This window comes from Mauremys mutica, chromosome 1, assembly GCF_020497125.1.
Source record: "Mauremys mutica isolate MM-2020 ecotype Southern chromosome 1, ASM2049712v1, whole genome shotgun sequence".
Classification (NCBI taxonomy): domain Eukaryota; kingdom Metazoa; phylum Chordata; order Testudines; family Geoemydidae; genus Mauremys; species Mauremys mutica.
Window position 1 is genome coordinate 246,833,402 of NC_059072.1, and position 72,089 is coordinate 246,905,490.

The 72,089-nt window shown below is 43.7% G+C and overlaps 2 protein-coding genes across 4 annotated transcripts in view; one reads left to right on the plus strand and one right to left on the minus strand.

Annotated features, from left to right (window-relative positions):
* Nucleotides 1-603: 603 nt before the first annotated feature.
* CHST10 (carbohydrate sulfotransferase 10) lies at nucleotides 604-35,150 on the minus strand. 3 transcript variants are annotated; one of them, XM_045005916.1, is made up of 6 exons: nucleotides 34,881-35,150; nucleotides 17,009-17,149; nucleotides 12,253-12,350; nucleotides 7,585-7,819; nucleotides 4,247-4,352; nucleotides 604-3,211 (listed from the first exon to the last, which is right to left on the minus strand). In XM_045005916.1, the coding sequence occupies exons 2-6, from the start codon at nucleotides 17,106-17,108 to the stop codon at nucleotides 2,674-2,676; spliced, it is 1,077 nt and encodes a 358-aa protein (XP_044861851.1). In that variant the 5' UTR covers nucleotides 17,109-17,149; nucleotides 34,881-35,150; the 3' UTR covers nucleotides 604-2,673. The 3 variants fall into 3 exon arrangements, with proteins under 3 accessions (XP_044861851.1, XP_044861833.1, XP_044861841.1); XM_045005898.1 differs by having other exon boundaries at nucleotides 17,009-17,146; nucleotides 34,881-34,988; XM_045005906.1 differs by lacking the exons at nucleotides 17,009-17,149; nucleotides 34,881-35,150 and adding an exon at nucleotides 15,150-15,347.
* Nucleotides 35,151-68,482: 33,332 nt separating this feature from the next.
* The window catches only part of NMS (neuromedin S), a 7,424-nt gene continuing 3,817 nt past the window's right edge, over nucleotides 68,483-72,089 (plus strand). Inside the window, exons 1-6 of the mRNA XM_045026330.1 lie at nucleotides 68,483-68,602; nucleotides 69,816-69,871; nucleotides 70,524-70,571; nucleotides 71,039-71,098; nucleotides 71,190-71,216; nucleotides 71,308-71,361. Coding sequence (XP_044882265.1) covers nucleotides 68,530-68,602; nucleotides 69,816-69,871; nucleotides 70,524-70,571; nucleotides 71,039-71,098; nucleotides 71,190-71,216; nucleotides 71,308-71,361 — 318 coding nt within the window. The 5' untranslated portion in view covers nucleotides 68,483-68,529. The remainder of the gene's footprint in view (nucleotides 68,603-69,815; nucleotides 69,872-70,523; nucleotides 70,572-71,038; nucleotides 71,099-71,189; nucleotides 71,217-71,307; nucleotides 71,362-72,089) is intronic.

A 72,089-nucleotide genomic window follows, 5' to 3' on the forward strand; every position in this document is an offset into this window, starting at 1 on the left:
AATGACAGGGGATGGATCACTTGGTGATTACCTGTTCTCTTCGTCCCCTCTGAAGTACCTGGCATAGGCCACTGTCAGAAGACAGGATACTGGGCTAGATGGACCATTGGTCTGACCCAGTATGGCGGTTCTTATGACAAGTCTCAAAGGAGCTGGAGTGGAAGGCCCCCATCTTGCCGCATGGTGCACTCTATGTGGGCCACTGCTCCCCATGTTGCAGCCTTTCTTGCTCCACTCTCCCATTCGTCTGCCTCTCCTCTCTTCCTCCTGCATGGATTTCACCATTTTAGCCTAGCCCTCCTTCTTAAGCCTGGTCCTCTCATTTTAGCATGGTCCTCCTCCTCTCTTATGGCAATGAATTCTCCTAAGAGATCTCAGTGAAACTTTCATTATACTCTCTGAGGTGACTTTACGTCAACATACCTTGTGTTGACCTAACTTCCTAGCATAGACATGACCTGAGTGTTAAGTAGTTTCTATAATATTCATCCACAATTATTCCTGAAATGCTATTAACCACAAAAGAATGAAGATTTCCACATGGAAAAAGTAGCACAGAGGGATATTGTTTTAGTATATTTCACTTACAAATTGAGAAAAAGATAATGAGCATTCCAATCCCAGACTGTAAAGTGTAGGAGCCCAGAGCTAGTAGTATGGAACCATTAGAAAAAGTCACAAAATAGTAATTTAATTGAATTTACTAGGTCACTGCATTAGAACTCTAGTACCAAAACACTATGCTAAGAAGAATAAAACCAGACACAGTTATGTGATCAGTATCTTTTGCTTGAGAGAGAAAAAGTCTACTTCACCTTTATTAGGACTAAACTTTAAGGCCTTAATTCACTATACATTATTCACATTGTTACATTTTAATACAGTAGAGAGGTAATCAGCTCATTAGCTCTGAAATGCATTTAACAATATACTTTTCTATGGACTTTATATAAAAATAACTGAGCTGTTACATCCTTTAATTACCAGTTAAGAAGTAACAAATCTAAGACACTGTAACTGCTGCTTTTTCAAGAAAAACAAGAGCACTTCAAGCTTTGCCACCTTAGACTGCTCTTTTGTGAACAATGCCCAGTAACAATTCTCCCTTATACCAATCAGTCTGTCAATATGCTTCTGGAATCACATTCAGCTACTAAAGGATTTCCTTTTTGCGGACAGCAGCTCATGTCCAATTTGGCACTGGTTTTCCTTTTTTAAGTTCACAGGGGGAAGATACTTCCTTTGTCCCGCCACAGAAGGCTATCCAGACAAATACTGTGGCTGGATTTAGAACGAGAGATTCCATAACTTTATCGCCATTGTTAAGGATTATAGCCATGGAAGTTGAGAAACTATTATATTCAAAATTCATCCTTTAGGAGAGAGATGCCAAAAATGCAGCTTGGCAGCCAAATATGACTCTGTGAATCCTAAAGTGCAGCTGTGGTCTTCCCTCTGCCACTTACTGCAGGGTGGGGGCAAAGCTGATCAACCACAGGTTTTTATTGCTGGTGAACTAAAAAACAAAAAGACTTCTCATAATCAAACAGGAACAGTGCACGCACAGGCAAATACTATGGTTGTGTTAATTTAATTTTGCTTTTAAAATTTATACAAAAGTGTAGCTCTAACTCCTGGCAAGTTGCCAAAGCTGGTGGCATAAAGTTTGGGAACCTTTGATTTAGGGCATTATGCCAACTGATCACCGGGAAGAATCAAGACAGAATCTACCCATTGAGCATTGGGAAGGTACATTTTGGGAGGGTATTTGTTTTTCTCTGAAGCATCAGGTACTGATCACTGCTGGAAGCAAGATACTGGAGTGGCTGGACCATTGGTCCAAATAATTATGGCAACTTTTATGTTCATATGTTTTCTTGTTTTCATGGCTTATTTAATATTTGTAACAGCCTGAAACATTAGAAAATAAACAATGTTAAAATGCACAGTATTTAGAAAGCGGGTCTTGGCTTCTATATTTGCTCTTGCAAATACAATTCATCTTTACTTTTTAATTAGTTTTCCTCAAAGTCTCCCCAACAGTCCTTCCGAGTTTCTTGTTGGGATCTATGATCCACCTCAAGTTTTCAGACAACATACAAACTTGGAAGTTAACAATTAAAAAATGAACAACTATGTGGCCTGATGGACCAGTAGTAAGTACAGATAACGCCATGACACAAAATAAAAACAAACGGCCTCTGGAATCCGCCCTTTTTGGATAGGACTGAAGCTTCTGTCAAGTTAGACTCATTTTATGTGTATCGCAAAAAACAGCATTAGCTCAGCACAATGATTATAGCAGCCACACAGCAGACTCTGGACATCTTTTGCTTGTCTAGCACATCATCAGTTTTTGGTCCTATGTCAGCCTCTAGTTTTCATAGCCCATGAGATACTCCACATTTCTTTATATAAGCATCAGGTCCCCTTACATTGGATGAGACAGATTTAATTCACAATAGAAGATTGCAATGTCATATGTTGAAAACATGGTCAGTGGCTAACAGTTAGGAACCCCTAATTGTTCATGTGACAAATATTCCACTGAAAAATAGAGCAACATTAGAAAACAATGGTACAGTATTGTCAATCTCAGTTCTGTCAGTGCTGCAGCTGGTATTCATATGCTTTAGTTCAATCTGATAGACACGTCTTCACAGTTTCTAGGCATCAGTTTAGCAAGAAATCTGGTTCCCGATATCCAAAGAGTTTAAAGTCTCCTTCAAAGCGGGCATATAGGCGTCTTATATCTCTCTTGCTAATTCCTGAGAAATAACGCTCTACCTTTGTTTTGTTGTATACCGTTATTCCTGGTGGAATTGTGGGATATGATACCAGATGGTCTATTCCTGCTTCTTTCAAGATATATGGAGCATCATCCTCCAGGGTTTCATGGTGTCCAATCACACTATAAGTTATTTCACATGGGGCACAAAGTTCCACGTATGTTACCCAATGAATTATGTGATCACCAAACTGAACATCTAGCCATCGGTGGTTAGGGTCCCCCAAATAGCGCACAAAGTCCTCAAACTGCAGCCCCCTGGTCTCTGTGCGATTCTTCCTGTATTTCCGAATAATGCCAGGAGCAATTTCATGCCTGTACCAAGGTTCAAATCGAGGATTGTGGACAAACTTATCCTTAAATGCAGAAATAAGTCTTTCAAATGGATCTCTTACAATAAAAAACTTGAAGTATAAATTCAGTCTAAAGGAAAACAGAAATGGAAGGGATTAAACAGATAGAAAAAGTGAACTATGTATCGAAGAGCTACAAAACTGAGATAAAATACAACCTCTGAAATACCAAGAATATGACTTGTAAGAAGTAACCCACTTTTCATCTATCTCTGAATACCACTACCAATAACACTTGAAATAAAATGTTTTACTCGTTTTAATACAAAACAGGATGTACAAATGGTCACCTACTAAGCAGGGTTACTCATAGGAGACAAAATAGCTAGGGCATGTGGTGAAGTATCTAGGAGAAATCTTATCCAGGATTACTCTTAGAGATACGCATTTCCAGGGACCTGATTCAAAAGCCATTAAAAGCAATGGGAATCATTCCACTGACTTCGGACCTGAGCTCAAATGAGCTTTGGGCTTTAGACTTGGCCTCAAAGGAGATGCCACCTTTCGTTATGGAACTATCCCCTCTCGAAACCAATTCTTCAAGGTGGCTTATAAAAACCCTTAGTCTTATACCCAACAAAAAACTACATTTTCATAACCATCCACGTATAAGTCTCCTAAGTGACCACAATCATTTTGTTCCTATCCTCCCTCTTTCTCAACCTTGGGGCCCGATTGATTTCAGTAGCATTACTTATGAAGCAAGGCACTTGTTGATGTGAATAGGGGTGGCACAATCTGGCCCTTAGATTGTAAGTTTTTCTGAGAAAGGAATCTTTGTCTATCTTTTATTTAAAACACCCATAACACGTATGCTGTTATATAAGTAACAAATGAACCAGAGAAAACCTAAGCACATCTAAGCACAGCCTGGGTTTGATTCTCCACTCCATTTCACCAGTAACGTTGGTTTTACTCCTCTGAAGTGAACATGGGATGGTAACACCAACATCAACAGAATCAGCAGAGTTACACCAGTGGTAACACCAGCGTAACAGAAACGGAGATCTCCTTGGTTCAATCTGTATTTTAATGTGTGATCCTCCAGTTTTCCTCTCTTGTTCAGAAACCTAACTAACTATCTCCCTGGGAAATCACCTCTTACCGTTTTTGAATTTCAGAGTCACTGAAGGAGGATAAGCGTGGAAGTCCGTTCTTCTCATGGTCATGTACTATGTTCTCTGGGATCTCTTCTATGGAAGAAAATGCTCCTAGATAAAGAAGATAGACAGAAAAGGTTACCTTTAAAAGAGGTGGGGAAGGGTGTCTCATAGTGGTGTTTTTATTTGGTTTCTCTCTCTTCTGTGGCATTAGTAGCTATGGTTACTAGGTACAAAAGCTGCTAAATAAGGGAAGATTCAGACTGCAACACTAACGGCTGTTCAACACTCAAAAGAATACAGATTTGGAGATTTGTAACATGACAACTCCTGTCTAAACCAAAGTAGTGTTCAAGTCTCTCAATAATGCATGTTAAACAAGCCTTATCTGTCAACCCTTCCCGCCCTTCCCACAACTTTCCTCCCACATAACCCAGTTGGAAAGACTCTGAAGCTTAGCTTTGTGGGAGGGATTGGCTTTTTTTGGTTTAGTTTTCAGCAAACAGGAAACACTGTAAAGTGTCTACCTGAACCATGTTAACTTAAAACACTTCACTGTCAGGCTCCTGGCAAACTTTCTTTGCTTGGGTCCTTTTTTAATTAAACGTAACACTATGCTGAAAACTACAAAACTTCAGATCCTTCCATGGTGCATAAGAGAATAAAATACATAACACATTCAGAATGGCAAGCATCCGGGTGTTAGTTTATCAGTCGCTCTGTAGGCACGTGAAGTGCAGGAGAGAGTAACAGTTAGTTTAAGACCCCAATCCTGCAGTGACATGCCAATATAGAGCACCATGGAACTCAGTGGAATTCCATGTGGGCGGGAGTACAAGTGCAGTGTCATCAAACTAGCAAGTCTCCATGAAAGCCACCATGCCCATCTATACACAAGTGCTCTCACCACTAGAGTCGCACTGGTGCCAGGAAACATGTTTCAGAAAAAAGCCTAGTGTTGATAAGGCTGCAGTGACTAATTCACACAGCTTGGAATCTTAATGTCCTCAGTCTTGCCTGTTTTATAATTAATGCTTTTTGTCCTCCCTTTTTCCTGCGTGAATTTAATGCTGACAAATGCCAGACTTGACAGCCTAGGACACTGAAGTCCTCTATTCATTCAGAGCGAAGTTACAGCATAAGCAATGGCAGCGTCGATTACTCCATACTGCCATAGGAGTGTACATCAACTCTGATCTGCAAAGATCACCTCTAGGGCACCCACTCTATTATTAGGCCGGTCTGCTGAGGCTGCTCAATAAGGATGTGATTAGTGCCAACTGGGGTGGTAGTGCTTGTTAGCAGGCACCTGCCTGCTGGGAACTGGAACAAGACCACCAAATGCATCTTACATAGGCCACCGATAATCAAATGGTAATAACTTTCTGTCACTATCAAGCTGGGCTGGATTTGAACCAGTAAGGTGGAGGTAAGATGCTCTCTATAGCTAACGATCAATCCTGTTGTTCATACTCAGTAAAGCTTTGCAATAAGCACATCTGGATCTGAATCCTTCCTGCGCTATCAGATATTGCTTAAGGCCCAGACAAAGCTCCACCATCTACGTCTATCCTGAGCCACTCTTTGCATGGCCTGTAAGTCCCATATGTTTTCCCTCTCTTAGTACTGTTCAGTGGAGGCAATCTTTCCACCAGCCCCTTTTACGTGTTCCTCTAGCTGCCCAGTGGCAGATGCTCTGGCTTCATTCTTAACTCATGTCCCAGACATTTTCATCATCTTTTCTGGACAACTCTAGAGATAAAGAGTAATTGAAGTTTCTGATGAATCTGAGATTCATTATAATTCATTTAATTCAATATCTAGTATTTTCATGAGGCATTTGCTTCCAAAATCATTTAGTCATCTGTCTCTACCTTTGGTGGATTTCCAGCTTTCACATCCATATGTTAAGGTAGAAATAACACTTGTGTTCAAGCGTTGTAGTTTGGTCTTTAAGTGGTAGGTTCCTGTATGACCAAATCTTGTTTAAGATGGTGAATGCAGCTGCTGTCTTGCAAATTCATAACATTATGTAGGGGGTTCGACTAGATGACCTTCTGAGGTCCCTTCCAACTCTAATATTCTATGATATTCTATGATTATTTATTTTCGGACATCCCCACAGGCTTACACAGTACTGCCAAGATATGTGAATGGACTCATCTTTTGTATCCCTTTGTCTTCTACTATAATGCTTGAGTTGGGAGTTACTGGGGTTATCATTAGATTTGTTTCTTCATAATTAGTTACTAACCCTGTGTTTTTTGCAATGCTGGACTTTTGGTCTTTACTTACGTGTTGGTTGAGCAGTCACTCAGAAGACCTATGTTGTCAACGCTATCTAGATTTAATATTGTACTTTTGTCGAGCCATGTGATGCCTGTGTTCTATGCATCTACATTTTTTTCCAGAATGAACTTGGTGGCAATACCAAACAGGAGAGATGAGAGAATGCATCCTTGTTTGACATCAGTGATTACATTAAACCAGTCATCCAACTTTGCATTTACTTTAACTGTGCAAGCTGCACCTTGAGATATAGCCTTGATGAGGTTAATTATTTTTGTTCACATACCATAGCACTTCAAAGATTATATAGACAGAGAGAGAGAGAGAGAGAGAACATGCACTTATCAGAATGTTATTTTAACATAAATCACAACATTGTTCCTTTTCTCTTGTTTTAAGTCATTCTGCAATTTATTTTCACTGACCAGGCTACAATTCTACATCCTTAAGTGTATGATTGATTCTTCATAACTCATGCCATGGCCAATTAATAATGTATATACAAAATCCCAATGTTACAGAGCTGCAGCAGCTGCCAAACTGAAAACTGAGAATTGCTGTCAAAACAGAAATTCCAGCTTCATGCCACAGAAATCTTACAGTACTGCTGAAAAATGCAACTTTTTTTTATGGCTAGACACTTGAAATAACAATTGTTCCTTTTGTTGCTGGGTTCAAGTCACAGGATTTAAATTACCCTGGTTCAGGGGATTGTGATCCTTTACGATTCACTTGTTTAAAAATTCTATTCACATGGTGCCCGGCCTGCAGTGAGAATATATCCACCAAATAAATCCTCAATGGCTCAGATAAATTACTTCTGAGGTAAGCTACAGTGATATTTATTCTAGCAGAAAGAAGGTAATTTTTAATTTTTCAAAAAGGAGACATTTAAAAAGGACTAAAAGGAACTGCAAGGAATGAATGAGTGGAATTAAGTATCTGTTTGTAAAAAAGAATGTTAAGAAATTAGTTTTAATGCTTCCCTCATTCTAGTGATTCTGCCCTTTCCCCCTCAAACAAAAACCTTACGCGCATTAGCGCAAGTAGGTACCATTTAAAACAATCAAGACTTTTTTCCATTGAGTGTTGCCCACTTTCGGAGTCTGACAGAACAGGATCTTGTGCTTGTCACAAACAAATATTCGGTCCAAGACAAACTTGGAAACGGTCGTATGAGAGAGATTCCTCAACGCTGCATCTCTGCACACATTCCTGAGAAGCTCAATCCTTTTCACATGGACCAGGGGTTGGTGCATCAGTTCTTCAGAAAAAGCTTTTCCAGTCGGCTTATTAAAACAAAACAAAAACAAGCAAAAGTTTAACTTCTAGATCAAATTTTAGAGAGTAAGGGACCAAGCAGTCAAATTCAGTATCCTAGTAAAGTATATATGATGTTCCCCCCTCTTCTGTATAAAAAATATTGCAAAATTTACATCATCCCAGTTGGTTTCTTTTGGCTTCCTCAGTGTTGCTACTACAGAGGCTGGTGATTTTCAATCATTATCTAGGAGGGTAAGAACCTTTCTACACAGCAATTTTTATCCAGTTTGGTCTAGTCTGTATAGAAAGGAACAAACCATGCTTTTTACCAGAACTTAAAATCCCTTATCTAAGTGCAGTGGCAAGTAGGACATTGTCAGGTGGTGGGAAGGCAGAGCTAAACCATTAGTTTCAGCAGAAATTAAGTTTTCATTTGAAACATAAAAGATTTTTAGCCCTTATGGATGGGAAGATAACCTTCCGGATGCAAACTGATGCTGTGCTGACTTCCTGTATCTGCACACACAGACAGCCCCAATGCATCCGTTTCTCCAAGCTGCAGCAAAGTAAGGTTGACCAAATTCTGCTCAGTTTCACGAAAGCTCTTCAGAACCCCCAACGGGCAGCAATGAAGCAAACATTAATGTCCTTTCACTCTGCAGCTGCTTGGGAAAGTTTTGCACAGCAGCAGAAGCAGGCCGTAGCACTATTCTGGGTGGGGAGGAGGAACTACTTAATCAAATAGCAACTCATCAATCAGGAAGACAAGCAGAGATCATAGATTTCAGAGTAGCAGCAGTAATATTTTAAGAACACATCAGGGTAAACAGCTCAAGCTCTGTTTTATGGAAATGGTCATATCTACAATTATTTCATTCAGTGTTAGTTGTTGGCTTTCCAGAAAGCATACAGAGCATTCTGATTCTGCTAAAGTGAGACAGTGGAATGCTTAAGGAAATTCCCCCCCAAAAGACCCACAGATTAACAGTTTAAAGTAAAGCAGCTTGGGTTTATGAGGCTGAAAGCTGCTACAGCCTTACAGATCTTGCAGGGTAATGAAGCTTATGGCCTTTCTGCATTAGCCTCAGAACAAGGGTTACTAGGTATAGAGAGTTAAGGTCAAGCATGTGACAGGCAAGCTAAACGTAAGTGATTTGATCCTCTGAAGAAGGGCATCTACAACAAGCACCTTAAATCTTTCAGAGTGGATGGCGCCTTGGTGAACAACCTACTGCTTACAGGGAAGGGGCCAGAGAAACATAAGGCTTGAAGCACATTCTGGCCTCTTCTTCAATGCTTCTTATGTTCTCCTTTTGCACTTCTGTTCTGCTACCCAACCTCCAGTTTGGGTGATGCAACCTCCTCATTGTGCTAGCACTCTCCATGACCCACTTCCCCACTGCACCTCCAAGCTCTCCTTACCCCATCCATCTCCACTGGGCCTCTTAAGATCCACAGGAAGTGAGCACCTTAGGAGGTCTACAGAAGGGAGTACTGGGGTTAGCAGGGACTTGGCAGAGGCAGAAGGAAGAGCATCAACAGCAGAAGGTGGCAACATTCACCCTTCCCTTTGAATAGATGAATTAGGATCCTTCCATTTTAATTGCCTCCCACTTTCTGGTCTCAAGCAACCAAAAAAAAAAAAAAGGAGGGAGCTCTTTCTTTATAAATAGCTTGCCTGATTAACCTCAATTTTGTGTGGGAAAAAATCTGTATTTTCTACTAACAAGCTTCCCTAGTGACTGGTTTACACTGTGAGGCTTGATTCTTTAAGGAAAAGGGCTAGAAACTTTCATTTAAAAATAGGAATAGGGGGTTAAAAGAAAACAAATGAAAGAAAAAGTGTCCTTACATCGCCAGCAGTTATTTTAAGTGAGCCTAAGCCAATGAGCTACCTTGATACTGCTATCTAAAATAACTTTTTAAGTTACTGTTTGATCAAGTAATATGTGGTCCTGTGCAATAGATCTCAACTAGATGAGTCCAGCGAACTACATTTTATATAGGGTGGTTGGACACTGAGGAAAACCACACATTTTCACTCAAATTTTCCTCTCGTTTTTTCTCCCTTTTCATATTGTCTCTTGGTGCAAAATAGTAAAAAGTTGGAAAGCTCTGTCGACTCTGCTGAACACCTCCATCTCTAGGCTATCAGGCACCATTAACTTCATATGCAGGAGAAAAATTTACCTTTGCCCCAGGCCTGACTACCAGCTTTTGGATTTTAGAAGAGGGATCGGCCAAAATCTGATTTATAAGGAAAATTCATTTACAACCTTAACTATGATGTGGCTACCGACAGCCCTTAATCCCCCATGTTATTGGTTCCAGCTGCATTCTATCCATACTATCCTTATAGATTTCTTAGTGTCACTGCTGACCTCAGCACAAATGTTAGAAACATATTGTGAAAGAAGAGACCCTCCTCATCTTATTTTCTTGAATAAGTCCATTATTCACTTTGAGCTCACTGCTACACAGGTAAAATTCAGAAGGATTTGATTAAGGGAGCTTGGAAACCCAAGCACTGTCATCCATGTTAGCATTCAAAGTGTCAAAAGCTTCAAGCAAAGTGACTGTGCACATACGTAAGGAGGCTAATTAAAAGCCTTTTTGTTTTCCACCCCAATTCTCCATGGGAAAACAGGATCTTGCTTTCTGCTGCTACTCCTCTCCAATCTCTCTTGGCCATAATAAAATCTGAAAAACCTAGCAGATTGCTTGTCTGACTGTAAACATCCCCTTTGCGTGTATTCTGGATTAACAGCACTGCTCAGCACTTCAAGCTGTCATAAAGTCATGGGGGAGATAGTATTGGACCCAGACACTTCATTATTCTTTCCCAGATATGCAAGGCAGATTTTATACACTTACAATATTGCCAGCCTTACATCAAAGTACTATCCAAAACCCAGGGCTTTCTTGGTTTGAGCATTCTGGTAACGACTTCAATTTCAACCTCTACATGCAAAAAATCGGCCATAAAATGACTTGAGACAGTGGGAAAAAGATGCTTCCCTCAGAACATCACCAGAACAGCCTCCCTCATCAATTCTTTATTCCATGACATGGGGTTACTGGCATGTCTCTGTAAATTAGAGAGTAGCAGACTTGTTTTGCCTAATTTCCAATCACTCAAAATTGCATGCTAGAAAGTTCATGTAATGAAGTCCATTGGGTTCATGTTCTGCTTAGGTGAAACCTTGAGATGTGGAGCAGAGAGTACACAATACAAGCAGAAGGGGAGTGCGGGGGAAAAGTGGAATGGAGCAGGCAGAGCAAAAGACAAAAACAGAGAGACTGCACAGAGGACTAAAGAAACCAAAAGTGGAAGGGCGAGCGGTGGGGAGAGACAGTCTAATTACAAAATTAAATACAGTGGGCCAAATTTTGCTGTCAAGAACTGTGCAACCCAACTGACTGCAATAGAAGCTGCCCAGAATTTAGGGTGGTACATCTCTGTCACAGATAGGGCAACCACTTTTGCTAGCTTTGTGAGCAGCACGGATGCTATTCTCTCCTGAAAACACAGCACACATTTCCCTTTAGACAGAAAGGCAGTTTTTCAGTTGACTCACTATTAGAAAATAAGGGACTTACACTATTTGGGGGAAGAGGTTTATAGCCACAAACCAGTTTTGTGATCCTTGCGATGGGGTGTCTATCCCACAAGAGGCCCGAATACATAGAATAGGCCAATTAACCTTACAGGCTGCATCTGGAGGAAAGCCAGGCACTGATAAGGCTAATGGCTGATGATGCCCAACTGGGTGAGGAGCTGGATAGGCTTATAAAAAGAGGAAGCTGGTGGTAAGAGGGGGCTGTTTAGAGAGAAGCACTGCAGTCACTGTCTAGAGGGGTAGGAAAGAGCCTACAGAAACAGGGTCAGAGCTTGAGCAGAGCATGGTTGCTGGGCACAGGGTCCCTGGGCTGGAACCTGGAGTAGTGGTTGGGCCTGGGTTGCCCTACTGGCTACTGGGAAAGTGACACAGACTTGGCAGTGAATCAGAAGACTGCCTGAAACAGCTTGTCCAGTGGGATTTTGATACTGCGGAAGGGGAGAACTAAATAGTGACTGGCCGGAGGGCTGAGACATGAAGAGAGAGCATCCTGACTCCAGAGAGAGACCATAGGCCAAGTCACAAAGAGGGAGTAACTTGAGTGGAGAGAGAGAAAGAGAGAGAAATCAGGGGCAAGCAACCAAAGAAGGGTATGTCAGACCAGTTCAAAGCTAATCCCCAGGTGCAGCCACAAGGAGGCGCCCCAGCAGTGAGCGAACCCCATGATAACTCCAAAAAGAACTGTATGAAGTTCACCTAACTTTATTCAAAATAAAAGGGCCAGGTACATATTTCTTGTCCAGCAATTCCTGATGCCCTAAAACAAGAGCTTTCTTTCATTAACTCCGTATTTTCACACATTTTTCAGCAAACTTAACAATTATCTTAAAAGCAGGCACCTGAATTTCTTCAGGCAAACATTTCTCCTCTGGCACTTGTATCTTTTCAACTTTTGTCATAGCCGTCAGCATTAATGGCTCTTGCTTGACACCATATACTAGATAAGAATGAGAGAGAAGAGAATTATAGAAAAATGGACAATTATTTCTGCATTACAGCCAACTACTGGTATCAATTCTTGAATCAACACACACATTTTAGGGCTTGCTTTAAAATGGGAGGTTATTGAAACAAACATGGCACAATATGGCTCACTAATATTTTAGAGGATGTCCTCTTCTGGGATTTTGGTTGCTAAGGGCCAAATTCACCCTTAGTATAATTTCAGTAGAATTACACCAGGGATTAATATTGCCCTATGTCTTTATTAGGCTTTTATTAACATTGCATAAGGAAGAGCAGAGAAACACATGAATTCATAAATCCAACGCTGTAAAAAAGATTCATCTAGTCATTTCACATATTGTTCGAGACACTAATGTATGATATTTAAATTATATTCAGTGGACAAATGAGCATAGCTATATGGGTTTGACAGCAGGAGATTTTTACTTTCAGTAAACTCAGCTAAGTGTAGCCAAAAAGAAAATTAATCCATCAGTGTTTGCGCATCTTAGTATGCAGGTTTGTCGTGTTGTAAATGTGACCGTTCAGGGCAACCGCGCCTGTATTCCTCTTTGTGGTTCATAAAAGCACCCACTCCAAACTCCCATCTCCTCAGCCGTCACCTCTCTTGGGCCGACATACACTTATCTCTCTCTCCTGACCCCGGTTTTTCCAGGCTGCACAATTCCCTGCCTACACCATGATATTCCCAGCAAGCTAGACTGTTCAAAAGGCCAGTATCTGCACTTTGCTTTCTCTCCAAAGGCTAGAACCCATGTATTATCTGTAGTTATAAGTTAACACCACAACTCTTTTTAAGCAAGCACATATTATTTTTAGGTGAAAGCATTACAAAGAAAAATATTAAAAACAATAAAAAAAAACACACACTAAAAATCTTATCAGAGGTCACCCTAATTTCAACAAGGGATCTGGTAGGTGTCAATCCTTCAGAACTCAGAACTGTTTTTTCCCCATAGCAACAAGTTCATGACAGTCTCAGATTCAGACTCAGAACCACCATGAATATTTCAGTCTTTCCTTTATACAGCTTGAGACTTTGATCTTGGCCTTATGTAAAAGGTGATCAGCTCACAATGGCCCACTCCTCAGGGTGTGCCTTCAAAAAGCTTTTGCATAACAAAGGGTGATGAATTTGCATTTACCTTCCCCTAGACCCTGTGCACTCACCTTCTCCTAGACCCTGTGCACTCAGAGGAATATTTGGTCCAGGGCAGAAGGAAAAAAATGCCATACTCATAAAATATGGAAAACAAATAATTGATTCAAAGAACAATTGCTAAACAAAATAAATTAAAATAAACAAGCCCCTTGTCAACTGAGTAAAATATTTTTGAGGATAATCCTCACTATGAGTATTAATTGTAAGGGGTTGGGTCATACTAGTTTCCCCCCAGTTTAGCACTCTATATTTTTTTTCTTCTGTGAAGACAATCACTTGTCTCCATTTGTCCTAGTACAAAGATAGGCACCCTCCAGCACTTGGTGCTCCATTCACGTGCCTGTAGTGCAAAGTGAAATTTACAAGATCTTTTCACTTTAACTTTACAGTTTGCACAGGGAGCAAAGCAGCAATCTGAAATTGAAGTAAAGAGGAAGTAATCAGATTTTGCCATTTCCCTTCATGGCAGCAGCAAAATGAAATTTAGGGAAACCCTTCAATTTCCTGTCAATTCAACTCTGTTCGTACATAGAACAAAGTAGCACAGTAGGGAGAGAGAAGGGGAAGTGAGCAGGAAGATAAATGGGAAAAAAAGGAAGACTGTTCCCTTGTGTTCCTCATCTGTTGGCTATCTTCACCTTGTCTCTTATCTTATACTGCAGTAACCTCTGCTCCAAAGAGCTTACAGCAGAGGTGGCCAAACTACGGCCCACAGGACCCTCCTGCCTGGCACTTGAGCTCCTGGCCTAGGAGGCTAGCCCCTGGCCCCTTCCTCCTATCCCCCCCCCCAGTCCTGGTGGGGGGGGACCGTCAGGGAGGGGGTGAGAAGCAGGAGGGTTGGATAGGGGGCGGGGCCGGGCCACGCCTGGCTGTTTGGGGAGGCACAGCCTCCCCAAACCGGCCCTCCATACAATTTTGGAAACCGGATGCAGCCCTCAGGCCAAAAAGTTTTCCCGTCCCTGGCTTACAGCCTTTTTGTTCTATTTTTGTAGTGCTATCGTGTCCTGGTCCATGACTGGAGCTCCTAGACACGACCCACAGTACAAATGATAAATAAATAACAGTTGCAAAGATATTGTGGGACACATACCCACACCCACACATGCAAACCCTTCCCTCAAAAATAATATTCTATTGTAACTTTCAAACAAACAAAGATTCCCAACCCTCTGCCCTACGGCTGAAGACAGTGTTTCTCAAACTGGGGTTGCCGCTTGTGTAGGGAAAGCCCCTGGCAGGCCAGGACGGTTTGTTTACCTGCCCCGTCTGCAGGTCTGGTCGATCGCAGCTCCCACTGGCCGCAGTTTGCTGCTCCGGGCCAATGGGAGCTGCTGGAAGCGGCATGGGCCGAGGGACTTACTGGCTGCCGCTTCCAGCAGTGGTGACCCCAGTTTGAAAAATACTGGCTTAGGATGTCTCCTACAAAAATAATTCATCAAGACAGTATATGGCACTTCATTACGTTACTCTCACATTTTTATAGATGTATAAAAATACTTGAAAGAGCAAGTCACCTGCAAATTAAGGACAATTATGAATCTCAGTGAGAATTTATTATTGCTGAAACTAGAACAGAAGTGTCTCAACTTGCAAGCTAAGCCATCTTACCTGTCAAGCAGGTTCATCCTTCTTCAAATTAGTTCTGGAGTCGTAATAGGAAAATTAAGTAGTGGTAGTGAAAAAAAGTGATGTAACTTAAGCAGACTGAGGTGGAGGAGGATAAACCAATGCTTGCTAAAAGCTTGTATATCACAACAGGAGGAGATTAAACAAAATGAAAACTACCACTTCTATAAAGACAAGGGGAAGGAAGTCAGTTATTTATTTCTGAGGATACACGCAGATAAGATAGAAAAATCAAACAGAAGGCAAAGCAAATCATGTCTCACTGGAGACCAGAGTAGACCCCAAAGAATCAGTTCAGCTCTAAGGCACCAATCCTGCAATGAGCTCCTGTAGGCAGACTTCTGAGCCAAACTGCACCGCTGAAGCAGTCTGCTCAAGCACAGGCCATTGCAGGACCCGGGCCCAAGTTCCAAACACATTAAAAATAAGCCAGAGAGTTGCCTACTGAATCACAGAAGCAAATAAAGACCTACAAAGCTATCCATCGAAAGCAACTCGGACAAAACATACACCTTATGAAAACTGGTTGAGTTAACTCAAATAAATAGTATTTTCTACCTTTAAATTGTCTAGCAAGGGTTGACAGCTTGTCACTTAGGAGGGTCAGAATATTTTTTATAAGTAATCAGTAATTAGATAGTTTTTCTATCACTATTAAATATTTCCTGACCAAAACAGGCCAGGGCCAAAATTACTCTCCCTCTTTCCCCCGCCATCATTTTGGTAAGTCATACACAAAACTAATGTTCATGATCCGTTTCCAGAAATCTTTAGCTAACAAACACTGTTCTTACAGCTGTCTGCATTCTACACAATATCACTGGATGGCAGTTACTTAGCACAATAAATAAGGCTCTGATTCTGCACAGTTATGTACGTATTCTATGTGAATACTCCCAATAAAATCAATAAGGCTATTCGCAGTGTGTAAAGTTAACTATGTGCTTCAGGCTTTGCAGGATTGGAGCCTAAGGAATTGCATTGTCTTCTGTTCCAATAGCAATTCTTTAAGTGTCTTACAAAGATACAAGAATAGAGTATCTTCTAACATCACACACACACACTCAAAAACACTATCTGCATGTCATGTCAGTGCTTTCATCATACACTCCCTGCAGGTCTGCTTGTTAACAGCAACACATCAGTATACAGAGAATGAGGCATGCTGTGTGTAGTGTCATCAAGTACCTTTAAACTCCTTATCAGTCTAATACCATCTGGGCTACTTAGGCTAAGCAAAAGCCTATAAGCTATTTGTCAATCAAACAGCAGAGGATAAAACTGAAAGTAAGGAGCAAGGCAGGAGAGGTTAGGGTACGTGCACTGCTAATCAAACTTTACACCATGTCTCTTGAATGCTGTAAGATGGCAAATATTTAAAATGGTGCAGAAAATAAAGACTATATAGTTACTATTTAGTTACTGTGAAATTTCCCTTCTCTCTAATAAGGAACAAAACAATTCAGGGGATTGTTCTTCATTGCTTCAAACACACACCATTTGTTTACTGACTAAGATGTTGAAATTGAATGGGTTCAAGAACCTGTTTATTAAAAGGCAGACTCTCAAAATGTAATCCCCTCTGTTCCTAAATGTAGGAATCTGGTAGCAATGTTATTTTTCAGGTTTTTATAAACAAGAATGTAAACTGTAGAAGCATTAGAATTGTCACTTGCTAGCAATGTATAAATGCATTGCTCCAATCTCTAATCCTCTAAAATAAACAAAGAGATAATAATGTGTTGGGATCTGCATTGGGCACAATGATTACACTGCCACTTTTGGACAGAACATTGTTCAATATTCTGTATTATATCAAATTTAATTAAAGGTGAACTTACCATCTGGGTCTTTAAAAGTCAGTGTGATGAACTTGCTAGCAACCATGAACATGAATATCACCCAAAAGCATGCAGCTAACAGCAGCCACTGATGGTGCATGTTGTCAGACGTGAGCCATATAAAACTTTTGTCTTTTCCTGCTTAAAAAATAAAAATAAAAAAATTACCACATACGAAATATATTTGTTTCTATTTTATAAAACCAGTACTTTGTATAGCAGACATTAAAATATACATATTATATTTCTGCCTGAAGTCAAATACACCTAGCGGATTAAACTTTATAACAATATAGCCTTTAATATACACCTCTACCCCGATATAATGCTGTCCTTGGGAGCCAAAAAATCTTATTGTGTTATAGGTGAAACCGCATTATATCGAACTCACTTTGATCTGCCGAAGCGTGCAGCTCCGCCTCCCCGGAGTGCTGCTTTACCGCGTTATATCTGAATTTGTGTTATATTGGGTCGCGTTATATCGGGGTACAGGTGTACTTAATATTTCTACAGTTATGATATAATTTTATTACTAGTGTCATAGTAGCTGCTAGAGGCTCTAGCCTGGCCAAGGCTGCCATCATGCTAGGGTCCTGTATGAAAGGGTAGTAAAAGAATATCCCTTCCCCAAAGACATTACTATTTTGGGCCCCCATCCTGCAATCGGATCCACATGGCAAGCCCTTTTTCTCTTACAGAGTCCTTCAAAGTCAACAGGGCTCCAGGAAGGTGCAAAGTTTCACCTGGAGAGATTGTGGGATCAAGTTCTTGGTTTAAAGGCAAAGTACAACAGGCGGTGAACCAAACAGGGATGGGAGAGAGGATGGAGTAACAGTAGTAGGCTACCAATGCATGCAGTTTGCAGATCTGCTGGGGTAGGAAGGTTGCATGTTGGTTTTGTTTAGTTTTGATCAGCAGCTGACATCTTAGCAAAAAAATTCTCTGAAAGGTAGAATACAATGCTTTTAAAAATAAAAACAAAAAATGATTTAGGATCCCATACATTAACTGAATACACATTTTCAAAATGTATGCTTTTGTAGAGTGGGATTTTCAAATGGACTCAGCACTGGCCTAACTCTGGTTGGTAAAACTCCCATTGACTTCCATGGGAGCAGCTAGGCCAATGCTGAGTGCTTTTGCAAATCCCACCCATAAAGGTTAAGTCTATACAACTTTTTAAAATTCTAGTTCAATCTCCATTTACCTGCCAAGACCTGAGACGCCTCAAGTGTTGATGTTTCATTGCAAGAAAGAAGCAGAAGCTGTATTTCTAACCCTGCTTTCAATATCAGTACTGCCTCAACTGATGCTGGATAAACACAAGACACCCAAGGGCCTGAACTCAGGTATTTGCACTTCACCTCTAAGAGAACTCTTCTCCATGAAGATAAATGACAATGAAACTTTGATAGCTCTTAACAAAACGAGGCTCTAACATACAAATGTCAAAACGATGTGGTGAGGCTTAGCTAAATTATTAGCTCCCCCACCCCTTCAATCACCGGGGAAACCAAGACCCGACCAAATTCCATCAGAAGGTAATCACATGTAACTTCCATTCACTGGAATGGGAATTTCAAATTCTTATCCTTGGGATTTTGTACCCTGTTAAGCGAGTTGCCAAAGATGTCGTGGCGAGTGACAGAGTTGAAGATAGACTAGTTATCCTGATTCCCTGGTCTTTGCTTAGATCGTAAGACCAAATTATTTATATACTTTAAACAGAATTAAAAAAAAAGCATGTCCTATTGAACAGTTCATTTATCAAGTATACAGTAGAAACAAAGCATCTTTAAAGTATTTTTTCTGGGATTCCATTTGCAAGATTGATAATCAATTACCAATCGATGCCCCTCTCAACCCCTACTTTTCTCATTCCCGCAAAGCTTAAATGACAAAAGTAAATGTATTTCATATTATTCAGCTGTGTCCCTTTCCTTCCACCTGCTGACCTGCACCATCCCTAACATCCCCAGTGTTGACTGCTTTTCTAGCCAATGTTTGCCTGATTGGTTCAAGCAAGGCCCATCCAAGAAGGCTTTGGTCCTGTCAGTCATAGTGACAACGACATTGAGTGCCATTCTTTGGAACACGTGCAAGTAGAAGAATATACATTTGGGAATTCTGGAACATAAGTAGGTGAAATGGATGTGGGGAAAAGGAAGAAATATTGTATTTCCAATTACAAATAAAAATCCAACAATCTTTTAACTTTTGGAACCGGTGTTCAGAGCTGCTTTTGGAGGATGCATAAGGAAATCTAATCTACCATTAGAAAGATTAATGTGCATTTAGCACGATGAATTTGATATATTAAAAAGACAGTTTCTCTGTTGTTTTAAATATTCACTAGGAACAGACACATTCATAACCATAGTGGATATTGAAACATTAATACTATTTTTTGCAGTAATGAAAGAGATCAAATTAAAAACTATCCTACACAACATAAAGTTCTCTTTAAAAAAAATTGGGCAATGTCATTTTTGTTGGTTAGCTGAGTTAGGGCCCAACCTTGCAGTATGATGATCTGTGTGTGGACACCAGGATCTGCTTGTGTGGAATTTAGGGTATGTGGATTCCAGAGCCCTGGCACAAACTGCTCAATGACAATCTTACAGAAGTTTTCAGTTCTCAAATGTATCATTTTTAGTTTGGCTGTTGAAAGAGAGAGTTTCCTTTATTATCATACTTTAAGAGTTTTCTTCTTAAAAACCATGCTCAGTCACATTCAAGTCAACTATCCTTTGGATTTTTATAGACTCTGTAGAAGATTCATCTCTGCTACCCTCACAGGAGAACAAATATCTTGTATCCCATTTCTAGGTCAATTTCCATCTTCTAAGCACAAAATTTCTGAATCAGGCTTTACTCCATTATCGAAAACTGGAGGCCAGAAAGGGCAAGTACTATGATCGGAATTTGAGAGCAAGTTCCCACTGATTTCTTTCCAGACTCAAATCAGCAATAGTTCAAAAATAGGTTTCATCCTAGCACAACATTGTTACAGCCCTTTCCCTAAGATTCGTGCTAGAGTCTCAAGTCTCAGAGGTGACCTTTTCCAGTTTATCACAACACCCATGACATCATCATCTTCTAGCAATTGAGTCAAAACTTTTACTCTTGTTTACAGACATCCTAGCACTTCCACCAGCACTTGAAAAGTTTATTAGACTCTTACTGATCAGATAGAGATACAAAATATGAGCCAGGAGGCCCTTCACCATGTTTAATGGTACCTCATTCCTTGAGTAGCTCTGCAGAAAATAACAGGATTACTCCGACTAAGGTCTACTGAACACAAATGAGGGAGGTAGAATTCGTCCTTTAATATTCATAATATATCTGCTAGGAAGACAAGTTTTGTTCTTATGATGAATATGTGGGTGATCAGTAAGGATTATTAACCTCTATCCCCAAATGTGATTTATGTATTGAATTTCTAAGATGGTGTGTTAGGCTATCAGAGAGGAGCAGACAGTTTCAGTGTACTCAGATCTGCAGGATAGTAGCAGTTGGTATATACAGGAAACCATAGCCAGATCCTGGTCTAAGGGTGGAAGAATGATTCCACCCCAAGATAGGAAAACACAAAGAACATAAGAACATAAGAACGGCCGTACCGGGTCAGACCAAAGGTCCATCTAGCCCAGTATCTGTCTACCGACAGTGGCCAATGCCAGGTGCCCCAGAGGGAGTGAACCTAACAGGCAATGATCAAGTGATCTCTCTCCTGCCATCCATCTCCATCCTCTGACAAACAGAGGCTAGGGACACCATTCCTTACCCATCCTGGCTAACAGCCATTTATGGACTTAACCACCATGAATTTATCCAGTTCTCTTTTAAACGCTGTTATAGTCCTAGCCTTCACAACCTCCTCAGGTAAGGAGTTCCACAAGTTGACTGTGCACTGCGTGAAGAACTTCCTTTTATTTGTTTTAAACCTGCTGACTATTAATTTCATTTGGTGACCCCTAGTTCTTGTATTATGGGAATAAGTAAATAACTTTTCCTTATCCACTTTCTCCACATCACTCATGATTTTATATACCTCTATCATATCCCCCCTTAGTCTCCTCTTTTCCAAGCTGAAGAGTCCTAGCCTCTTTAATCTTTCCTCATATGGGACCCTTTCCAAACCCCTAATCATTTTAGTTGTCCTTTTCTGAACCTTTTCTAGTGCCAGTATATCTTTTTTGAGGTGAGGAGACCACATCTGTACACAGTATTCGAGATGTGGGCGTACCATGGATTTATATAAGGGCAATAATATATTCTCAGTCTTATTCTCTATCCCCTTTTTAATGATTCCTAACATCCTGTTTGCTTTTTTGACCGCCGCTGCACACTGCGTGGACATCTTCAGAGAACTGTCCACGATGACTCCAAGATCTTTTTCCTGACTTGTTGTAGCTAAATTAGCCCCCATCATATTGTATGTATAGTTGGGGTTATTTTTTCCAATGTGCATTACTTTACATTTATCCACATTATATTTCATTTGCCATTTTGTTGCCCAATCACTTAGTTTTGTGAGATCTTTTTGAAGTTCTTCACAGTCTGCTTTGGTATGAACTATCTTGAGCAGTTTAGTATCATCTGCAAATTTTGCCACCTCACTGTTTACCCCTTTCTCCAGATCATTTATGAATAAATTGAATAGGATTGGTCCTAGGACTGACCCTTGGGGAACACCACTAGTTACCCCTCTCCATTCTGAGAATTTACCATTAATTCCTACCCTTTGTTCCCTGTCTTTTAACCAGTTCTCAATCCATGAAAGGACCTTCCATTTTATCCCATGAGGGCTATCACCTGAGGGGGTGCGCTCAGAGACTAGAAAGGGGACAGAGGTACAGCCAGCCCCATAGCCTTGACTATTATCATTTTCACTTTACACAAGGAGAAGCTGTGGCAGAGAAGTTAAGCGGTTTTTATCTAATCTGTTGGTAGATACATTGTCTACTTTCTGCAGCCATAGATGTATATTGATCATATATCTTTCACACAGGATTCATCATAACTGATATATAAACAGTGGGCCCTGGAGTTTGCTCCCAGCCAGCTAGCCAAGCTGCCTCTATATTAACCAGCTCTTTAACTATCTCAGGAACCAGACTACTCAGGAGTCTAAATAAAGGTAACTGATTTCAATAGTAAACCCTGTTTAGAGATTATGCTAATTCAAAATAATGCCCTTTTAAGAATTTACAAAAAGCAAAACCTTACATTTTCCCTCTCTCTAAATCCTTCTATGCAGATGCTTCTATCATGTTCCAAACCAGGGTACCTGAATATCAAGATATTTCCAATCTCTCCTCTTCATCTTTGTTTTTTATCATTCTGCTAGTTCATTCATATATTTACCTGCTTCCTCTGTCTCCTTAATTTTGTTTGTTTCTGAAGTGCTTCTTTTATTTAGAGGTGTTTTTCCTTTTTAAACTCTTCTGCTTCCTTCTGCATTTAGTTTTAATCCCTTTATTTTTTCTTATCTGTAGTTTTAAGTTTCTTCTGGGTCTTCTCTTTCTGGAGCACATAGGGACTTTTCAGCCTCTTCCTTGTCTCTCGTCTCTCACTTCAATACCACCAATTTGATTGTAGGATGGTGAGATCAGAAAAGCTTCCTCACCATCTCTTTGTTTGCCTTCCGTTCGCTGTGCTCAACTATCTGCCCTAATTTCCACAAAACCCTAAATCCAGGCAGCCTAGTGACAGATGATGTGGAAAAAGCTGAACTACTCAATGCTTTTGTTGCCTCAGTCTTCACAGGCAAGGTCAGCTCCCAGACTGCTGCACTGGGAAGCACAGAATGGGGAGGAGGTGAGCAGCCCTCAGTGGTGAAAGAACAGGTTAAGGACTATTTAGAAAAGCTGGACATGCACAAGTCCATGGGGCTGGGTCTAATGCATCCGAGGGCGCTGAGGGAGTTGGCGGATGTGATTGCAGAACTATTGGCCATTATCTTTGAAAACTCGTGGCGATCGGGGGAGGTCCCAGACGATTGGAAAAAGGCAAATATAGTGCCCATCTTTAAAAAAAGGGAAGAAGAAGAATCCAGGGAAATACAGACCAGGCAGCCTCACCTCAGTCCCTGGAAAAATCATGGAGCAGATCCTCAGGGAATCCATTTTGAAGCACTTGGAGGAGAGGCAGGTGATCAGGAACAGTTAACACTGATTCACCAAGGGCAAGTCATGCCTGACCAACCTGATTGCCCTCTATGATGAGATAACTGGCTCTGTGGATATGGGGAAAGTGGTGAACGTGATATATCTTGAGTTTAGCAAAGCTTTTGATACGGTCTCCCACAGTATTCTTGCCAGCAAGTTAAAAAAGTATGGATTGGATGAATGGACTATAAGGTGGAGAGAAAGCTGGCTAGATTGTCGGGCTCAACGGGGAGTGATCAACAGCTCGATGTCTAGTTGGCAGTTGGTATCAAGCAGAGTGCCTCAGGGGTTGGTCCTGGGGCCAGTTTTGTTCAACATCTTCATTAATGATGATAAGATGGATTGCACCCTCAGCAAGTTCGCAGATGACACTAAGCTGGGGGAAGAGGTTGATATGCTGGAGGGTAGGGATAGGGTCCAGAGTGACCAAGACAAATTGGAGGATTGGGCTAAAAGAAATCTGATGAGGTTCAACAAGGACAAGTGCAGAGTCCTGCATTCAAGATGGAAGAATCCCATACACTGCTACAGGCCGGGGAGCGACTAGCTAAGCGGCAGTTCTGCAGAAAAGGACCTGAGGATTACAGTGGACAAGAAGCTGGATATGTGTCAACAGTGTGCCCTTGTTGCCAAGAAGGCTAACGGCATATTGGGCTGCATTAGTAGGAGCACTGCCAGCAGATCAAGGGAAATGATTATTCCCCTCTATTCAGTACTGGTGAGGCACACCTGGAGTATTGTGTTCAGTTTTGGGCCCCCCACTACAGAAAGGAAGTGGACAAATTGGAGCGAGTCCAGCAGAGGGTAACGAATATGATTAGGGGGCTGGGGCACATGACTTATGAGGAGAGGCTGAGGGAACTGGGCTTGTTTAGTCTGCAGAAGAGAAGAGTGAGGGGGAATCTGATAGCAGACTTCAACTACCTGAACGGTTCCAAAGAGGCTGGAACTAGGCTGTTCTCAGTGGTAGCAGATGACAGAACAAGCAGTAATGGTCTCAAGTTGCAGTGGGGGAGGTCTAGGTTGGATTTTAGGAAAAACTATTTCACAAGAGGGTGGTGAAGCACTGGAATGGGTTACCGAGGGAGGTGGTGGAATCTCCATCCATAGAGGATTTTTAGGCTCTGCCTGACAAAGCCCTGAGCTGGGATGATTTAGTTGGTGTTGGTCCTGCTTTGAGCAGGGGGTTGGACTAGATGACATCCTGAGGTCTCTTCCAACCCTAATCTTCTATTATTCTATATTCATAAACCAATAGGCCACAAAAAGAGGCAGGATGGAGTATGGCATGTGCACCCATTCTCTGGAAAAAAGGCAAGTACTTTTGGGAAGACAGTTACTCTTCACACTGGGTAACTGAACAGCCCAGAGCAAAATACTCCAGTGGAATAAAAACACCACCATAGGCCTCAATTCTACAATTTACTCTGCCTGAATGGAGCCCCATTGACATTCAGAGGGTGCTTCATGGGTGCAGCAATATGCCAAAGCTCAGTATATTAAAGGTTTGAGGCCACAGTGAGCAACTACCATGTGCCTCCTGCACACCATTAAAATGTAAAATACACCATTAAAGTGAAAAGAAGCTCAGATGCTATAGAGATGGAAGTCATGCAGGTATCTAGACAGATATAAACTCTTATGACTACTAGGCAGGAAAGTATTTTATTCCTTTACTTTATTCCATTGTGTCACGCTGTTTGGAGTGGCTCTACTCAGCACTGGTGAGGCCTCATTTGGAGTACTGTGTCCAGTTTTGGGCCCCACACTACAAGAAGGATGTGGATAAATTGGAGAGAGTCCAGCGGAGGGCAACAAAAATGATTAGGGGGCTGGAGCACATGACTTATGAGGAGAGGCTGAGGGAACTGGGATTGTTTAGTCTGCAGAAGAGAAGAATGAGGGGGGATTTGATAGCTGCTTTCAACTACCTGAAAGGGGGTTCCAAAGAGGATGGATCTAGACTGTTCTCAGTGGTAGAAGATGACAGAACAAGGAGTAATGGTCTCAAGTTGCAGAGGGGGAGGTTTAGGTTGGATATTAGGAAAAACTTTTTCACTAGTAGGGTGGTGAAGAACTGGAATGGGTTACCTAGGGAGGTGGTGGAATCTCCTTCCTTAGAGGTTTTTAAGGTCAGGCTTGACAAAGCCCTGGCTGGGATGACTTAGTTGGGTTTGGTCCTGCTTTGAGCAGGGGGTTGGACTAGATGACCTCCTGAGGTCCCTTCCAACCCTGAGATTCTATGATTCTATGACTGTGAGTGCCTACGTCAGGGCAGATTGGCAAAAATAGGACAGACACCCCAAAGTGGTGGTATGTTCTATAATTAGATGTCACAATCCTAGTAACAAAGGTGAACTCCTGAATCACTATAACAGTCTTACCACGGAGTCACAGACAGTCCCCTTGGGCTCTCCAGCCTATCTTGCCACCCAGGCAAGCTGTACTTGGTGTTAAAAGGTCACTTGCACCAAACAGTCACAAAATATTCAGGTTGCTTCCAGTCCCAAGAGACCAGTCACTTACCCCAGATCATTTTGTATCTTAGATCTTACACCAAAGACAACACCTGTAGCCAATCCTGTAATTAATTAAAGGTTTATTAACTAGGAAAAAGAAATAAGAGAGTTACTTATAGGTTAAAGAAAGCCAACCTATAACACAAATGAGTTGCAATCTAAATCCTAAAAGACAGAGTTGTAGCGATATTCTTGTGACCCTGTTTTATCTTTTACATTTAGTCTTCCAGTCTGTGAAATGAGCTCCCTTGCATGTAGCATTTCCAAGGTGTGATAGGGCCATTCACCAATACTCTGGGTCCCAATATTCATTAATGGCTCGTTTAATCTTGATAGGCCTCTGAATGGGCACGAGGGTAGGGGACACAATTTCTGAGCCTGGGTTCACAAGCTCAGAGCAAACATTTTCCTCTTACGTATTTCCTTATATCATGGATACAGGTCCTCTCATCAGGGTGTGGGTTATGGGTCAGTTTGGATGATAATGCTTAGCTTCCTATAGTCTGCACAAAACTTCATGGTTTGTCTTTTTAGGTACTATCACAATAAGAGATGTCCAGAGGCTTTTTGACTCAGTAGATAGCATGCTGGTGATGGGGGTATCTACCTCTTCCTGGATCCGTTTCTGCATTTCCTTTTTAGCATGACATGCCTTTCTAGGAACAGGGAGGGCCCTGAAGTTTCAATAGAATGTACAATCCTGTCAGTTAACCCTGGTCAGTTGGAAAATACAGGTCTGTCGTGGTTCAAAAGGGCCAGCACTTCCTGCTTTTGGGATGCATCCAAACTCTTCCCGAACTCAGTGCTTTCCAGGGGACTTTCTTCCTTGCTCTCTCTGACCAAATCAATCAAAGGAGCATTAAACATTTCTTCATCAGCACAACAAATCATATTCACTGCCATTTCCCTTTCATGGTAAATTTTTAATCTATGTTTGCACAGATCCCCTGCCATACTCTATCATAAGTGACCTCAATTATTCTCTCTATCACCTCCAAAGGTCCTAAGCAACAGCCCTACATTCTGTTTTTCCACCCTGGAATCAGCACTAGCACCAAATCACCAATGCAAACGATCTTTCCTCAGCATGCCTATCGTACCATCCCTTCGGTGTCTCCTGACTTTTTTCAAGGTTCTGTTGCACTAAATCCCTCAGAGCCTGTACATTCTCCTTAAAACAAGCGACAAACTCTCCTACAGGCTGTCCTGTTTCCTCTGTTCTGCACTCCCAAGAGCCTTGAATCAAAGCTAGGGATCCCCTCACTGCCTCCCATACAGCATATCAAAGGGGACAAATCCAGTAGATTCTTGGGGAATATTTCTGTACCTTGGGGAATATTTGCTGTATAGCAAATACGAGAGTAACACATCCCAGTCATTCTCGCACCTGCTGACATACATTTTTAGCATAGCTTTTAAAGTTCCATTAAATCTTCCCACTAAACCATTGATTTCTGTATGATAGGAATCTAACAGCTGCTCCCTCACTCCACATAATTCCCATAACTGTTTAAAGACTACAGACATGAAGTTTGCACCACAGCCTGTCAAGATCTCTCCAGGAAAACCTACTCTGCTAAAAATAGTGAATAAAGCTGTAATCACTGTTTCAGCTTCTGTATTAGATAGTACTGTGGCTTCAGGGTACCTGGTGGTGGAATCCACCACCACGAGTATATGGCCATGTAGTGGGGCGGACTGCCCCACTCCCTGTGAGAGTGGGCTGCGGCCGGCCAGGGCACCTGCGCAGACAGGGAGCCAATCAAAGAAGGGCTTATTGTGAGCCAATCAGGGCCCAGTTAGGAGACAGCCAATCAGGGCCAGGCTCAGACATATATAAAGGCTGCTCAGGAAGGGAGCAGTCAGTCTGTCCCAGGCCTCCGAGAGGGGAAGGTCAGTCTCCAAGGGTGGAGACTAGTACCATGGACAGCGCAGTGCTGGCCAGGGAGGCTAGAGAGCTTGAGCCCATAGCTGCCAGGCTGCAGGCCCTGAAGGGAAGGGCCTAGCGGGTGCAAGGGGCCGTAGGGGAAGCGGGCCAGGGAAACAGACAGAGGAGGGGAGAGAAGGAGGACAGCGAGGCTGATGCCAGAGGGTCCCTGGGCCGGGACCTAGAGTAGAGGGTGGGCCTGGGTCCCCCCCTTCCTCCTTGCAGTACACCCAGCCAATGGCCATAGGGAGCGGCCATTATACTACGCCAGATCCCTGACAAGAGGGATTGGACTCAGAGGGCGGTTGGACATAGTGGCTGGGGCGTAGGACTGCTGATCACTGACCCCCCCCCCCCCGCCGGAAGGGGGTGCAGATGGACTAAGGGGCACTGCCGGAGGGCAGTGGCCTCGAAGAGGACACCGCCGAGCAGGCAGCAATGCGGGTCCAGAGACAGCAACAGAGGGCAGAACGACGGACGGGACACCACCAGGAGGGGGCGCTCCACTGGACAGAGCTAATTCCTGGAGTCACCAGCAGGAGGCGCCAGGTGGTGAGTCCCATCCCGTTACAGGCCATGTCTACACTACAAACTTATGTTAACCTAAGTTATGTTGGCATACAGCGGCTGCAGTTATTACATCACTTGTACATGTACATACTTGATTCCTTCCGTTAGTGGTACACATCCTCACCAGGAGCACCTGTATCCATGCTGAGTGCATTGCACCATGGGTAGGTATCCCACTGTGCAACTCATCACCATCCAGTGCAGTCTTTAGGGAAGTTTTCGCAAGGACTGATGGCGGCTGAAATGAGTCACCCAGGGGTGACTGCAAGCAGGGGGTCCACTTCCCATAATGCAGTAGTCTCCATCCCATAGTTTAATCAGCAACCATAATTTTTACTCCTTCTTTTCAAAGTCCCACAAACCCATGCATCCTTTCTCACTGTCCACCGCCTCTGACAGAAGCATGGAGCCTGCACAGCTCTCACAATTGTGATGAGCGTCGCGAGCGCAACACACCTAATACTGCAGTATTTGCATAGCTGCAAGAGGAGCTGCAGAGAAAATGACAGTTCCTTGGAGGCTAGATTGCTGTGGACATAGAAAGAAACAATTCAAGATTGTCGGTGGCATTCGCAGAGCAGCTGCAGATGGTAGAGTGCCCGTTCTGTTGCCTGAGAAACAAGCACTGACTGGCGGGATGGCATCATCATGCAGGTTTGGGATGACAAGCAGTGGCTGCAGAACTTACAGATATACAAGGCCACATTCCTGGATTTGTGTGCTGAACTTGGCCGAGCCCTTCGGTGCAGGGACATTAAAATGAGAGCTGTATTTAAAGCAGAAAAGCAAGTGGTGATTGCACTGTGGGAAACTGCAATGCCAGATTGCTATCGGTCAGTCAGTATTCTGACTCAATTTGGAGTCGGGAAATCCACTGCAGGGTCCACTGTCATGCAACTGTGCAAGGCCATTAATCATCTCCTGCTGTGCAAGACTGTGACTCTTGGCAATGCATTGGACATAATGGATGACTTTTCAGCAATGGGGTTCCCAAACTGTGGAGGGGAAATAGATGGCACACATATTCTGATTTTGGCACCAGACCACCTTACCACAGAGTACATCAACAGAAAGGGTTACTTTTCTACAGTTATGCAAGCACTGGTGGATCATCAGAATGTTTTACCAATATCAATGTGGGCTGGTCAGGGGAGGTGCATGACACACGCATCTTTAAGAACACAGGACTGTTCAGAAAGCTGCAAGCAGGGACTTTCTTCCTGACTGGCAGATTACCATTGGGAATGTTGAAATGCTATTAATGATCCTGGGTGACCCAGCCTACCCTTTCTCCCATGGCTCATTAAGCCATACACCAGCCACCTCAATAGCACCAAGGAGAGCTTCAACTGTAGACTCAGCAGGTGCCGGCTGACAGTTGAATGTGCTTTTGGTTGTCTGAAGGGTCGCTGGCATTTGTCTACTTACAAGATTGGACTTTAGTGAGAAAAATATCCCAATGGTTTATAGCTGCTTGTTGTGTCCCGCATAATATCTGACAAGCAAAATGGGAAACGTTTCTGCTAGGATGGAGGTGGAGTGGTTGTCAGCTGAATTTGAACAGCTAGATAAAGGGTTATTAGAAGAGCTCAATGCAGAGCTAGATGGCTCAGGAAGGCTTTGAAAGACCATTTTAATAGTGAGCCAGAGTAGTGTGTGTTGTTGTAGTGTGCTGTACCTGGCCTTGCTCTTTTGCAGCCTGGTATGAATTTTGTGGTGATTGCTGTGTATGTAGGAATATCAGTGTCAATGCACCTATTAATGTTTGTGAATGATGTTATGAGTTGACATACTGTTGACATGAGTTGATGTTCTGATGTTATGAGTGACACTGCAGTAACAGGTAACTGACCGCTGCCAGACCTGCTCAGCACCAGTCAGCCAGCATATGCTGTGAACTAATAAAGATGAATTTTGTTTAAAAAAATAATTGTATTCTGTAACATGAAGTAGGCAATAAACATTCAAAACTTAAAATTTAAAAAGTGATTGGACTACCGTGGAGTCAAAAAGAGGTCCTGCCTCGCTGCATGGCTGGATCCCCCAGTCACCTGTACCTCATACTCCTCCTATACTTCCTTGTCCACCTTCTCCTCCTCACTGTTCATGGCAGGGCCTCTGACTTGGAGTCCTTGGAAGTATCCACAGTGCTTGGGGCGGGGGGCGGGAGCAGGTGTGTCTGCCAAATAAGGCTTGTAAAAGTGACAGGTCTGCAGCTTGGCTCTGAATGGATTTCTGGCCTCCCTGGCGTTCTTGGTATGCCTGCCACAGCTCCTTGAATTTCATGCGGCACTGCTGCTGGCACCTGTCATAGCCCTTCTCCTGCATCCTCTGAGCAATCTGCTCATAGAAATTCACATTTCTATGGCTGGTCCGTAAGCTGGTCAAAAGGACTGGCAACCACTTATCCTCTGGAATCTTGTGAATCCCAGTCTGTCAAAGGTGGACAGTCAGTCTCTTGAGTGGGCTTTCTCCCACTCCCCAGTGCTTTGGGTGGGGTACTCACTGGCTGAGGCTGCTGCTTTTGCTGCTCCAGTACTTTGAGCTGCGAAGTGTGAGCTTCCATCTGTTTCTGGTGTGCTCTCTCCTTAGCTTGCAGTTGTTCCATGCATCTGCGGTAAGTTTTGCATCTTTCATAGACTCTCTCCTCCACCTCCCCATTTTCTTCCTTTCCCTTGATCTGGAGTTCCACCATCAGTACCTGGTGCTCACATTCTTCCTGGGCTGCCTGGTGCTCCAGCTGAATCAGTTCCACTGCAGCGGTCTCTGTGGCAACTGGAATAGGGGGTGCTCAGACCATACTCAGTCAAAAAGACTATGAGTGCAGCTCTCAGTTCCTCATCTGAAGCTTTCTTTTTGGGATATTCCCCCTATTTTTTGCATAATTTTTCAATGTTGTTTGTTTCAAGACCCTCATCTTACTGCGATTCACTCATTGTGACTAATCTTAAATACTTAAAAACTCTCAATATAAAATTTAAACTTTTAATAGCACTGGGGTTATAAGCTATAAACCCAATTAACCTGTGGCATGTGAATTCTGCCAAGACTACGCCAATTGTCACGCTGTCTGGAATGACTCACGACCGTGAGTGTCAACCTCAGGACGGACTGTCAAAAACAAGGCAGACATCTCAAACTGGTGGTGTGTTCTATACTTAGACTTCACCAACCCAGTAACAAATGTGAATGCCTGGATCACTACAACAGCTTTACCATGGAGTATAACATAGTCCTATTAGGCTCTCCAGTCTATCTTACCACCCAGGCAAGCTGGTAAATGGTCACTTACACCAAAAATCACAAAATATTCAGGTTGCTTCCAGTCCCAAAAGACCAGTCACTTACCGCAGATCAATTGGTACCCTAGATCTTACACAAAGACAACACCTGTAGCCAATTCTGTAATAAACTAACTAAAGGTTTATTAACTAGGAAAAAGAAATAAGAGTGATTTACAGGTTAAAGCAAGCCAACATACACACAAATAAGTTGCAATCTAAATCCTAAGAGAGACAGAGTGATAGTGATCTGTCAATTCAAGATATCTCTTTCAGAGCAAACCAAGGGATAAACCTGGGGGATCTCCTGCCTCATTTTAGAGTCTCTGGCCCTGTGAGACTTCAAACAGCAAAGAGATGAAAAAATTTCTTGTGACTCCCCGTTTTATCTTTTACATTTAGTCTTCTGGTCTATGAGATGAGCTGCCTTACACTTAGCATTTCCAAGGTGTGATAGGGACATGCACCAATCCTTTGCGTCACAATGTTTGTTAATAGCTCGTTTAATCTTTATAGGCCTCCTGAATGGAGGGAACAATTCCCATTCCTGGCTTCACAAGTTCAGAGCAAACATTTTCCAAATTATAAAGCAAAACTTACATATTTCCTTATAGCATGGAATACAGCATTACAAGTGAGATTATTGCATGCAGCAACTTACAAGCATTTCACAGAGACTAAACACATTCTTATAAGACTAATACCTATTTTGAACAAAACTAACATACAGTGAGCTGATTTGGTTCCAGCTATGAATTTGTCAGTTCTTAGTTAATCTCTATGGCCTTGGCACTTGGTTTAACATCATCACACTCTGATTTCAAGATTTATGTCTACCAACCCTTTTAGAGCTCTCTCACCTATTCTTGTAAAGGGAAGAAAACTCACAAAGCTCAGCAGATTTCCTTCATTTTGCTTGATAGACGAGTCTCTACGGAGTATACCTCTCATTTCTGACAGTGACCCTTGACTGTCAGCAAGAAAACTGAATGTACTCACATTTCTTTTAACCTCCCAGCATTCTTTATAGAACTAGTACGCATGGAAAAACTCTCCCACCATGCATTTTAATTTCAATTACTCACTCATGAGAAGTTACAGATATTCAGGATATTTTTGCTTTGGGTCCCTTCTTTGGAGAGTGAGCCTCTCACCAAAATGTTATAAGGGAACCAACCCACAGGAAAAAGGAGACATAAATTTAAAATAAGGAACTTGAAAAAGAGCTCTGTGTGGCTAGAGTGACCAGACAGCAAATGTGAAAAATCGGGACGGCGGGTGGAGGGTAACAGGAGCCTATATAAGAAAAAGATCCAAAAATCGGGACTGTCCCTATAAAATCGGAACTTCTGGTCACCCTATGTGTGGTTCAAAAGCTTGTCTCTCTCACCAACAGAAGTTGGTCCAATAAAAGATATTACGTCACCCACCTTGTTTCTCAAATAAGGGGTATAAGTGATCTCCTGGATTCTACCCTTTTTTAGGAATCCTCATTCTCCCCGACTGTCCTATGCATTGCATGTGTCTAAGGGTAGGTCTACACTAAGGCTACATCTACACTACAGCCAGATTGACGCTCCGGCGATCGATGCGCCGGGGGTCAATTTAGTGGGTCTAATGAAGACCCACTGTATCAACCGCAAATAGCTCTCCAGTCGATCCCAGTACTTCACCCCGAATGAGAAGAGTAAGGTAAGCTGACAGGAGAGTGCCTCCCATCAGCCCAGCATGGGTAGACACCACAGTAAGTCGACCTAAGCTATGTCGTTATTCACGTAGCTGGAGTAGTGTAACTTAGTTCGACTTACTGCGGTAGCATAGACATGGCCTAAAAATGCTACATCGCTACAGGCCACTGGATCACTTCAATGAAAATGCTCCTACACCAGGCGTGGGCAAACTTTTTGGCCCAAGGGCCACATTTGGGTGGGGAAATTGCATGCAGGGCCATGAATGTATGGCTGGGGACAGGGGTTGGGGTGTGGGAGGGAGTGCGGGGTGTGGGAGGGGGTGCGGTGTGCAGGAAGGGGATCAGGGCAAGGGTTTGGGGTGCAGCAGGGGGCTCAGGGCAGGGGGTTGGGGTGCAGAGTGCAGGAGGAGTTTGGGGTGTGGGTTCCGGCCCGGCAGCGGCGCTCAGCAGGACTAAGGCAGGCTCCCTGCCTGCCCTGGCCCTGCGCCGCTCCTGGAAGAGGCCAGCATGTCCGGCAGTGGCTCCTGGGGGTGGGGTGGGGCAGGCAGCTCCGCTGACCACTGCCCTCACCTGTGGGTACCACCCCCAAAGCTTCCATTGGCTGTGGATCACCGTTCCCGGCCAATGGGAGCTGCGGGGTGTGGTGCCTGCAGGCGAGGGCAGTGCATGGAGCCCTCTGTCCCCACCCACCCACCCCAGGTGCCACAGGGACATGGTGCCGGCTGCTTCTGGTAGCGGGGCTGGGGACAGGACAGGCAAGGAGCCTGCTTTAGCCCTGCTGCGCCATGGGGCTGACAATCCCACGGGCCGGATTGAAAGCCCTGACAGCCGGATCCAGCCTGCGGGTCGTAGTTTGCCCTCCCCTGTCCTACACCCACAGGAGAGAGATCTCCTACCAGTGCAGTAAATCCATCTTCCCACAAGTCAGTAGCTCTTCCGCCATCATAACACTGTCTACACAGGGAGTGGGTTGGTATAACTACATCACTCGGGTGCAGATTTTTCACACCCCGAGCCAGATAGTTATACTGACATAGCTCTGTAGTGCAGACCTGGCCTGAGTTAGGCTATTTCTACACTATGGACCTTACAACGGCACAGTATAGCGCTGTAAGAGAGACGCTCTCCCACTGACATAGCGCTGTCCACACTGGCGCTTTTGTCGGTGAAATGTATGTCTGTTGGGAAGTGGGGGGAGGGGTCACAACCCTGACTGACAAAAGTTTTACCGGCAAAAGTGCTAGTGTGGACATAGCACTACAGCGGCCTGCGGGCTGCAGTGGTTTTAGTGTAGACCTACCCTTGCGCCCTGGACTTTGCTGGGTTTCAAGAGCCCCATGCATGGCTCTGGACGCTGGGCTGAGAAGTGCCAGGGGGCTATTGGTCTGTAGTACCTCGGAGTTTTGCATTACTCCAGGGGTGGGCTGTGGGGTTTGGTTTTTTTGTGTTTTTTTTTGGCAATGTCTCATCATCCAACGCCCCGGGAGGCTGGAGGGGCCAAGCGGGAAGCGCATCCACAGTTCCGGCCCTAGCGGGAGACGGACGATCTGCCCTGGCTGCGGCATCCGAGCCGCCGGCCCCTGCCCCGCACAGGGACGAGTCTCCGGCGGAGAAGCCAGGAGCGGCGCAGCATCCCGCCCTGCCCCCGACCCCGCAGCCAGGCCTCCCCCTGCCCCGGGCGGGCTCGGCAGCGCCCCGTCTCCACCTACCGGGCCCTGCAGCGCCGCTCACCGCAGCCTCGGTCTCCCCCGGCGGGGCGGCAGCTCCGGGGCCTCCCTCACTCGGCGGCGCAGGCGGCCGGGGGAAGCGGCTCTGGCGGCTGCATCGCTCCCCGCCCCCCCCCCGTCTCCTCCTCCCGCTTCCCGGCGGCGGCTCCGCCTCACCCCGGCTCAGCGGCTGCCCGGCCCGGCTGCCTCCTCCACATCCCGCCGGGCCCCGCGGAGGAGAGGCGGGCCCGGCCCGGCCCCGCAGGCGGCCCCCGCCGCGCTGGAGCAGCCCCTCTCCCGGCCGGGGCGGGGGCGGAGGCAGCGGGGCGCAGGCGAGACCCCACCTCCAAGGCGCAGCAGCGCCCTCCCCAGGCGGCATCTCAGGCCGGCTCCCTCCCCGGGCCTGGCTCTGTCCGCAAGGGGGGGAGGCGACACCAGCACAGCCCCCACCCCAGGGCCGGTTCTGGGTTTTTTGCTGCCCCAAGCAAAAAAAAATTTGGCTGACTCACCCCTCCCCCCCCCTTTTTTTTTGGGCTTTTACACATGTTTGCACTTTGCACTGTTATTTTATTTTACTGATTACTTTTTTTTTAAATAAATGAAAACAGAGAATTTGTAGTTAGTGAAATAAAACAATTCCCACCCCCTCCCCAGCTTCTTATTGAAGGTGGACTTTCTAACAAGAGTCTGAGTACTGCTGGGTCTGGCTATGTGTTGGCTTGTGGAAATAACGCAGTTAGTATTGGGGGGGGGATATCCCCGTTTAGGGCCCCCAATGAGCTAGCCCCGCCTGTGCCCAGTGCTGCCCCGCCACCCAGCTGCTCCCCAGGCTAGGCGCAGGGGGAGGGTGGCAACCCGGGTGATGCGCTTCGCCCTGCTCACCCGCATCTTAGAAGGCGTCCAGCACCGCCGTCTCCCCGAAGTCCAGCTCCCCGAAGTTAACCGTGGTGAACTGGACTCCCTGTGCCTCGCAGGCTTGCACCAGGCACTGCAGCGCCCCGACTTCTGGGCTCCGCGCCCCAGCCCTGACTTTCAGGCTGTCGTTCAGCACATACACTGCCCGCAGGGAGCACTGTCGCGGGGCTGGGATGCTGCCTTCCCCTCCTGGCCCCGCTGCCACCGCCTCGGCCCCGGGCTGCTGCTCTGCTTCCTTGCTGAGGAAATGCTGCTGCTCCGCTGCAGCGCTCCTTCTGCCCTCCATGGCGCCCGCCCGCCGCCCTGCGCTCAGGACCATCTCTAGGGTTTTTTCCGAAAAAAAAAAAAGAATGGCCAGAATGCCGCCCCTGGAAATGTGCCGCTCCAAGCACATGCTTGCTTTGCTGATACCTAGAGCCAGTCCTGCCCCACCCCAGAGCCGCTGCCTGCCTCCCTCCCTGGGGACCACACTCCTTGGGCACTCATGGGGAGGCATCCTAAGCCCAGGCTTCAAGACCCACTGGGGTTTGAGGGTAGCTGAGGATGTGGCCGGGGATCTTGTTTCAGTGAGACCTAATTGCAGTCCTTTTCGTTTAAATCCCCACGTTCAAATGGTCCCAGGCTGTTCAACCTGCTTAGTATTTATCTAATAATAAAATCATAACCAATGTCTTATAAAGCCCCAGTCCTGCACCCTGCCCTGTGCCCCTGGACACCCATTTCCATAGGATTATGGACCAGTTCAGGAATCTGCCCATGGATCACATTGAAGAATCCAGGCCTGAGTTCAGGGCTGCTAATTCTCACCAGTTTATTGTGAGTCTGACAATATTTGTTAGAACCCAGCTGCTGGAGTCACCCTCTGATTATGTGACACTCTCAGCGTTCTTTCTTAGTATGGTACTAGCCCTCCCACTTGCAGAGAAAAGCTTGGAACTGTGATCTTGTGTCCCAAAGACTCAAACACTCAAAAGTCATGTAAAACAACCCCACATTTATTACATTTTAAGATCTCATGATTTAAAAAAAAAATTTGACACTTGGGATTGGCAATAAATTTAGTAAAACATGGTTCCCAAACTGCACTCCACAGTTTCATCATATGGATTAAACCAGTTTAGGGAGGTTGAGTCTGAAAGATTCACTCACAGTCACTAACTTGTAATGTGTATCATCTCTTATTTGAAGCCCCAGGAAGTAGTACTTAGTATACTAAATTAAATGGCTTCTTCCCTCACTAGTTAGCCAGAAGGCAACACCCCTGTCTGTTAGATTAGGATTTAGTCACTATAATCCATGCCTTTTCAGGCTTGACTATTGTAGTGTAATGCGCTATATTGGAGGCTGACCAAAAAGGCCACATGGAAACTGTAGCTGGTGCACATGCTGTACTCAGCTTACTAAGCAGATCAGGCCAATGAAAGTACATCACATCAGTGCTTCATATGCCACCTCGATTATAGTTAACTATACAGTGGAAAATTCATTTAAAGAAGCTAGTCCTCATCAGTGTGACCTAGTGGCTAGAGTAGTGAACCAGGATTCAGGAGACCTGCGTTCTATTCTAGGCTCTTCAATTTAGCTGCTGGATGATGACTTCAGGCAAGTCACTCTTTGCACCTCCATTTCCCCTTCTAGAAAATAGCGATGATGATGCTCCTTTGCAAATTGCTTTGAGATCTACTGATGGAAATCACCATATCTAGGTATTACTATTTTTTATTATCTACAAAGCCTTGAATGAACTAGGACCCAACTACCTTGGAAGTTACTTTTCTCTTCAGGCAATGAGAATGGTAACTGCAACTACATGGACACTAAACTTAACAGTCATGGGCCACAGGCAACTTTCCTGATAAACAGCCTGTGGCTGTGGAACCTGTTTCTGCCGGTTATCAGGTTGGAACCAAGTACTTTGAGCTTCTGAATATACTGCTATAGGCATATGTATAATAACTGAATCCAATACAAAACCAGCATATTCAAACTGAGCAGGTGAGAGGCTATGTATTCTCTGTGTCGTCATGAAAGGATCTGAGGAAATTGAATAAATGGTTGTCAGCAGATTCAAATTTGGATTAAACAATTGCTGGTCCAAGCCAACACAAACCTCGGCTACCCTCTTCTTAGTGCATGTGTAACCCACACACCTTCTGGGTGTGGTGTTCGGCCCGTTTTCCCTGCCAGCTTGGGACTCCAGAACCCTGCCTTGTTGACCCAGACATGCTAGCCTGCTGCAACACAGACCCAGGTCTGGTCCACGTCCCCAGAGCTGCAGACTTTAACCAAAAAACTGCTCAGCAGGTCACCTATCTCCTGCACCCAGACACTCAATTCCCAATGGGATCCAAACGCCAAATAAATCCATTTTACTCTGTATAAAGCTTCTACATATAGGGTAAACTCATAAATTGTCCTCCCTCTATAACACTGATAGAGAGATATGCACAGCTGTTTGCTCCCCCAGGAATTAATCACTTACTCTGGGTTTACTAATAAATAAAAGTGATTTTATTAAGTATAAGAAGGAGGTTTTAAGTGGTTCTAAGTAATAACAGACAGAACAAAGTAAGTCACCAAGCAAAATAAAGCAAAAACACGCAAGGCTGTGCCTAATACGTTAAGAAACTGTTTACAGGTAAAAATCTCACCCTCAGAGGTTTTCCAAAAAGCTTCTTTCACAGACTAGAATCCTTCCTAGTCTGGGCCCAATCCTTTCCCCAGTACAGTCCTTGTTGATCCCAGCAGACAGCTTAAGTGGAAAGCAGGGGTGTTCTCATGACTGGCAGCCCCCTTTGGTTTGTTCCATCCTGTTTTCTAGCTTTGGCACAAGGCGGGAATCTTATGTGTCTTTGGGTCCCCACCCCTCCTTCTAAATGGAAAAGTACCAGATTTAAGATGGATTCCAGTATCATGTGACATGGTCACATGTCACTGTAAGACCTCATTCTTCATTACGCAGGAGCTGGCCCACACATACACAGGAAAGCTTGCAGGTAAATAAACCATTTACAACCAATTGTCCTAGTCAATGGGAGCCATCAAGCTTCTAAACCACCATTAATGGCCCACACTTTGCATAATTACAATAGGACCTCAGAGTTATAATTCTTATTTCTAGCTTCAGATACAAGAATGATACAAAATAAAAGGAATATATTCAGTAGGTTATAACCTTTGATACCTTACAAGAGACCTTTTGCATAAAGCATATTCCAGTTACAACATATTCACACTCATAAGCATATTTCCATAAAACATATGGAGTGCAACGTCACACAAATTACCTAGGAAGGTTGTGGAATCTCCAGTATTGGAGGTTTTTAAGAACAGGTTAGACAAACACCTGTCAGGGATGATCTAGGTAATAATTAATCCTGCCTTTGTGCAGGGGACTGGACTAGATGACCTATTGATATTCCTTCCTAAATTTCTGTAATTCTATATCTGTTCAGTGCCAAGTACCCACCACACGGTGATATAAATATTATTTATATCAACAAGAACTCATACTTGTCCAAGTGCAATTTCTGCTGATGGAGGCAAGACATTTCATTGTTTGGGAGGTCGCTGATTTAAGGGCAGCTCTACTGAAAAGTGACTGACCATGGAAGGAGAGTAGTGCTAGACAGCTGGCTTGCTTTTTACCAGCCCCATCTTATGCCACTAATCTTTGACATTTGACTGATTCCCCATTGACCTGTAACATTTTTGCCATTACTAGACTCTTTCTAGAGTAGAAAGTGGCCTCTATTTCCATTTGGAGCTTGGGAAAGAAGCTTTAGACTCTTAAGGGCTAAAAGAAGCTTGTAATAGCTAAAAACTGGCAAAAGACACATATGACGCACGGACCACTGGTTGAATAAAAATAGAACATAAGCTTCTCAATTTATTAAGTTTATAATATGGAACAATGTTGGACAAAGAATCAGAATGAGGGATATAAGAAAGTTATTCATGAAGGAAGCTAAAAATGATGTGGGATTCAGTTTTGTAGCATGAATAATATTAATGTAATAATTCTGTATTTCTTATATTATTTACAAAAATAAACATGAGAGACAAGGAGTGACCTGTAGTTAAATGTTAGTCTAAAATGAATGTAATGAAGGACAGTGGAGAAGTATGATAGTAAGACCCAGGAAGTAGTTACTATGGGGCTTGACCATACTACTGAAGTCCACAGAAGTTTAAAGACCCCATTAAACCTGCAGCTTTTACACTATCTGTCCATCGCAACTGCAAGCAACATGGTTTCAAAGAATTGAAAGGGTGGGATAAACAGGAGACAATTCTGAGGAAGCTGCTCCAGTCTCACCCAGTGAAGTAACAGCTATAGGGTTCTAGATGACACTATAATAAATGAACTGGACATTAATTTCACAGCCTTCTCAACCAGCACAAACAAAATTAGAGCTGCAGAAAGCATTCATGAAGAATCCTAAACAGGCCTGGAGTGCAAAGGTCCATTTGTTTGGCAAACCTTAGCCCAGATTTGCAAAATGTTCTTGAACCTGAGATGAGGTTCAGGTTTGTGACCAACTGGTCTCACTTCTCCGCTACCTCAGCAGTGACCCCTTTAGCCCCAGGCCCCTTCCCTCCCACAGGATCCCAGCTCTGGGATTCTAACCTATGGTAGGGGTGAGAGATAGACATTTCTGCCTGATAAGCTGAAGGGTTGTGCTTGTGTAAGAGAACACTCTGCACCTAAGAGCCCAGCACTCGAGCAAGGGAGAGAGGATACCCCTGCTTGGTGAGCCCAATCCCCTGATCAGAGGAAAGTTGAACCTTCCAGCAGAGGAGCCCACCTCTTCAGCCTTATGCCATTAGGTGGAATTTCCTCCAAGCTTTGGGAAACCCCAGCAAATATAGACACCGTTTCCCTTCTCCCTACCAGGGGCTGTGTTCTCCAGGCTGGTGTCTCCTCCTATATTGTCTGCCCACAGGTTGAACTTCTCAAACGAGACTCTCCTCTTCCTTCTTCAGTTCTAGAAATGGGCTCCCCAGTCCTCTTCATTTCCAGAATGGAAGGCTTTTTTTTCTGGCGTTCTCCTTCCCATCATGGGTTTGTTTATGGGGCACAGCACACACTAGAAAAAAAAGACCTATTGCTGATGATGGTTGCCAGCCATGGGTTCAGCTGTCATGCCTCCATTTATGAAATGGTGGAAGATTTGCAGCTAAGCCACGTTCAGCACCAATTCAGCTGCACCTTATCCTGATACTTAACAACAGATCATTTTTCTAGCATAGAACAGACCACTATGTTTGTGCTTGGGTTCTTCCGGAGGTCTGAGTTAGGTCTTTGAGCAGGGAGTTGGACTAGATGATCTCCTGAGGTCTCTTTCAACCCTAATCTTCTATGATTCTATATTCCAAGTCTCCATGTAGCCCTCCAGAGATTGGTTCATAGCCACCTCTGATGAGTACCTCAGGAAAGTTCTATTTGCATACCCCCACCAAACAATCCTCTCAGGTTTGCACCAGTCTAAGCAAAATGTTTTTCTACTATACATCCATCTGTATTTTTTAAAACTAAAATTCTTGTGGTTTCAAGGGATAAAAAAAAGCCATAGGGTTTTTGTTTGTTTTTGTTTTTTTTAGTTTGGGCTAATTTAATGAAAATAAGGAAGGATTTTGAAACATCTTTTTCTACATGGCAGAATGTATTTGAGGTCAACAAAAATCTTGTCTGATGTTTGAAATTCCATCATTTTCATACTATTACAGGACTTGCTGAGTGATGGCGCATTAAGATAATTGTTTATTCTTGCTGTCAGACAAACATAACAAGAGAGTCTGTAAAAAGAACAGGAGTACTTGTGGCACCTTAAAGACTAACAAATTTATTTTAGCATGAGCTTTTGTGAGCTGCAGCTCACTTCTTCGGAGAAGTGAGCTGCAGCTCACGAAAGCTCATGCTAAAATAAATTTGTTAGTCTTTAAGGTGCCACAAGTACTCCTGTTCTTTTTGCGGATACAGACTAACACGGCTGCTACTCTGAAAAGAGAGTCTGTATTATTCTGTACAAGTGCAGCTGTAACATTCACAGATTACATGATATCCTAGCATCGTGGACCTTTCCAGACCACATTGCATTTATGTCTGTGAACCTGCCACAGTGGTCAGGAGCAATATTCCTTTCTGCTGATTAACTCTCAGCCCTGGTACAGGGGACAAACAATAAACACACGGGTCCCATCAATTGCCCCAAAACAGTTGGGGAACTGTCATGGATGCAGAACTGTCAATAATCTCCTGATCATTACCAAACTTTGTAAGCTGGTGCAACCATACCTTATTCATGGCATCATACACCTGCATGACAATGGCCCCACCAGTCTATTGCCTTACACCAAATTGGTTGGCTGTGGACCAGCAATATTTGGTGGTTGCCAGCTCCCAGGTGGCAATGGTGACTTGCTTCTCAATAGGTATGAGGCACCATGTGTTGGTAAGCTGCCATTATAGCTCTGAGGCCAGTTCAGCACAGATCTCAAAAAAGGCTGCCTTTGCTATCCTGAAATTCTCTTGCCACTGCTGGTCATCCCAGGTCTGCCGAATGATCCTTTCCCACAAATTGACACTGGTTTTCCAAGCTCAGAAACGGAACTGCATTGTGTGAAGTTGCTGCAGGGACAGCTTCTGTACAAGAAGTTCCTTGGTATCATCCTTGTCATCCTTGTCCTCGTCCTTGTCCCCCATCTTCCACTGCTGCTGCTGGAGGAGCCGCTGCTGCAGCCACATCATCTCCTTGGTGATGTGGCAGACAAAGTCCAATACCAAAGCCACCCAGCTCCGAGAACTCAAATAAAGCCCAGAAAGCCTCTGTGTATTTGAAGTTGCCGATGTAGCTGCATGGAGCATTGTTGGGACCAAAATGGCTGACAGTAATTTGAAAATGGTGCTAGCCCACCCAAAAAGAGAGGAAGCATGGGACATCCTAAAACTCCAAGGTCCAATAACTACTGGGAACCTTAGAAATGCTTCATAACCTTCCCAGGCCCATGGCCACTATATATGCTCTGTTTGTGAAGAGGAACTCCATTAGTCTGGAGTTCTTTGTGAAATAACAGGAAGAGGATTTATCACAGCCCTAAAAAAATCCCAGTGGCCCACCATAATACATTATGTTAAGAATGCCTCTGCGGATCTTAAGTTATGCTCGATACAACAAAAGGTTTTGTTCAAAAATGTATTGGACGTCAAATAGGCTGCACAAGATAAAAGTCTTATCCTCTGATGTTTGTTGGTACTGCAATAAGGAAAAAGGGCCTGTAGTGGCTCGGAGCTGGGGCCACTGCTCAGGCTGGGCAGGAAACAAATTGGCCCCAGCCCTGGATCAAGGTGGGGCAACACAGAGTCTGAGGCTCAGGCTTCTGGCGTGGGGAAGGGGAGACTGCCACCCCTGGGTTGGGGTGGCAGAGGGGACGCAGACCCACCCACTCCACTGCGTCTCGGCCCAGGGCCCTAGCAATGACAAAGTGCTTTGTCATTGGGTCAGCGGGGATCCATGCCACAACACACTGACTCACCCTCTGTCAGTGTTGCGGCCAGACAGGGGTCTGCTACCCTGGGCCACTTCCACACTCCCCTTCTTGGTGTACCTGTTGTCATGAGGAGGGGTTGAGATTGATGGTGGCTTCTGGGACCGCGAGCAAGGAGTGGGGTTGAAGCCCTGAGCCACAGCAGGAGCCTCCCATGGGGCTGAATCCCCGAGCTCCAGCAGGTGTGCCCCGGCTCTCGAACTTTTGAAGATTGTTGTATGTGGCTCAGAGGGTCAGTAAGTTTGGCCGCCCCTGTCCTCAGATATGTACCTGCTAAACTGAGTTTAAGACTTTGGTTCTAGAGGGCTGCAATGATCACCAAGTGCATGATTTTACAAAAATGGAAGAGTGGGCTTATGCTAAGTATAGAGCAGTGGTAGTCAGAAAGAAATAATATCTTATCACTATAGAGATTAATTATATGATTTCAAAGAACTATGGGACCTGTTTTTAGATACATTTGGATGAAAAATGTTGACGTCTCACAGAATGCAAGATCGCCATTTTACCTAATCTCTTCTCCTTTTTCCTGCCTTTTCTTGTCCCTTCCTTCCCTCCTTTTCCTATTTATGTATGTCTTCTCCTCTTTTATTACTGTAATCCCCCACTGTACCGAGCTCTGTCCATGTAATACCGTTCAATTTTGTATTGTCTGATCTTGCAGCTTTGAAAAGTTGTAAAACTGCAAAATTCTATCAGAGATCCCGTGAAGTGTGCAGTATTTGGAAGCACATCTTTTTGTATTTTTTTACTGTCTGCTTTTTCATATAAAAATCAATGCAAAATTTAGAAAGAAAGAAAGAAAGAAAGAAAGGTCAAGCAGCTAGTACTATTCAATATTTTCATTAAGAACTTGGATGATGGAATAGAGAGTACGTTAATAAAATTTGCAGATGACACCAACCTGAGAGGGGTTGCTAACACTTTGGAGGACAGGATTAGACTTGAAAATGATCTTGACAAATTGGAGAATTGATCTGAAATCAATAAGATGAAAGGCAATAAAGACAAGTGTAAGGTACTACACTTGGGAAGGAAAAAAAATCAAATGCACCGATACAAAATGGGAAATACTGGCTAGTAACAGATCCGGGCTTTGTAGTGGATCACATATTGGATATGAGTCAAGAGTGTGATGCTGTTGTGAAAAAGGCAAATACCATTCTGGGCTGTATTAACAGGAGTGTTGTTTGTAAGACATGGTGCATAATTGTTCGATTCTACTCTCCACTGATGAGGCCTCAGCTGGAATACTGTGTCCAGTTTGGGGCACCACTCTTTAAGAAAGATGTAAGGAAACTGGAGAGAGTCCAGAGGAAAGCTATAAAAATGATAAGCAGTTTAGAAAACATGACCTCTGAGGAAAGATTGAAAGAATTGGGCATGTTTAGTCTTGAGAAGAGAAGACCAAGAGGGGACATAAGTCTACAAATATGTAAAAGGTTGTTATAAAGAGGACGGTGATCAATTGTTCTCTATGTTGACCAAGGGTAGGACAAGAAGTAATTGGCTTTCTTTGCAGCAAGGGAGATTTAAGAAAGATATTAGGAAAAACTTTTTAACTATAAGGATAGTTAAGCACTGGAACAGATTACCTAGCGAGCCTGTGGAATCCCTATCATTGGAGGTTTTTAAGAACAGGTTAGACAAACATCTATTAGGGATCGTCTAGGTTTGCTTACTTCTGTCTGAGCACTGGGGGCTGGACTAGATGACCTCTTGAGATCCCTTCTAGCTCTATATTTCTAGGATTCCTATTATCTTTATCTCAAGAAAACAAACTTGTTAAGATATTTGATTTAGAAAGAGACCTGGTTGTGTAAAAGAACGTAAGGCTATCTTTTATTCAGGATATTCCAAAGAGGAGCAAAGCTCAGGATGTGTTATCAGAGCTATAAATTAAGGCCTGAGGTGTACTACAAAGTTAGGTCAACATAAGTTGCTTTGTGTCATCATCCTATTTGTGCATGTGCCTACACTCAAATTTGTCTCCAGCTGACATAAGTGCCCTGTTACGATGACACAGTAAAACCACCTCCTGGAACAGCATGGAGCCATGGTTGACCTAATGAGGTCAATGCAGTCTGATTGTAGACACTGTTGACCCTAACAGTCCTCCAACAGCTGTCCCACTCCGTGCGACAGTTTTCCTCTGGTCACAATTGTAAACTTCACTGCCTAGGGTCACAGAAACCAGAAGCCATCTCTACAGCCTTTAGAGTCCCCAGCATGTTTTTGAAATGCCTTTTCCTGACTGCACACCTAGGAGTTAACCCTTGTTGTGTGCAACTGCCCAACCGACCATGCTGGCTCCATGCACCAAATGTTCTCCTGCCTGAAGTAGGCTGGAGGTATTGGATCTCCTGGGCCGGTGAAGAGAAGAGGCTGTTCAAGCACAGCTAAGGACCAGCTCTAGAAATATAGACCTCTAGGAACAGATTGTGTGGGGGATGCAGGCAAAGGGGCATGACAGGGATCAGAAGCAATGCCATGTGAAAACAAAGTCACTTTGCTAGGCAAGCCACAAGACCAGGGAGGCCAATGATAGACCTGTAGCTGAGCAGCAGACCTGGTGCTTTTACAATGAGCTGCATGCCATACTTGGCAGAGACCCCACCAGCAGACCACTGTGGATACCTTGGAGGAGCCCAGGAGAGAGACCCCTGCCATGAACACTATGGAAAAGGAGGGGTGGAGAGGGGAAAGACACAGCCAGGAGCTCCAGCCATGCCACACACCTGGACTTATTTGAGACTCTACCACTGTCTAGCCAGTCTCACCAGGTGAGTGTGGATGAGCCTGATGAAAAGGAAGGAACCTTTGGTAAGTGTCTGCATGCATTTTTCCTTACAATGTTTAAATTTAAAGATGTCACCTGGCCCATCCCCAAGTTAACAATAAAAAGGTATCGACTTCTCATTCTTTTACTCACAGGAGAGGAGTTAGAGGTACAACAAACAGGTAGAGTTGTTATCTGCTTTTCATTCTCCTTTGGAGTTAGCCAAGGGAAGGGTGGGGTGTTATGGGATTGGGAACAGTTTGTTTATGTACATAGGGATGTCCCTGTATCTTCCTGAGAGATCTTGATGAAACTTTCATAGAGATAATCTCCAATCCTCTCCCAAAGGTTTCTAGGTATGGCTGCCTTATTTCTTCCTCCATGATAGGACACTTTCCCCCACCACTCTGTGATGAGTTTGGCTGGCACCAGTCCAGTAAACAGGCTAGCAGCAGAGGGGCCCAGGTGGCTTTGGGACACCAGTTACATGTGTGTTCTCTGTGTCTTTCTCACTCTCAGGAATGAGATCAGCTAAAACCACTACCGCCTGTGGAAAATAGTGTCAATATTCAGTGAGGTTGCACTATACTTATACCCATGGAATAGGGACCCAACTGTTACTGTTTCATGCAACCAAAAATTCTTCCCCCACCCCCTCACCACAGGTAGGCCATACTCACCATGGTTGGGGCTGGAGAGTGATGCTGAGCAGAAGTGTTCCAGAGCTGAATTGTCAATAAGCATGTCTTATTAAAAGTGTTTGTGGGAATGAGGGAAGGGAGTTTTGAAATGTTTCTTTCACTTTCCCTTGTGACTGTAAATCCAGAGATCCATCTGTATGGTTTTATCTGCAACTTCTGCCATTGTGGCCTTGAAGGGTGCCCCCTCCACACCCACTGAATGCCTGATCCTGAGGAGGGCTTGGAGGGCCAACATGACAGACAGCAGGGAGAGGGAAAGAGGGGGCAGGAGGAAGTCCCAGGAGTCCCATAAAGGAAAGGAGAAAGAAATGTACCAGGACATAATGGAGGTTCTCAGGTAGCAAACCCAAATGCTGCAGACCCTGGTTGACCTGCAGGTCCAGAAATCTTGGACTTCTTGCTCTTTGCAGTCCTTGGAGAATTCCATGGTAACAGCTACCTACAGCCCCCCACCAACATACCACCTGCATCACGGGCCACATCCTCATCCCTATCTCTCCATGCCAGGGGATAGTGAGGAAAACACAGCTTCATATGCACTGACCTGTGAGAACTAAGGCTGCTGTATATGTAGATTCCAGGGATTACATTTGAGCACTGAAATGGACAAAAATGTTTGCTGCCTTTCCAATTTTAAAGTCCCATTCCATTAATGTATGTTAAAAGGTTGTATTGCATTGCCTGTTGTTTTGTGCATGTCATTTTTCTGCACTGGTGTTGCCACTCCATGCATTTCTCTTGTTGGAGAGAAAAATTATCTTTATTAGTTCTCAACACATTTCCGAATGCATAGTGGTACTGAAAACACACAGTCCTTGTAAATGTACAGCAAGCACCATATATTTCATAGCTTCAGGAAAACATGCAGTCCTATTTCTAAGTGTACAACAAGCACTACCCAATTCCCAGCAGCACCCAAAGCTCCAGGGCCAGGGAACAGTGCAGCACAGAATGCTACTCTGTTGCTGGCCATAGTACTCTTTCAAAGCCTCCCTCAACCTCATGACTCCATATTGAACTCTTCTAATGGTCCTTGGGTCTGTCTCTTCAAACTCAGCAGACAGCCTGATCCACCTGTACCCTTCACCCTAGCTGCAAATTTTCCCCCTTTTGCCCTCACAGATATTATACAGGCCCCAACAGGCAACTACAACCATTGGAACATTTTTCTCACTGAGCTCCAATCTAGTGAGTAAACAACACCAGCATCCCTTCAATCTATCAATAGCACATTCAACAATCGTCTGCACCTGCTGAGCAGGTAGTTGAATCTTCCCTTGGGGCTGATGAGGTGGTCAGTGTAGAGCTTCATGAGGAAGGGGTAGGCTGGGTCCCTCAGAATCACTGTTGGCATTTCAATGTTGCCAGTAGTAATCCACTGATTGGGAAAGAATGTCCCTGCTTGCAGCTTTCTGAACAGTCCTTTCTTAAGCCTGCCAGCGTTATGCACTTTCCCTGACCAGACCACATTGATATTGGTGAAGCATCCCCGGTGATCTACCAGCACTTGCATAACCATAGAAAAAAATAGCCCTTTCTACTGATGCACTCTGTGGCAAGGTGAGCAGGTGTCAAAATAGGAATATGCATGCTGTCTATCACCCCACAACAGTTTGGAAACCTGATTGCTGCAAATCTATCCACTATGCCACGCACGTTGCCCAGAGTCACAGGAGATGATTAATGGCTCTACACACTTTCATGGTAATGATCCCACTGTGGATTTACAACTCCAAAATGATTTCCTACTGATTGGTAGCAATCTAATGTCAATGCAGCTCTCATTCTAATGTCTCTGTGTTGGAGGAGTGGGGCGAACTCAGCACATAGATCCAGGAACATGGCCTTTGCATCCAAAAGTTCTGCAGCCACTGCTTGTCATTCCAAACCTGCTTTACAATGCAATTCCACCTGTCAGTGCTCGTTTCTTGGGCCAAGAAATTGTGCTCCACCATCTGCAGCTGGTCTTCGAACACCACCGCTTGAATTGTTGCAGTACTTCCTGTGGGTCTGCAAATACAGGAGAATTGTGTGTCCTGTATTTGCAATGTTCATAAAAATAGTGCAGAGGTCTGCAGGCTTCATGCTTCTGTCAGAGATGGCAGACACTGAAAAGTGTCACAGAAGTTTAAAAAAAAAATCCCACAAAGTGCAAAAATTATGGGGTATGGATGCCATTATGGGATGGAGAAAATTGCATGCTGAGAATTTGACTCTTAGCTCCCAGAGATCCCTGAGTGAGTCATTTCTACCCAACATATTGTGAAAAGTTCGCAAAAGGCATTGTGCCAGATGACAGTGTGTGGCACACTGGGATACCTACCTGGAGCGCACCTCACTTTGCATCAACACAAGCACTTCCACTGAGTACATGGAGTGCCAATGAAAGCAGCCAAATATGCATGAGCATAAGTGATATACACAGTTTGGCAGCTGTACACTGGCCTAACTTGTGTCAACCAAAATATGTAGTGTACACATCACCTGTCATAAAAGTGGGCCTCTTTAAGCCGCCTCTCTGCAAAAGAAAGACCTTTAGTTTTAAACCCACACAAAGAATTCTAGAAACATCCTTACTGAAACTAATTTTTATTAACTCTCTAAAGTATTCATTCTTCACATTTTAAGGAGAACATTTATGGCTGGTATGACAGAGGGCGATATGTCTGTATCAAACTGTGAATGCCATTTTGTATTGTGTGCAGAACATATATCTAACTTAGCCCAAGGCAAATCCACTGAAATGCAGTCCAGATAGCTGCCCTGCTTGACACCTCATTGAAGGCTTATCATGGAGAAACTATCAAGACTACAATCTGTGGCTATGAGCTTTGAATGACTCTCATGAGAACATAAAAACGGCCATACTGGGTCAACAGTCCATCTAGCTCAGTATTCTGTCTTCTGACAGTCGCCAACGCCAGATGATTCAGAGGAAATGAACAGAACAGATGCAATTACTGAGTGATCCATCCCCTGTCATCTACTCCCAGCTTCTGGCAGTTAGAAACTAGGGACACCCAGAGCATGGGGTTGCATCCCTGACCTTCTTGGCTAATAGCCATTGATGGATCTTTTTTCCCCATGAACGTATTTGGTTCTTTTTTTATCTTTACAACATCCCCTGACAACATTTAGTTTTGAGCTTCACAACACCCCCTAGCAATGAGTTCCACAGGTTGGCTGTGCATTGTGTGAAGACGTATTTCCTTTTGTTTATTTTAACCCTGCTGCCTATTAATTTCATTGGGTGACCATAAATAACACTTCCTTGTTCACTTTCTCCACACCAGTCACGATTTTATAGAACTCTATCATATCCCCCCTTGTTTGCTAACCTGAAGAATCTCAGTCTTTTTAATCTCTCCTCATTCGGAAGCTGTTCCAGACACAATCATTTTTGTGGCCCTTCTCTGTACCTTTTCCAATTCTAATATATCTTTGAGATGGGGTGACCAGAACTGCACACAGTATTCGAAGTGTAGGCATGCCATGGATGTATATAGAGGCAATATGATATTTTCTGTCTTATTATCTATCCCTTTCCTAATGATTCCCAACATTCTGTTAGCTTTTTTGACTGCTGCTGCACATTGAGTGGATGTTTTCAGAGAACGATCCACAATGACTCCAAGATCTCTTTTTTGAGTGGTAACAGTTAAATTAGACCCCATCATTTTGCGTGGGGGATTATGTTTTCCAATGTGGATTACTTTGCATTTATCAACATTGAATTTCATCTGCCATTTTGTTGGCCAGTCACCCAGTTTTATTACATCCCTTTGTAACTCTTCACAGTCTCCTTTGGGCTGAACATCTTCAATAATTATGTATCATCTGCAAATGTTGCCACCTCATTGTTTACCCCCTTTTCCAGATCATTTATAGATATGTTGAACAGCACTGGTTCCAATAAAGATCCCTGGGGGATACCACTATTTACGTCTCTCCATTCTGAAAATTGACCATTTATTCCTACCCTTTGTTTCCTATCTTTTAGCCAGTTACTAAACCAGAGGTCGGCAACCTTTCAGAAGTGGTGTGCTGAGTCTTCATTTATTCACTCTGATTTAAGGTTTCGCGTGCCAGTAATACATTTTAACATTTTTAGAAGGTCTCTTTCTATAAGTCTATAATATATAACTTAACTATTGTTGTATGTAAAGCAAATAAGGTTTTTTAAATGTTTAAGAAGCTTCATTTAAAATTAAATTAAAATGCAGAGCCCCCTGGACTGGTGGCCAGGACCCGGGCAGTGTGAGTGCCACTGAAAATCAGCTCGTGTGCCACCTACCATAGGTTGCCTACCCCTGTACTAAACCATGAGAGGATCTTCCCTCTTATCCCAGGACTGCTTAGTTTGCTTAAGGGAGCCAGGAACCACTATGGCTGGTGGGTACTGAGCACCCCCTATTTTTTTCCCCATGGGTGCTTGAGCCCCAGAGCATCCATGGAGTTGGTGCCTATGGACAGAATAATATATACGAAAGGGCCAGATTTAACAAGAGGTGCCAGGAACAAAGGGAAACAACTGAGACTTATTACTGCCGTTCATAGTCTTGCTGAAAATTGCAAATATGGATGTTAAAAGAAGAACTAATAAAAGACAGGATAGTTGGCATAAGAGACACCAATTTATTAGCACGGCTTCAGTTAGACTCAGATCTCATGTTAGAAAAAGTTGTAGCATGAGTGAGAATGCAAGAAATCATAAAGAAACAGTAATGTGACTTGCATGTTGGCAGCATAGGGGAGGCAGCATCAGACAATACCGACACAATAAAGAGAAAAGACACAAATGCAAAAGGGGCAGTCAGACCAAATTTACAATATAAGAAACAGCGCCTCACTAGAGAGAGGGGGGACCAAAAAACCTCAATTGGCGGGAAGCTTGGAAAAGCTGTGGAAGATGTGGCAAGACGTCAACACATAGGTGGCAACTATGTCCAGCAAAAGAGGCAGAATGTAGGAGATGCCACAAAATGGGACATTTTGCAGCAGAATGAAGGTCACCAAGAGTAGTGGAAACAATCCAAGAGAGAACGTTATCATCAGATGACAAGGAGTCCATACTTCTAGGACTATATTCTCAATAGAAAAGACATATTGGCATACAAGCATGAATCTAAACAGTTTAAACTTTAAATTTAAAACTGGTACTGGGGAAGCAGTCACTGCAGTTCCAGAAGATTCTCTCTCTCTGTATATATAAGTTGTTTAGAGAGAGAGAGAGAGAGAGAGAGAGAAAATTGATCCTGGGGTGGAAATTTCCAAAGACCAAATGAGTTTCTACGTGGGGCTAGTAACAATACATTACATGTTTATGGCCAGTTCCCTGGGAAACTGGAGAAAGGATAGAAAGTTTTTTGACAAATAATATATGTAATATAAGGAGTTACATCTCCCCTACTACGGTTGCCAGTAACACAAGGAGTACGCCTATCAGAGAAACTGGAATGCATTAATTGCCAAAAAGCAAACTATTTATGTATCCACACATCTTCACAGGGCTAAGAAAGCTGTCAGGGGAGTACAAAACAAAACCAATGCCATCAGTGACTCCCTTTGTTCTCACAGCCCCACGGCAGAGCTCTATATTCTTGCTGGGGAAAGCCAAAGAAGAATGAAAGAGAATGGCAGATATTTCCCAAATAGAAGAACTCGCTGACTGGTGTGTGTGGATGGTTGTAGTTCTGAAGCCCAATGGCAACATTTACATATGTGTGGACCTTACATAACTTAATAAAAGCATGTGCGGAGAAAGAGACATGCATCCCACAGTTGAAGAGGCATGAACTCAGTTATCAGAGGCCAAAGTGTTCTCAAAGTTAGATGCTACAGCAGGCTTCTGGCAAATTTCCCTTGCTGCAACATCTATATTATTAACTACATTCATCACCTCATTTTGAAGATTCTGTTTCAATTGGCTTCCATTCCTCATATCTTCAGCACCAAATATTTCCAGAAAAGAATTTCTCAGATCATAACAGGTATGCCTGTTGTCTTTTGCCATGCAGATGATCTGTTGGTATATGGCAGAGATAGAAATGAGCAGATGAGTGACTCCATGCAGTTTTGAGATGCTTCCAAAAAGCCAGTCTCACTCTGAAAGAGAAATGTGAATTTGGAAAGGAGCAGATGAAATGTATAGGACACATAATGAGAAAACAGGGAATTCAGCTGGATTCAGACAAACTGAAGGCATTACTCGCCTTACCCGAACTCAAAGATGTTTCTGCTTAAGAAGATTGCTGGGCATGACAAATCACTTTGGGAAGTTCTTACCACATTTAGCTCATCAAACACCACTTTTAAGAGATCTCCTTAAATGGTTGCAATATGTGGATCTGGGCAAGTCCACAATAAAACACATTTAATAAAATAATAGAACTACTGATATCTCCACCTGGTTTGGCATGACACTTGGAAAACAATAGCAGTAGATGCATCTTCAACTGGTGTAGGAGCAACACTCACACAAAAGGAGGAGGACACCAGAGAGCTGTTGCAGTCTCATCAAGAAGCATCTCGGAAACCAAGCAGGAGTACGCTCAAGTGGAAAAGGAAGCTCTATCAGTCACTTGGGCCTGCCAATGGTTCAGGGCATATCTGTTTGGCTTAGATTTTAACATGGAAACAGACCACAAGCCTTAGTGGCATTACTGAGTGCAAAACAAATGGATGACCTTCACCTAGGATTCAAAGTGGAGACTCTAAAAGGACTTCTCCATTGGAATTGCGTTAATCTTCAATATTTCCCTACACAACAAAGAAAGAATCTAGGCTCTTCAGGTACTCTGCCAGGAAACAAGTACATCTTTTTAAGGAATTTGAAGTTATTTTGAATCATTGTGTGTATATACATTGGTTTATAATATAAGTTTTAATTTTTTATTATAAAGAAAGGGAGACAAGGAGTGGTTACAGGTCAGTTGGAAGCAGGGCTGGCTCCAGGGTTTATGCCGCCGAAGCAGCAAAAAAAAAAAAAAAAAAAAAAAGGCCGGGAGGGACCCGCTGCCGAATTGCTGCCGAAGACCCAGACGTGTCGCCCCTCACCATTGGCCGCCCCAAGCAGCCGCTTGCTGGGCTGGTGCCTGGAGCCGGCCTTGGTTGGAAGGATTAGATTTTATTCCATAAATGTTGATTTTTACAGTACACACAACAATCTATGAAAAAGTATTTCTATAGATAATAATCAAAGTTGACAGATAGGCAAAGTAAGAAAAGTGCTCCTTGAAAAATTATTAGAGTTTGATTTAAGGATATTTTGAATATTTTGACATGTGATGTTGACAATTTGTGTTTAAAAGTTATAAATATTTAACTTTTTGAATCTCAGCTCCTGTCATTATATTATCTGACAACAATTTCCTGCAACTGTGAACATTCAAATAGATAAAAATAAAAACAAATACTTCAAACCCATAATTTTGCACTACTGTGATAATTTCAGTTGACAAACAGCCAAAAAATGCTTAAAAATAAATATTGATAGTCTGTCAAAATTATCAAAAAATAAAAATAAAATTCTGCCAAACCTAGTTAGAGTTCCTGGTCCTCACAAGTTACCAGAAAGGACCAGAATTTGTTGCAGGGAAAGCTTGATAAACATACAAACATCCTAATCAAGGAATTCTCTAGTTACTGCCTAAAGCAGTGGTTCTCTGTGTTTACATCATAACACTACACCTAACCTCTAATTTTGAACCTTATCAGCTTTCCTATTATTCCTAAAACTCATATCAGCTTTCCTATTATTTTTCCCTAGATTGGTGTCAGGCTAACTGGCTTATAGTTACCTGGGTCATCCCTCTTTCCCTTTTGGAATATTGACACAACATAAGTAGTCTTTCTGTCTTCTGGAATTTCTTTGATATTCCAAGGTTTATTATAATTAACCAGGCTAGAGATCTCCTCAGCCAACTCTTTTAGGTCTTTTGGATGCAAGTTACCAAGCCTGCTCATTTAAAAATATTTATCCCAAGTGTGACATTCCCCTGGTGTTATCTGGACCAGTGATTGGCTAGGTCACTCGAATCCTCGACTCTGGGAGCCAGCCTTAACCTGCTCTGCTGTGAGAACCCCCACTCCTGGGCTGTTCACGTACAGCCTCTGACATGTAAGCTGCTTGGATCGTGCAACTGAATGAAACTAGCTAATATCTCCAGTCCAGGACACAACCCTAGGAACCTCCGTCTTGCAGTGTCCAGTTATGCCCGCTGGATCCTGCAAGCTTATATGAGTTTGTCAATTTAACAATTGATATGCACCAGGCTTGTTATCCCAAGGCGAGTCTCTGACATGCTTCAAAACAAACGCACGGCTTCAGGTAGAATAAACAAACACACTTATTAACTACAAAAGGTAGATTTTAAGTGATCATAAGTCAAAGCACAACAAGTCAGATTTGGTCAAATGAAATAAAAGCAAAATGCATTCTAAGCTGATCTTATCACTTTCAGTCCCCTTACAAACTTAGGTGCTTCTCACCACAGGCTGGCTGGTTGCCCTTCAGCCAGGCTTTCCCCTTTGATCAGCGCTTCAGTCGCTTGGTGGTGGTGTCTGTAGATGGAGATGGAAGAGAGAGGAAGAGCATGGCAAACATCTCTTCCTTTTATCATGTTCTTTCTTCCCTCTTGGCTTTGCCCCCCTTCCTCAGGGTCAGGTGAACATTACCTCATCGCAGTCCCTGACTGACCAAGGGAAAGGGGTGTCTCACTCTAGAGTCCAACAGATCCTTTGTTGCTGCCTAGGCCAGTGTTCCTGTGAGGCTGGGCTGGGTTTATCCCATACATGCCCTGATGGGGTGTGACCTGCCCCCCTGTTCCTGGAGAGATTTTGCCTGGGCTTCTTTTAAGCCACAAGTTAACATTTTCAGCCTCATAACTATATACATGAAATTACAACCGATAACATTACTCTAACAACAATGCTCAGTGCATCATGAACCTTCTGAAGACACCCGACATGACAAACTTTGCCTTGGATGCCACACAATCAGTTTATAAGGATGAACATGGGGGTGCTGGGTGTTCCCCTGAGATACAGAGTGTCACACCAAGTATATCTTATTCAACATCCTCCTTAGTTACTAGTAGACAGGAAAGTACTTCATCATCCTCATGTGATACAAGTACTGCTTCTTTCCAAATAGAGAACAGTCATATATATTGAACACACCTGCCAATTCTGTATCATTATCAACAGTTTTATCATCTCCATCTAGTAATGGGCTTATACCATTGCTGGGATTTCTTTTGTTCCTAATATACTTTAAAACCTTCTTTTTTATTGTGTGATCCCTTTGTCAGTAAAGGGTGCCATCGTAGTTCGTCAGCCATGGTGACTACATCAATGAAGCCAACTGACAACTCTCCAGTATCACCTACAACAAATAACTCAAAAAAGACCCTTGAGGCTATTATCAATAAGGTACGATTATGTCATAGAGGTCACAGAAGTCACAGAATCATTTTCTGCCCTGCTCCCAGCCAGCCCTGCTCTCACAGCTCCCAGCCCCCAACCTGGTGGGGGAAAGGACCCCGCAGCTACCCAGCCACGGCAGGCAGCTGGCAGACCCTGCATCTGCCCAGCGGTGGCGGGCGGCCAGGGGACCCAGCACAGCTGTCCAGCCACAGCAAGCAACTGGCAGACCCCGTGCAGCTGCCCAGTGGTGGCAGGCAGGTGGCAGGACCACGTACACCTGCCCAGCTGCGGTGGGCAGTCGGTGGACCCTACACAGCTGCTCAGCCGTGGCAGGAGGGAAGGCGGGGGAACCCTGCGCAGCTGCCCAGCCACGGTGGCCAGCTGGGGGATCCTGCACAGCTCCCCAGCTGCAGCCAGGGCCAGCGGCTGGGGGATCCTGCAGCTACCAGCTGCCTGGTCAAGAGGACCCCACATCAGCCCATCCCCAGGGGCAGGGGGACCCTAGAGCTCCCATGCAACCCATTGATGGGGGACCCGGGAGCCCCAGCAGCAGTGGGCGCTGAACCCACCTATCTCTTTTATCAGGGATACTTTTAGTGAAAGTCAGGGAAGGTCACAGGCTGCTGGGAATTTTTGTTTATTTCCAGTGACTTGTCAATGACTTTTACTAAAAATATCCATGACAAAAAACTTAGCCTTAATCATCAAATCCTTCCTCACACAACTCCAGGAGAAACCCTACAACCTCACCCCCCATGAGCCCACCTCAGGGACCTTATAAATGCTTCCTGTAGCGAGGCGAAGACTCACCGGTGCGGGGCCTCCTGCTGGTCATCCTGGGAATTAGCTCTTCCAGCCCAGAGCTCCCTTTGCAGGCCGGTGTCTCGCCTGCTGCTGGCCCCCATGTCCCTCCTGGACCCCGGTGCCCCCCTACATTAGGGTTCTGCCCCCAGCAGTAACCCACAGTCTGGGTCTCCCCTCCCAGAGGAATCCCCAACCCCCTATCCTCACCTTGCCTCAGTGGCTACTGCCAGTCATCATCTAGCCCCGCTCACTGGGGCAGACTGCAGTCTGTAATGGCCATTCATCATTGGCAAGCGGTAGGACCAGCTGCCTCTGCCTATTCCCAGGCTGCCCCTCTGCAGCCCTAGTACCTTTCTGGGCCTTTATCAAGGCCTGAAGCCTGGGGGTTTACCAGGCTGAAGCTCCCCAGCTCCCTTTGCCCTTCCCCAGCACTGCTCCGCTTCAGGTACCTTCTCTCAGGCAGCTAGCCCTTCCCACTCCAGGGCTAGAGCAAGACTTCTCCAGCTCCTGGCCCTCAGCCCTCTTATAGGGCCAGCTGTGGCCTGATTGGGGCGTGGCCCCAGCTGTGGCTGCTTCTCCAATCAGCTTTTCCCAGCCACAACCCTCTCCAGGGCTGCTTTAACCCCTTCAAGGCCAGAGCGGGGTGACCACCCCACTACACTTCCCAAGATAAACAAACAAGGGAACCCAGGTAGACTCCATCATATCTGTCCATGGCATTCTTACTGGAGAAATTTCAGGACTCATAGAAACCATCCTCAAACCACTCACCACACAAATGGTCAGCTTCCTCCAGGACACAACCAACTTCCTCCAGAAACTCTGCAACATTAACAATCTCCCTCAGAACACCATCCTTGCCACCATGGATGTCACCTCTCTATACACCAACATCCCTCACAATGACAGCATTGCTGCCTGCCTCAGCTATCTACAAGACAATGTACTACACTCAGATATCCACCCCAAACACTTTGCCAAACTCATCCATTTCATCCTCACCCATAACAATTTTACATTCAACAACCATCATGGGATTGTCCAAATCATGGGAACTGCCATGAGTAATAGGATGGCTCCCCAATATACCAACCTTTTCATTGGCCACCTTGAAGAAGAAAGAATTTCAGGACAAATGCCTGAGATACATCTATGATATTTCCATCCTCTGGACAGATGACCTAATCTCCCTCAAAGATTTCCACCGTAACTTTAACAACTAGTACCTATCCATCAAACTTTCTCTAGAACATTCCTGTACCAGGATCAACTTCCCGGACACTATAATCAACTTCAGCATGGAGCCCTACAGACAACTGTATACAAGAAACCCACCCATCACCACACTTACCTTTGCAGATTCAGTAAGCATCCCAAACACATCAAGAAATCTACAGCCAGGCATTCAGATTCCACAGAATATGCTTTAAGGAGACAGTCTGGAATACACATTTTAACACACTTAAAACCACTTTCACTAAACAAGGTCACTCCACCAGAGAAGTAGATCGTATCAGGGAATGGGCCACCCAAATACCCCAAGGGTATGTCTACACTACCAGATTAGTTCGATTTAACTTAATTCGAATTTGTGGAATCAACCTTACAAAGTCGAATTTGTGTGTCCACACTAAGGACACTAATTCGACTTTGTGAGTCCACTCTAACGGGGCAAGCGTCGACATTGGAAGCGGTGCACTGTGGGAAGCTATCCCACAGTTCCCGCAGTCCCCGCTGCCCATTTGAATTCTGGGATTTCCCCACAATGCATGCTGGGGGGAAAAATGTGTTGAGGGTGGTCTTGGGTAACTGTCATCATTCAACGTGCTTTCGGACGTCTCAAGGGGAGATGGAGGAGCTTACTGACTCGCTTGGATCTCAGCGAAACCAATATCCCCATTGTTATTGAAGCTTGCTGTGTGCTCCACAATCTCTGTGAGAGCAAGGGGGAGACCTTTATGGCGGGATGGGAGGTTGAGGCAAATCGCCTGGCTGCTGATTACGCTCAGCCAGACAGCCGTGCAATTAGAAGAGCCCAGCGGGAAGCGCTGTGCATCCGGGAGGCTTTGAAAGCTAGGTTCCTCAGGGAGCAGGGTAACCTGTGACTGTTCAGTTTCTTTACAGAGAAGCTGAACCTGCCCCTGCTTCAGTTACTGTTGACTTTCTTCTGCGGTTACATACCCCGTTCACCACGTTTCCCCCCTTCCAACACATGTTTAAAAATAAAGTTAATGGAACATTGTTAATTAACAACGTTTTCTTTATTAATGAATTTGCGTTAAAGGGTTGAAACAGGGACACAGACTGTGGTGGGTAGGGTGTGCAGTGATGTTAACACCACTTCTGCACTCGAGGAATGATAGGCTCCTGCTCCTAGAGCGGTCTGCAGTGCCGGACTGGTTGTTTCAACGGAGCCTGCCATCCCTCCTTTTCGGGACTCTGTGTGCGGGGGCTACGTGACCTTGTGGTGGGGGAGGACGGTTACAGATTCCCCTGCTGCGTGGCTCTGTGGTCCGGGACAAGGACCACTGCATAAGTTCTGTAACCGCCCTCCCATGCCACAAAGTCACATACCCCCCACCCACACAGAACATGGAAAACACCTCCCAGACCGACCAGGGTGCCTACTGACTGCACTGTGTGTGTGACCTGCTGTTGATCCTGCCCCCATGTCTGTACCCTGGTAAAGGTGACTGTCCTATGCAATTAACAACCCCCTCCCCCCCCCCTTCACAGACAGTCTTCTGTAGAAAAACTTGACGGAAATAGTAATTACCGGTAACAGCAAACTACTTTTAATAATCAACTACAGGGTTACACAGTTAAGGGATGAAACTGAGATTGGGGCTTCGGTGAGCCAGGAAGGGAAGGACTTCTCAACATTTAGGGAATGAGAGCCTTCTTGTATTTGTGCACTCTGCAGGGGTGCAGTGACAGTTTTCATGGCCCCTGTCGCCCCTCCTTCTTGTTACTTTGGGTGAGGGGGGGTTGGGACTTTGTGGCGGGGGAGGGCGGTTGCAGATACAGTGCAGGGGGGCTCTGACCTCCTGCCTGCGGTCCTGCAGAACATCCACAAGGCGCCGGAGCGTGTCAAATTTTCCCTGGGCATTTCCTGTGTGGCTGGTCAGAACATCCAAGCTCGGACTGCTGTCCAGAGTGTCAACAGAGTGGTGCACTGTGGGATAGCTCCCGGAGCTACTAAGGTCGATTTCCATCCACACATAGCCTAATTTGACATAGCCATGTCGAATTTAGCGCTACTCCCCTCGTCGGGGAGGAGTACAGAATTCGAACTAAAGAGCCCTCTTGGTCGAACTAATTAGCTTCCTGGTGTGGACGGGTGCACAGTTAAGTCGAATTAACGCTGCTAAATTCGACATAAACTCCTAGTGTAGACCAGGCCCAAGAGAACTTGCTTCAATATGAAAAAAAACCTCTCCAGCTGCACACCCCTACTTGTAACCTGTCAACCCACACTGGAATCCATATGGGGTATCATTAAACAATTACAACTCAAACTTGATGGGGACAACATCCTGAAAGAAATCTTTTGCAAACTCCCTCTTCTGGCTTCAAACAATCCATCCAACCTCTCCAAGCTCATCAGAAGCAAGCTTCCCACAGACCAGAACACACCAACTCAAAGCAGCACTGGACTCTGTCATAATAAGATGCAAAACCTGCAGACATATCCCCACTGCTACAATGATAAATACCCACCCCCCAATATACCTTACAAGATCCATGGGTCCTACATATGCCTATCACAACATGTGGTGTACCTCATCCAGTGCACTATACGCCCCAGTAACACCCATGTGGGTGAACCCAGACAATCATTATGGTCTCAGATGAACTCACACACAAAAATGATAAAAGATAAAAACACCATATGACCTATGGGTGAACATTTTTTGCAAAGTGATCCCGCTATATATGACCTCTCAGTCCTCATCCTCAAAGGAAACTTGCATGCCACCTTCAAAAGATGAGCTTGGGAGCTTACATTCATAACTTTGCTAAACACTAAAAATAATGGTCTTAATAAAGACCCTGGCTTTATGGTTTATTACAACAATCTGGAACCCACTAACCTGATTTTTTTTGTCCTATGACAGCAGGGGTATTAATGGGCCACTTCACCTTGATTGGTCTCTTAGAATATATGTTAACTATGTATGCTAAATAATCTGTTCTATCTTGTATTTAGCTGTGAGACTTTGATTATGTTTCACAGTCCTGAAAAAGCACTTTGTGTAGATCAAACCATGTCTCCTTCACCAGCAGAAGTTGATCCAATAAAAGATCTTACCTCACTCACCTTCTGTCCACCTGAAGGGTGAAATTCATGACCACCATGAACAGGGAATTGGCGGGGATAAGAGCTATCCCAGCTCACAGTGAGCAGAACAGCTGCAGGGCCCTCCAGTAGTGCTGTGCCAGCCTCAGGGCTGAAGCAGAGGCCCTTGAACTCTGAGCACCCTTATGCAGAGGTGTGAGGAACTGGGTCTATGCAAATACAGAGCACACCCCGTCCCCATTTGATCACAAACTCCTAGCCTAGTTGGAGATGGGATATGCTATGATCAAGGGATATGGCATTCTTGGTGATTGCTCTGCAGCTACCATTCCTGCAGCCGAAGCAGAACCGCAGTCCCACTGTAATGTGAGTCTTCCACAGCCCCTGGGCAAATGTCACATAAAATTAAGTGAAGTTGAAGTCGCAAATTGCTCCAATGCTTTTGGACAGAGTGTATCTTATGTTTGTACACAGTGTGTTATTTTATATGTATTACAGTAGTGCCTAGCCCCATTGTGCAAGTGTGATACAAATAATAAATATTAATAATTGTCCTGTAAAAAGCAACCCCAAACATATAGCTTTTCAGAAGGACCACTTCCTGCACTGACATTGTGACCAATTAGAGCTGGTCAAAACCAGGGAAGTATGTTTCTTGAAAAATGTTGAAAGAAACATTTTGTTTGTTTCTTCAAAATGTTTCATGATATTTTTCATTTTTTGATTACAAAATTTCAAAACAAGATTTTTTGAAACTTTTTCCATTTTTTAAAAATGTGTTTTGTTGGGGGAAAACCTACTCTCTTTATTTACACACACACTTTTTTCCCCAGTAGAAAGAGAGTGTGTGTGTAGATAGATAGATGAATTTTCCCTCCCCCCAATAATTTTTGTTTAGGAATTTTGTCAATTTCACCAAAATTCAAGTTTTCCTGCAACATTTTGTTTTAGTCAAAATGCCATTTTTCATCTAAAAAACTTTAGCAACATTTTGACGGACTCTACTTCCAACCCTTTAAAAAAAGCTATAAGTTAGAATAGGAAAGACTGAAACAAATAGGAAAGTGACTATTCAGTCTCTCCATAAATAAGTCTGTACTCTGGCGCATATCTGAAAAACTGTAGTTTTAATTTAACCAAGGGAACTGGTGATCAATCAGTATCATGCCTTTAGAAGGAGCTCCCCATATACCCTTCCTAACAGCATCCTAGGTCCTTTCCCTACAAGAGGGATTTAAGTCCATGCCTAAATCGTGGCCTACATTAGAAAATTTTAGCATCATAGTTATGTTGGTTAGGGCTGTGGGGGGAAAAAAATCACCTCCCTAAATTGATATAGTTATGCCAGCAAAAGCCTTGGTGTAAATGCAGTTATACTAGCATAAACGTGCTTTGTGGTATAACCTATTCTGTCTGGTGAACTGGTGGCAGACATGATGGTAAAACTCGCTCTTTCGGTCCTCTCGTTTGTCAGCTGGCAGTTGTTGTCGTCAGACAGCTTGGTGCCATTCTCCCTCCCACCCCCAAAGTCTTTTCTTTTAAGGTGCTGCAAAAGGAATGTTCAGTTTAATAGCATATCCTCTTGTTATTTAGTCCCCCAGTTTCTGACACGCCAATTTTGGTACATTGATTTCTCATCCCACACTTTTCTTGTTCACTTATAAAACAGTCCTTGAGTTACATCCATCATGCTGGGTGCTTAGGCAAACTCTAGGTCTATGTATCAACTAAGAGTCTGTCAGGCTTAATGCTGGTAGAACATTATTACAATTAAGTTGCTAAAATTGCAGTAAAATCTGTAGTGTTTTTCACATCTGTACATTTGTGCTACATAACTCATGTGGCTGGGACAGACCCCATAACAACAAGAGCCATTAATCATTGCTGAGTTTTGCTGATAGAGATGGTTACACCCCTTAACGGAGAGAGTGATCAGTTAATACCCAGTAAAAATCAACATATCCAGAGGAAAATCCTTGTTACTCAATACAACAGGTAGAAACCAGTTTACGGGACAATGGAGAAGGGGCCACTCCCACCCAAGGATGAGTTACAAAGGGTTACATCATGGACCCTCCTTCCCCTTCACCATTGCATCCATGAGCCCTAGGGTCAGAACAGTCACATGGCCAGGTTTTTGGATAAAAGCTGCCTACTGAAAGGAAACAAGGTTCTTTTTACCTAAGAGTCCTAAGTCCTAAGAGGCGAGGACTTTGCCAGGTAAAGGACCCAGAGCTGTCACAATTGCGATAAGCCTCAGAAGCTGAACCTGTAAGATTTTGTAGCGTTGAAGTTTTATGAGATAATAAGCTAAGTTTACGTCTTTGTCTGTATTCTTAGCATTGGGCAAATCTCTCTTGCTTCATTTTCATTTAATTAATAAAGCCTACATAAGTTTATTATAGGATCAGACTGAGCACTGCCTGGGTGGGCAAAGGAGGGAGATCTAAGGAGGAACTGACCCTTGGTATGAGTCTGGTCCTTTTGGAACAGAGGAAGTTGGATTTTCTGGGACGTTATGGTAAAAGGTCCTAATATCACAGGCTCCACTTACTCGGTGTCAAGAGAGAGTGGAGATCCCAAGGGGACTGTTTAAATTCTATATTGAGGCTGGCAAAAGCTTAGGGGGTTAATAAGCAGTGTGGTTAGCTGCCATGTCTAAGAAGCTTGACCCACAGCTGGCACTGGATTAACTTCATTCTTACTGAACAGTCTGCCCTTAAGTGGAGCCCACCATCTTGAGATACAATCTCAGCGGGCTTTTTTGTTTGGATTAATTTCGTCTTTTCTGTCTAACTTTCATTGCAGAGACCATTTACAAACTGGAAACCAACTCTCCTCTTTGCTTCTGTCTCAGTCAAATTTCTCCATATTCTTCAATTATTAGTCACAACATGTTTTTGTTCAGAAATCATGGGTGCTGAAATGCTACTGAGACTAGCTATATCCCAAACTTATTGACTCCCACAGATAATTCTTCTGCTTCTCAGCACTTCAACAAAGCTCCTTCTTTCTCTTGTCTGTACATATGCATGTGTGTAGCGGAGGATGGGGGAATTATTAACTTGAATCCTCATGGCCTTTCTTTCTCTTAGTGCAGGGAGTTCAGGACCTCCAAGCAGGGATTTCATTTGTACAGTAAAATTACAGCTCATTAAATTGGCTTGGCACTGATAAATCCATTGGCGATGCTGTATATTAAGCTAACACCATTGAAATGAAATATACAGAAGGAGAAAAACAATTCTGGTTTAAGGAAAGAGAATGTGTTAATAATTTGCCATGTGGTAGGTTTTTTGTGTTCTGTTCTTTAAATACATGCACTCATGCTCCCCCGCTCATTATAATACTTCCATTGAGACACTACTATTCTGAGTGTTACAACTGAAGTTTTTAATAACTAAGCTTATAACTAAGTACCTCATTTTAGCAAGGTACTTAAGCATATGCCTAACTTTAAGCACACGAGTAACCTCATTGACTTCAATGGGCTATTCAAGTACTTGAAGTTAGGCAGTGCGTAAGTACTTTGCTGAATTGGGGCTATAATTAGTTGGCCAAATTAGGAGGTCTAATAGCTGAGATAGTAACTCCTGCCTGAAGAAGAATACAGTACATAGCATGCACTTTGCTTAACAAACAGGAAAATCCAAACGAGTGAAGAATCAGGCCCAGTAACTTTGGAATGGTCCCTAAAACTGAATTATGTTGTACATGACTCAGCTTAGACGAACATAACATCAATCAAACCAAGTAAGCTCTTAACGGTTTTCTAATTTACAATTAATTCAGTAGTTAATTTAACACTGATTCCAGAACACAGCTTTACAAAACGCATGTTCATGTAGCCAAAGGGTGAGCGTGGTTCAAATCCTCCATTACATGACAAGAGAAACAAGAGGTGAACAATAACTTTTATTTCTGGCAAAGGAAAAATGTCAAAGGAAAGAGCAGATAATTAATTTTAACATGGACAACACATCCTTCCACATTTACCGGGCCTGGTTTAGCACTGTGTTACTCCTCTTTCACGCTAGGGTGACTCCATTAAATTGCAATGACGTTATACCAGAATAAAACTGGCATAAAGCTCAGACCACCTCCTCTCAACAGCAACTCCAACTTCATCTTGCTGTGAAAAAAATCTCTTCCTACTTTGCTGACAAGGATTAACAAATCCAAGCAGGCACTTGAATCCAGAATTGTACAGACCCTACCAGAAAAGCAACACACACAGTCTGCAAAAAGAGGTACTAGAATCCAGGGGTGGCAGAACTGGGCTATGTGTGTGTGTGTGTGTGGGGGGGGAAACTAGTGTCCCCCTCGATGGGAATATTGGGGGGTAGATCTGTGTTTCCATTCCTTACCAGTTCTGCCCCCACAACGTCTGGCAGAGGTGAGAGCAGATAAGTACCTGGCTATGTTCTCCATGTGTGGGTGTGGGGCAGGAGGGGGGGAAATGCAAGCAGAACCCGGAGGAGGCATTGCAGCCATCACTGGCTTATGGCACACACGAGATCAAAGTGGCTGCTGTAGACCAGGTAGGACTCTTGGACCAGCTTGGTTCCATCTTCCAGCCACTTCCAGTCCTTGCAGAGACACCTGGCCTTGGGAAGGGGCAGGAGCTTGTGTGCCAGATGTTGGAGTGGGGGAGGTGATAGGACAAGGAGACTGGCCTCTGGGTGGGAGACATCAGTGCTCAGGGCTGTAGGAACAGCAGTAGGAACTTCCCATCCTGGAGCCAATCCCTCCCTACACAGTCTATAGCTCCCCTTGCTCCCTCTCCTATCCCTCTGTCCCTCCTGCTAGACTCATTGAAAGAAGTGTAACCTAGCAGCTAGGGTGCTTAACTAGGACTCAGAAGATCTGGGTTCTATTCTTGGCACTATATCTAGCCTGTTGGGTGACCTTGGGAGAGTCATTTCACTTCTCTGTGCTATTAGTATTACTGACATCCTTGGTAATGTACTTGGAGAACCAGCACTATTGAAAAGCTAGGCATTCTCATTATTAAGCCAGTACCCCCACCTGTGACCTGGACCCATGCCCTCTTTCTGGTGGTCAAAGCCATTGAGGAATGTGTTGGTCCAGTGCTATCAGAAACAGACATTCTAACCCCCGCCCCCAGCAGGAATCATGCAGCGATCTGTCTCTTGTCCTCCAAATAGAACAAAAATCAACACTCTTCTTTTTGCTTCATATTTCCATATTATTGATAAGATAGGGTTTTGAAATGGTTTCAATAAATTCATTCAGTACCATCCAGTCTTGGATCTCCCATTTCTAGTCAAGGTGATAAAGATGATGATAGGAGACCAACTTCAACACCATCTGACCTCCACTGATATCCCAGATTCCTTCAAGCCAGATTACTGTACCAAAATAGCGGTGGAGTAGCAAAAGTGCAATAACCTCTCATCACAATGGACAGAGATGAAACAACTATGTTGAGGCTGGTCATTCTACCACTGGTTTTTACCACAAGGTACTGCTGCCCTGCCTGTGTGTTCTGACAGGAACAGAATCATGCTACTTTGGCTAATCTATTTCCTTTCTCACAGAAAGCAGCTGCTCCTCCTTGCTGTCAGTTCTGGTCTGTGGAGTGTCAATGTACAACTATTGAGGGACATAGTGAGACAACATGGGCTCCAATGCCAGTTATGTATCAATGACATACTGCTCTTCATGCCTTTCATATCTTGCATAGACAGTGTGGCCTCCCAAACATCTCAAAATATGGTGGACATTGGCACCTGCATGGTGGAAACTGGAGACTGTTGAACAGTTGGCTCAAACAACCCAGAAAGGCTGGAAAGGGGAAATGCTTTGAGGAACGGGGCAGCTACACCAGCTGCCCCCTCAATTAAGCACATTTGCTCTCGCAAGAAATGCTTCTTCTTTTGCAACCCACCTCGGCAGCTACAATCGTCCAACATATCAAAAATAATTCAGCCCATGTGCAAATTGGAAGGAACTGGAGAAAAAAATAATTACAGCAGCAGGCCCAAAGCTTTAGAACACACTCTCAAAGGAGATCAGAAGGAATCTACCTTTGCCATTTTCAGATGACAATGTAAAGCATTTCCCCAAAGAACCAAAGCAGAATAAACCCTAGCAGCACACTTCAAAGTAGAACTCAGTGATTAGAGCAGAATAGGATGAAGAATTTCTGAACTGATCCCAGCATTTTCTACAACACATGAAGATATTATGATGTACGGTATTTAGAAATGCCACCCTCCAGCTAGACAGAGTAATGGAAAGGAATTCTTATTTCAAGTGATGGCCTACTTAATAAAACTGGCAAATAAGACAATAATTGTCTTATATGAAATTTCCCATTCTTTTAAATGAAAAAGCAGACTTTATTTTCCCGGGTGTCATGAGTAGAAATATTTCCCAGGGATTATTAAATCATAGTGTACAACAGTCTCTTCTATTTTAAGGGGGTTGGCTTCTCTCACTTGAAATGCTTCTTTTTGCTTCATAGTTCCATATTATTGATAAGCTAGGGTTTTGAAATGGTTTCAATACATTCATTCCTAATCATTGGGCTTCCTGGAGTTCCTAATGAACAGTCACTAGATTTAAGTATTGCATCCATAGCTATTTCATGCCTATATTTTATGAAATTTTCAAAAGTCTTGTTAAAAAAATTAATCAAAGAACTGGAAAATGATCATAGTTTACTTTTCCTAGCAAACTTTCAGTGAACTCTGATTCTGCAGTAGACAGACCAGTTTGCATGTAATGATATGAACATGTTTGTGATGCAGCAGTAATGTATGTAGTACAGCCTGTTTGCAGGAGAGCAGTTTTCATGTAAAGCCTCTTTTATACAGAGAGAGGCAATGAGGATTCTAAACTTCTCCAGTCTGTGTTCTTGGAGTCTTGACTAATGGCTGAGGTCGCCTTGCAGAGAGCATTGATTTGAGAGATATTGCTGCATAAATAAAAGCACAGCATGACACTTATGACTGAGAAAACCAGGCCCATCCAAAGTGCTGATTGGCTCCCCTTGCAATGGGATACAACTTGTTACAAATACACCTCTCCAGTTTGGGCCAGTCGCCCACAGGCTGAGCATCCTCCCTGCTGTCTGAAGTCTGATGTGAAATGCTCAGGTCCTGGCAGAACAACCAACGTCTGTCCCCAGCTGGAAGGAACCGGTGGCTGAAAATGAAACAGCGTCCTTCTTCCTTCCCTTTGATCTTCACTCTTTACTGCTTCTGTGCTCTACAGTTCACCTCAGGTAAGACCCAATCTATCCCCATAACTGCCTCCTACGTACCTGATCTATGTGGATAAAGCATAGTCGCTAGAACAGGACTAATACAGAAAGCTTAACTAATTCCTCTCTCCTTCCCTCACACTCCTGGCTCTGCTTTGCAGTTCGGAGAAGCTAGACTCGCTTCAGACTTGGAGAACAGTTGTTCCAAACTAATTTGAACCTGATCTCTAACATTAAGCTCTTCCAAGGAGCAGAACGTGCAGGGCTGAAGGCTGCAAATAGTTTAAACAAAGGACGTGGCTATTGGCGTCCTTCCTCCCAAACCATCAGCAGCAAAAGACCGGAGGGCTGTTGCAGTTTTTAAGATTGGACAGTGCTCATTTGAAGGGGGCAGGGCAGGAGGGGGCTGGGTGACATGCCCCTTACTTGATGAACGTGGAGACTCTTAGCAGGTGCACAATAGGTGCTTATAAAAGTGACCGGGACAAGTGACTTGAACATGAGAAATGGACATTTTCAATAAGCCCCGAGGGATTGGTGGGCGAAGAGGGAATGAATATAGCCCTGGGACCAGAGCCTCAGCTGGAGTGCGGCCGAGTTCGGCGGAGCTACTCCCATCGACACCAGCTGTCAGTGCTAAGGGTGGACAAGAGGCTAAAGCGAGCAGGGACAGTTTGGGAAGAGAAGGCTGGGGACTGCCTCTTCTGCCGGCGCCTCTGTCCAGGGTGCTGAAGGGGGGGATCTGCTCTCGGCTGCGCGCCCGGGGCATGCACGGGACCCCGCTGATGTGCCCGGTGGTGGGCACAGAGAAGGGGGGGGGGGGGTCGGCATCACAGCACGTCCTGGGAGCAGTTCGGAGCGTGTGTGTACACACTCCTGGGGGGCTGCCCATCCCGACAGCTAGATCGGCCCCTGTAGTGCACGCCGGGCGGGGGGGAGGGGTTGGGTTATTTTTTGCTCTAGGGTTTCACATTGGAAGGGTACTTTTTTTTTTGCTCTTTGTTGAAAAATATTCTTTAAAAGAACAAAGCTAAGCACCCCTGCTAAGCCCTCTCTCTGCCTTAGTGTTTTAACCCGGCTCGGGTTCCATTTGTACCCGGGTTCTGGACCCGTTATAACTTCCTCCTGGTCTTGGAGAATCCGCTCCCTGAATTTGTACTGGGGTAGCTTTCAAATGAAGGGCACAGTCACCCTTTTCGTGGAAATTATATTTGTGGCTGCTTTATCTCAATAGGGTTTCCTCAGCCTGTCTCCCGTTCTATGGATGCTCCAGACGTTCCTAAAAGCGAGGTACGAAACGTTTTCATAACATGGCAATCATAAACACGGCTGAATTACCATTAGGGAATGAGAAACCGAATACACGTGATCATTTTCCGGTTAGCCAGTGGCTAAGGATGCATTATTAACGACCCTTTGCTCCCCATTCTAACACCACACACATAAATATGCAGAGTGGAAGGCTAATAGGGGGTTAATTCAGGAGTGGGTCTAGGGGCTTGCCGCCTTTTGTAGGTCATTGTCTATGCTGCAATTCTGAGAGAGAAACAAGTTTGGTATCACTTATATGGGTTTTACAAAGAGAATAAACAAGCAAATAGGACACTAAACAAATATATTACTGACTAATTTACTAACAATTTCCCTAACTAATTGAAAATATAAGACAATGCAATGATCAAATCTAGGTTACAGTTGAGGTTGAATTGATAAATCAATGAATTAACAATAACATGAAATGGGGAAATGTCTACTCCATCACCTCCCAGTTAGCGTATGTCTATAAAGCAACCTTTTGCTGCCCATTTTAACAAAATACACACATTCGGAGTATCCGAGCTGGGAAAGGCCTTGATAGAATATTACTAAAGCAAAATTTTCTCATGCTAAAATATGGGTTTAAGTGTATAACTGATCTTAATGTCTAATCTTTATTTTTAAGCTGGCACTGTGTTTCAGTCAGTGGACAGAACTGTCTAATCAACCCCAGGTAAATTGACTTTATAATTTATTGAGCTGACTCTACTCTTCCAGGTACATTGGCTATCCCATAACAATTAAAATTAGTATCTGAAATCATAAATGTAAATACCTCTTCCATCTCCTCCAAGGTGTTGAATACTCAGCTGTAATGATGTAAATGGTTCTGCTGGCTTATGTCCTATTTTCCCATATTATCATTTAGTGAAATTGGATTGTAAGTATTTGTTTTTAATGTGGCATATGATTATGCTGACATAATTAATATATTAACAATTTTTTCCTGATAGAAAATATTGTGTAATTTTTATATCTGGTAGCTGCAGAAAGATTTACTCTGGAATAATGCCATTGGCTTCAGTAGAATTACTCCTGATTTAAACTGTTGTGAGATGAAAATCAGGCTTCTTACCTCAAAAGTCACGTACAAAACATACCATAAATGAATGTATGTTTAAAAAATTATTTTTCTTTTAGATCTCCAGTAAAGTAATGGATCTTTGTAACGCTATTTTTAATAGCATGCAGATAGAGGAGGTAAGGTCTAATGATTTTCTTTCCTTGAAGAAAACTTTCGCAACTTTTGTCCAACCAAACAGAGTTTGACTATCATCATTATCTTTACTAGGAAAACAACAAGGACATATATAAAAGAGTAAGTATTTTTCCATCTTAGTAATATATGCGTATAACTTCAACTCTTAGATTTGATAAGACTATATACTAAAATTGCTCTTTTTATGCAGTTTTTATTTCACTACTCCAGAGTTCAAGAACCAACATATCCACTTAAAACTGGGGTCAGTATTAACATAATCATCACTTTTGCATATCATAAATATGTGAACAAGATGCTTACTAAGTCTATGATTCAGCAATGTACTTAAGCATATCCCTAACTTTCAGCATGTGAGTAGACTCATTGATTTCAACGGGGGTGTCTCACATGCTTAAGTACCTTGCTCAATCATCTACAGAAGTTCAGGCCTATGAGATACTGAGGCCCTCAACTCATGTTGATTACAGCCAATGTCAGGATCAGCCCCCAAAGCTATTTTTTTCCTAGTGCACCTTTTTGGTTAATGTTAGCTATTCAAGAGATTTACCCACAAAAACTAGAGAGCTCCTGGAACCCTGTTTATATCTGAATGGCTTTAGTCAGAAAAGGATAAAATGCACCATGATTATGGAGTTTCAGACAATGTTTACTCAGATCATGTGCAATGACTTTAAAATAATTACAGGAAGTGTTTTTAAAAGGTTCTTCTCTATCTTTTCTATACTTTGTCAGTTTCTTTACCTTCTAATTCTGAGCACAGTTTTTAAAAAATTGAATAAAAAAGCATTACAATATTTACATTGTATTCTAATTTACAGCCCCCCCAAAACAAAAGTAAAACAAAATAAAAACCAAACAAACACCTTTTAGAACTTGACTGTGTAGTAAATATATTTAATACAATGTTAGCTAAACCACAAACCCACAAAATGCTGATTAGGGGTTTCCCAAAGTCAGCTAGAAATTATG

Excerpts from the sequence above, each read along its gene's own strand:
- CHST10 (XM_045005916.1), bottom strand. The coding sequence starts at position 17,108 with ATGCACCATCAGTGGCTGCTGTTAGCTGCATGCTTTTGGGTGATATTC. Across the intron at positions 12,351-17,008 it reads GACTTTTAAAGACCCAGATG|TATATGGTGTCAAGCAAGAG; the intron begins GTAAGTTCACCT and ends ATTCTTATCTAG. Across the intron at positions 3,212-4,246 it reads GACTCTGAAATTCAAAAACG|ACTGAATTTATACTTCAAGT; the intron begins GTAAGAGGTGAT and ends GTTTTCCTTTAG.